Source organism: Zophobas morio, unplaced genomic scaffold (assembly GCF_036711695.1).
Source record: "Zophobas morio isolate AGI-343-1 ecotype UQ-CSIRO unplaced genomic scaffold, CSIRO_AGI_Zmor_V1 ptg000005l, whole genome shotgun sequence".
Taxonomy (NCBI): Eukaryota; Metazoa; Arthropoda; class Insecta; order Coleoptera; family Tenebrionidae; genus Zophobas; species Zophobas morio.
In genome coordinates this window covers 9,757,904-9,818,851 of record NW_026972110.1, presented here as the reverse complement: position 1 = coordinate 9,818,851, position 60,948 = coordinate 9,757,904, and the positions used below count along the sequence as shown (strand labels likewise).

Sequence of the window (60,948 nt, the reverse complement as noted above, 5' to 3'; positions counted from 1 at the left end):
ATAAGTTAGGCAATTAATAAACGTTTTCACACGAAAATAATTCCGTTAATTCTTACAGACCTCTCTCAAAGTGTCGCTCTGTTTCTGTTATTTTGTTAAATTAAATTTAATCCTGCGTTTAATTGGTTTCTTTAATAAAATAACGATCACTAGTTAAATTAAAAATTTTTAAAGCTTGGTTTTGCGAAATTTTTCAGGGTGGCCGGTTTTTTTGGCAGAATCGCTTTTTATATTTTTTCGAAGAAACAGGATTTATTGGACTGCATTTCAAGCGCAAAGGAAGTTCTATCGAAATAAACTTCGGTCTAATTTTTTTATTTTATATTCATAAAAATGTGTTTAGTGTACTGATTAATTTTTAAGGTAATTGAAGTTTTAATTAACATCTATACGAGTACGACGGAGAATTAGGAATCATAAACTGTTATAGAGATGAAGTTCCAAAAATCATGGGGTATTTACAAAAGTAAAAGCTTTTAAACTTTTCTAACAACGAAAACACAATAAATAAATAATTTCGTCTGTCGCAGAAAAAATGTTTACTTTATTATGCAGCTATAAGGTACACTAGTGGTTAATTATCCAATTATTCTTTTATTTCTACAAGGTCTTTATTGAATTAGATAAATTCAATTTCTTAAAAAAAAAACGTCGACGACGAAGGGATTCGCACTTTTATACGTGCACAAGCATTTTTGTAAAGTAGTTGTGATCAAAAATCCAGGAGGACTCATAAACTACAAGTAGGTATACGTGTACATTATTTTATATGATTTAAATAATGTTTTATGTATTCGTAAACATTTTGATTTAACAAATAGATGTAATAAAATCAAAGAAATACTAAATTTTAATGAATGTTTGCATATAAAAAACGGCAGAAATAGTTTCATGCAGTCCCACTACCTACACCATAAATTCGATGCTCACATCCATTCCAAAGATAGCCACGAGGGACACGGAAAATACAAGTCATATTTGGATGACTTGTTGTGCTTTCCCTTAATTACTAATGCACCGTGAACATTTTTATTTTTCACTCAAGATCGGTCTAGATATTTTGCCAACATATTAATTTACAAGTAAACCGCCGTTAAAAATAGTTCGCTTGGTACTTAAAACGAGCGCATGTTATATTTTACTTCAGTAACACGCCGACTAGTATTTGCAGTGAAACTCTTCGTATACTATTGTAACCTTCACAATGGGTGAAAAAACAGCAGAAGTCGAAGTTTTGGACAGCAATAGCGAATTCACCATTAACCTATACAACGTTTTGGCCGCAACATCACCAGGAAATAGTATTTTCTCTCCTATCAGTCTTCATGCCGTTCTTTCCATGGCTTACCAAGGTGCTCGGGGTACAACTGCTGAAAAATTTGCTTCCACATTGAAAGTACCTGAAGCTAAAGTCATTAAAGAAGGTTACAAAATTCTGATTGATCACCTCAACACTATTCCATATGTAACACTTTTAATGGCCAATAAAGTTTACCTGATGGAGGGGTATCAGCTTCTACCAGACTTCAACAACGCTGTCACTGAAAATTTCGTGTCTGAAGTACAATTACTTAACTTTCGTGAGAGACAATCTGCTGCTGAAAGTATTAATATTTGGGTCGAAGAGAAAACACAAGAAAAAATCAAGAATTTAGTCAACGCAGGGGATTTAGATGGCTCCACACGATTAGTGCTTGTGAATGCTATTTATTTCAAGGCCCGTTGGATGCACGTCTTCAGCAAGAACGCCACCAGAACTGAACCATTCTATCTAAATGATGTAGATTCAGTAAATGTGGAAATGATGCACATGAAGAGGAAGTTTCATTTTAACTCAATTAAAGAGATGGGAGCTAAAATTTTAGAACTACCTTACACTAATAAAAACCTAAGTATGGTCATTATTTTGCCCTTCGAAAGAAATGGTATTGCCGAATTGGAAAAGAAGCTGACTACTGTAAACTTAGCGGAAATCACAAATGAATTGTGGAACGCTCAAGTTACCGTTGCCTTGCCAAAATTCAAAATTGAACAAACAATTGATTTAAAAGATTCTTTAACCGAGGTATATAGCTTTTGCAAATTGTCAATAGTTTTGCTAAATATGCTAAAGTATATTTATAATTATTGTTGTATTGTATTCATTTCTTTATTATTCAGCTTGGGCTTGGTGAAATATTTAGTCCTGTAGCTAATTTCAGTGGGATGATTACTTCAAAAGAGCCTTTATACGTAAGCAAAGTTATACAGAAAGCTTTTATCGAGGTTAATGAAGAAGGAGCAGAAGCAGCAGCAGCTACTGGTAAGTTTATTATTATTATATGTTCTGTTCCTGAGTTTACTTCTTGGCATTATTAATTAACTTTTGAAAATCTTGTGGCATTTTATTTGGAAATATATACATTTTCATTTAAGAAAAAAGGCAAATGTTTTATTAATCTATATTGTTGTGTATAACTGACATTTGCGCGTTGTCAGCTCTCATCGATTAAATTTAGGTTAATTGTAAACATATTACTTCTTACTTCACAATGTTTTCAAAAAAACCAACACCAACTTAATGCGGACTGATTTTTTTTTATGCAGGAATGACGATCTGCCCTAAGAAACTTATCAAGGGCCCACACATTACCTTCATTGCTGATCATCCATTTATCATAATGTTGTTGGAAAAAATCAATGGAAAACTAAATATATTATTTACTGGAAAAATAAGAAACCCTCAAATTTAATCCATCTGCGTCTATTATCTTTAGAAGAGGAGAAGTTAGGTAAGACGTAAAAATAAATATCTATGCTATACTTATTTTTGTTTTATTGTATTAACTAAAACCAATGGTAAAAAATTGGTCTAAAGAGTTTAGACAGTACTTCCCTCGCTGTCGGAAACTTGACGACTGCATGCCTATTGTGTTTTTTTTTCTCATTACATTTTTGTAGTGGGAATTTAAAAAAAAATTGTGATGACGTCATCAACATTTTTGCAAGGACACGTATATCAGTTGGGATAGATGTAGTGTAATACTAAGAATAAAATTATTGTATTCCCAAATTTTCGGGAAAATGAATTGGGTCGTTTTGAATATTGATTTCTTATAATCAATAAAATAACGAAACAATTTACTCACGTATACGGCGCCGGTGTGTAATATCTAGAGAGCGGATTTCTGTCGGGCTAGGCAAGGCCAAACTCGGTACGGCTCGTACGGGATGCGAATTCATTGCGGTTGCGGACTGCACTTCGTTTATTTGAGATTAGAATAACGCTGTTTCGTTGCACTCTGCTGTTAATCCCCGTTCTCATTCACTTAGCCGTTTGATTAATAAATCGTTAATTATATTTATGGAATTAGTACCAATTAAATTCAGTGATTATCTATCACCCGCTACTGAGTCCCGGCGATCCAGCGCGTCCCCACCTATAATCGTGACGTAGCCCGACAAAAATCCGCTGTCTAGTAACATGAAAGGCAACTGAAAATCGTTTATGTATAAACATTCTTAATTTAAGATGACAAGCGTAACAGCATACGTGAGAGTCAAACAGAGAAACTGTAAACAAAACGACCATCGGTTTTATTGCTTCGACTTCCGCTTATTATATAAAACATTGAGTTTTATTTTGATTCTTGACGGTGAAATTCACAATTGGTTGATTATAAACATGTCTATTTCACATTCGCGGAACCAAGTGAGCGCATAAAACAAATGCAGGTCTGTAATGTTAAAGTCGATGTAAATAAGCGTGCTACCCTTATGTTTCAACCGAGTTTTTACTTTAAAAAATTTTGTGTCTACCAAATTGGGTTGGTCCAATGTAATACTAATAATAAGTGTTGCCTTTAAATTAATCAATAAAATAAATTGACTTCATTAATTTTTTGAGCCACCTCTTAAGAAAATCTAAACAATATGAATGAAGTGATAAATCACAAGTACAGACTCATCATATTTTTACGCTTTAGATAGGATTTATTCGGCAAACTTTCGAGCTGACGTCATCAAATTTTTTGAGGGGGGATTAGCAAATACATTTTGATAAAAAAGTTAACGTGCTTATGATAACTTTAATACATCTCCTATGTTTCAAAGCATTCGGTTTTGTTGTTCCTGATTAACTCAATAAAATAAATTCACGCATTCATTAATTTTTTGAGTCACTCTGTATATGCAAATCGAAAAAATTTGAATGGAATGATAAATCACAAGTACAGACTCATCATATTTTGTACATTTTAGATAGGATTTATTCAGCAAAATTTTGGGGTGACGTCATCAATTTTTTAGGGGGGATGAGCAAATACATTTTGATAAAAAATTTACCATGCTTATGATAACTTTAAAACATCTCCAAGATTTCAAAGCATTCGGTTCTGTAATTCCTGATTAAATCAATAAAATAAATTGACGCATTCATTAATTTTTTTCGGTCACCCTGTATATGCAAATCGAAAAAATTTGAATGAAATGATAAATCACAAGAAGAGACTCACCATATTTTGTACATTTTAGATAGGATTTATTCAGCAAAATTTTGTGGTGACGTCATAAATTTTTTAGGAGGGGACGACCAAATACATTTTGATCAAAAATTTACCATGCTTATGATAATTTTAAAACATCTTCAAGATTTCAAAGCATTCGGTTTTGTAGTTCCTGAGTAAATCAGTAAAATAAATTTTGCGCATTCATTAATTTTTTTCAGTCACCCTGTATATGCAAATCCAAAAAATATGAATGAAGTGATATATCACAAGTACAGACGCATCATATTTTGTTCATTTTAGATAGGATTTATTCGGCAAACTTTTGAGCTGACGTCATCAAGTTTTTGGAGGGGATAACCAAATATATTTTGACTAAAGATTTATGATGCTCTTTAGAGCCTTAAAACATCTGCAACATTTTAAAACATTCGGGTTAGCAGATTCAAAATTAAATTGCAAAATGTTGTTTTATGATTTTGATTTTTTTTCCAAAAATCTGGACGTTTCGGGTAAAAACTGAATTCGGAGTCGTAAACTACATGTGTAGGACTATGTTATTTTATACAATTTAAGACCCATTTACTATGTACAATTTTGAAGTGACGTCATCGCATTAGTGGTGGGGATGATTAGACAAATTTTGGTTAGCGTTTTACTATCTACATGATATTCCTAATATAAGTACAAAATTTCACAACAATCGGTCCAGTACTTTCGGAGATTATCTGTCTAATAAAAATCCGGGACGGCAGACGGACAGACGGACGGACAGACGGACGGACAGACGGACGGACAGACAGACGGAAATGGGAGACCTATTTTTTCGTATTCTAGGAGTCATGAAAGATCGAGAAAACGTAAAAGTAGAGAGTCGGCCGACGGACTCGATTACAATACTTCCTTTGCTTACGCTCGGGAAGTAAAAAGAAGGTCCTGCTTTCTACAGCAATCGAACGATTCTTGAAAGGAGGAATGTTCGAATCCACGAAGAGTCAATAGTCAATTACTGCATTCAAGAAATAGCTTATGCTAAAATTTGTACTAATTAGAGATCATAATAACGGACTATTAGAAATTTCTTAAGGATGAAGCTTTCTTGCTGAAATCAATTTAAACATTTTTAACTGATATTTTAATAATATAATAATTATACGAATATACGTTCATTTTGAGTAGCATCTCTTCTTTATACGGAATTTAGGTAAAAAAAGAAAGAAAACAAAAGATAACAAAACGTAGCTTGGGCAACAAAATTACTATATTCTTTCGTAACTCAAACTTATTAGTCTTATAATGCATATTAAACTTGTCACTGATTACTAGTTTCGTGTTTTCTTAGCACTTCACACAGTTTGAAGTGTATGAAAATGTCGATTTTCCGTTTTTACTAGAGATTTACACTAATTGCTATGAGATTTGATGTATACTTTAAGATTATCATACTCATAGTAAAGCGCTAATTAATCAAAATTTGTCTGTGCATCCCGACTCAAAAATTGTTGACGTCATGTCAAAATTTTAAGTAAGTAAATCTCACCAGAAATTAATATATATTGCAATATGCATCTTTACCTATGATTAAACATTGTATCAATGTTATTAAACTTACGCAACGGGGGTTATATTATAGATTCGATCCGCGACACACAATTTTTTTGTTATTTCGAAAATATTCCATTTGATTTGTCCAAAATTGGTGATAGTGTATGTTATACATATTAAAACTGGTATGTCTTTACCCGACACTTTACTGCTAATAAATATACAAATCTCCATTTAAAAATGCGCTTTAAGATGATTGGTTTTGTACGTATGTGAACTAAATAAAATATGTCACCAAATCCGCACACAGTCAAAAATTGTATTTAATACTTATATCATTAAAAAATCCTGGTCTGAATAATGTTATCTTTATTATTTATGAGATTTACATGTTTTATTTCTGGAATGGTGATTTCCAAATATTGTTTCATAACTACTTGTGCACTTTATATCAATTGACTTTGTGGTTTTTGCGACGAATGTGTTTTGGCGACACTGACATGTCATCATTATTTCATTTTTACAAAATCACCAATAGGAAATTTTTCGCCTAAGTAAGTCGATCAAAATGAGTAATTTTTTTTATTGTGAATCAAGCATCTCTGTAGCTTCCACGTCTGAAGTTCGAATGTATTTATAATTGCAAAAAAAAAATCGCAGAAAATAGTGAATTATAAATAGTTTCGCGTTGGGAGATGCAACGACTTAAGTAGATTTCCGTCGAACGTATTTAAGTACGCAAAATTGATACTGCATTAGTTATTTGCTTGTTAAAAACTTTAAAACAAAAGGAAATATTTCTCAAATTCATCCATATAAAGGTGTTAGTGATGCTTGTAAACACTGTACTAGGGATGTACCGACTAGTGGCCGACCGGTCGGATAAGCCGACTATTCGGCCGTTTTTCATTGTCGGCTGGCAATCGGCGACTGGTCGGCTAAACAGCCGATCGGTCGGCTTTTTTTTTATGAAAATTAAAATAGTACATAAAACAAATAAACCCGGTTTACAGAACCTCAATTAAATATTTAATTGCCATTTAATTTTTAACACCGCCACTGACACCGCTTCAAAGTACCATGTGACTCACTCTACGCCAATCAGACGTCGCTAATGGCCTTGTTAAATGCGCGATCAACTTAATCTCAGTTAAAATATTGTATAAACTGGCCCTAAATTGTGTTATTCTTTATTTTGTACTGAGTTACTACAAAAAAATTAAATGTTAAAATTATCCAAACAAATTTAATAGGAGTGCATTTTTTGGAAAACAAAGGAACTTTAGTTATTCCTTTTATTAAAATAAAACAAATTTTTAAGGTAGTCAGAGAAATAAAAAAAACACACTGTCTGTCGCATTTATAAACCGGTTTTAGCAAAGCCGAACAGTCGGCCGACTAGTCGGTTTTTACTGGCCGAATAATCGGCTAGTCGGTTAGTCGGCCAGATCTACAGTCGGTACATCTCTACACTGTACACATCATGGCATGACGGATACTACAAACTTGAAGGTGGAGCAGTAAGAAAGCTTACATTCCGGCAAACTTCAGTATATAGTGTTCGATAATTAATGAGGAATTTTTTTGATCACTCGACGCATTTCGCCAACCACATTAGCTTATAGGTATAGACAAAGGTAAAGACGCACATATATGTGTTTTCGGTGTTGTGGGCATAAACGTTATACGATAACTAATTTCTAATTAAACAACTATTAAAATATTGTATGCAAAAAGAGCAACTTAAGAATCCAGAGTAGCAGTGGAGTTAGGAAAAACAATACATGTATTATCCATTCACGATCTTTATATAGTAAAGTAAGCTTTGATATTTTTTCTTTAAGTTGGATAAACTGATTTGATGATTTAGTTTTTTGTCTGTCAGTAGTCTGATTGGCATTTGCTTTGGGCTGGATTGCCACCTTTCTACTTCATTTATTAGATCAGAATTATTACATTATTAGACGCAATTTTTTAATCAAGCAAACAAATGTTTTAATTTTGTCAGCATAAATAATTTGTCATTGTGACAGATTCACAAATCATTGCGACATTATATTTAAAAAGAAAATGCCTAAAATAGTTTTACTGCAACAAAAAATTGCAATAAAAAGATGTTTTTTGCAGTTTCAAAAAGACAGGCCCGATCTTTCTTTCGAAGAAGTAACTATGAGGGTCTCGAACATATTTTCTGTAATGTAAAAATATGCTGTAAAATATATTTTTTTTTCTCATAGGTGGGAACATCAACTGTGGCGAAAATTTATCAACACGGAACCAAAATTTAAAAACGCCATATCTGGCAAGCGAAAACCAACGGATTTATTTACAAATTATATGTTTCGGAAAGACCTGCGACGACAAATTTGGCAACTTAATGAAAAAAACGCATATTTCACTGTAGATACTCTTTTGGCATATTCTATGGAACAGTTGGAATTTAAAGGGGGACGAACCACATTATACAAAATTCTTAAGTCAATGGGTTATAAACACAGAGAATAAATGGTCGCAAAATTCTATGTGAACAAAAACATGTCGTTGCAGCCAAAATTACTTTTTTGAGAACATATTTACAGTTTCTAAATTCTTGTGAAAATTTGACTTTCGTGTATTTGGATGAAACATGGATCTACCAAAATGGTTCGTCCATTCGTCGCTGGGTGCACGATACTAATCTAAAAAGCAATCCCACCAAAATTCTAAGTGAAGGATCAAGGTTTACTATTCTCCACGCGGGTTGTTCAACGGGATTCTTGGATGGTTGTAACAATTTTTTAAATTCAAAAAATAACGATAGAGACTATCATAAAACGATGGATGGGACAATTTTTCAAAATTGGGTGATTAATCACCTCATTCCTGCTTTGGCAAAGTTGAACCAAAAATGTGTGGTGGTTTTAGACAATGCACCGTATCATTCGGTTCAGTTGGATAAACCATCCACTTTTTCTAGTAAAAAATGTGAAATGCAGGAATAGCTCTTTAAACATAGTGTTGAATTTGGCAAAAAATTTTCGAAGGAACAGTTGTAGGAATTAATTAAACCCTTCAGAAACAATAGAAAAAAATATTTGGTAGACGATACATTAAGAGAAAGTGGCTATGAAGTTCTTAGATTACCTCCGTACCATTGTCAATATAATCCAATTGAAATGGTGTGGGGATTGTGTAAGAACTATTACAACAAGCATATAAATTCTGCATCTTCATTAAAAAATAGGTTGGAGAATTATGGCTTGAGGCGCTTTCTAAATGTACCTACTCCAAGCATGTGGCAAAATTTTTGTAAACATTGTGAAAAACTTATTTTGGCTGATTAGGAAAAAAATATGGGAAATCCTTCGTACGAATCTATACCTCCTTTCATTATTTCGCTAGGTGAATCTGATTCAAAATCTGAATTTGAAAAAGACGGTGATGATACAGATTTTCATAGCGAAATAATGGAAATGGAGTGAATTGTAGCTTGTCGGGGGGTGATATTTTTACGCATCTTTCGTTCTAAATTTACCAAGGTAGTAGGTATGTGAAAAACTACCTGACGTACAACAAAATAATATAATAGTGTTTGTTCCTTACATATGAAATAAACACTTACAAAAAGCTGAATAACTGTTTTAAATAGCGTAAAGTTTTATGCTTTCTAATAAGAAATGGATACCATTAACTTGGTCATTGCTACTCAAAACTGAAAGTATCGGCAACAATGTTTATATTTCTGGCATATTTTTTAACCTTTAATTTAATAAAACATAACCTAACGAATAAAGTTCAGGGAATTTTTATTCTTCTGCATCGAATACCAACAAACTCATTAGATTTTCATGGCCAACCCTACTATATAAAGATCGTGAACGGATAATAGGGGTTACAGCGGTTTCACTACTTGTATAAAATATGATCCTACAATAATTTTCTTATTCGGGTACTTACATGGTTTTCAAATACATTTTTGAAACTACAGTGATTAACCAACCATTTTAATTTTTTTTGCAGCACCTTATCCGATACCTCTTTGCTGTGACGTTGTTGGAAAAATCTATTAGAAAACCAAACATGTAATTTATTTACTGCAAAAATAACAAACTGCAATTATGTTTCCTGTAGAATATAATAAAATATGTAGCTTGATTAGTTTTATCTTCAAATACTGTGTCATGTATTAAAGTTATTTCACGTTATACTTTAATTTAACTTAATTTGTTAGTATATAACTTCTTTTATAAAATTTAAACGTCATTCCTATTTAAGAAGTACCTACTATTTATTATCTAGGACAAAGTTGATGTATTTAATAATTGCTGTGGTAGTAGGTGTATTATATTTAAAACTGTATATTTATTGCAGGAAAGTACACGTTTGTCTAATTATTGTAACAAGTGCATTTGTTACGAGTGCACGTGCAACCCCAAAAAGGTCATTGTCGCGAGCTGATTTGTCTCGGCTGTTCATCATGGGTCGAAATTCTTGTTAACGACCCCTTAAAAATCACTTCTTCCGAACCTTCCCAGAAAATCCCAACAAATAGATCCATATACTTCCTTTGTCCCATCTAGCTATATCCTGTCCTCTCTGCATGTGGCACTGGACCCTCGGGTTAACTTTATAGTACCACATGTCCAATCTTTTCCGAGGGAGTCGTTAAAAAAGTAAATTGAGTTTCAAGCGTGCCTAGCCCTTTTGTCGAATTTCAAGAAACGGCACAGTTTTATAGCGACCATGATGGATGGGGACAGAGGCAGAGAAGGGCTTTGTTTGAGAGATCCCGTTATCGAAATGGTGTGATGCGATTCCTCACTTTGTAAATAATTGTGTACAGATGTTTTGAGAAAACAAAAGGTTAGAAAGTCGGATGGATGACGGACATAGATCTGGCCTACCACTGGTGGAATAAAGTTTGCAGTTCCACCTGTGAGAAACAGCCGAGTCATAAGTAAAAGAACGTTTGATGGGTTCGAGATCTATGTCTGGCTATCCTAGTTAAGTCGCGAGCCAGTGGCCACTCTAAAAAGCTGTTCGATAGGTCATTTCATACTGTAATTGCTATTGTTAGGGAATTTTTGATGAGAATATGTAAATCGACGGCGATTTGAGCGGTTTTGCTGGTATAGACGAGAGAGAACGAGAAAGCACTTCTTTCCAACACAGGGGATTTCATCCCATTGGTTTTTCTTTGTTAGCCCCTTTGACGCCGGGTAGAGTCTCCACTCTTGGCGAAATTATAAAAGAGTAGTTTGGTCAATTTTTTTCAGTTCTCTGGTCGGGATTTTGTAGTGTGCAACTCGTTCCTTCTCGACGCGTTCTTTGTTTTAAATTTTGCTTCAAAGTGTCTTAGTATTCATTTTTGTTCAGTGTTAAATTTTTATTTGCTTTATTTTCTAAATTTGTGGAAGTCACCGCGAGCGGTGATCCACTTGTTCATTTTGGTTTTCTTGTGTAAATTTTTGATCAATTCATTAGTGTGTGTAAATAAATAAGGGTGACCGATTTTCAACTACGTTACTTTTTGCGGAATTTGCGGCCAACCCTTTCGTTTAAAATAATAGTGTATCGACACAGCGGTACTAGTGAGTGACTCCGTGCCCTCGAGCAGCGAAAAGGGAAGTTTCGAAAGGTAAGAGAATTCCCATTTTTCTGTGATGTGTGATTAACACTTCTCAGGTAGAAGACGAGATAAAAACACGCTACCCGATTAAAGATAATTTAATTTTTCAAAAATATTATTTTTTTTAACTCACGCCCCAGCCTTGTTAGGCTGGTTACATTATTATTATTACTTGTTAATTTAATTCAGTATTTCAAGATCTTATGGGTATATAATTATTTATCCCAAAATGTAAAAAGTAGTTAATAAAATATCGTTTTCTAGTACCTAGTATTATTTTAGCAGTTATAAACTGTCAGTTAGATCCCTGTAAGGTATAAACTTGACTTCAGATGGAAATTTGAATTCGGTTTTCAAATAATCTTTTTTATAATTTATGACCTTGAACTTTTTTTTAGGTATATTCATTTCAAGTGTGAAGTGTTCATATTTTAAGTAACGCCACATCTACAATATTTGTTAGATCTAACTTAATACTCTGAGCAATAATATTAACATTTAAGGCAAGAAGTACCCCTCTACCCCTTATTTTCTTGTTTCGGTTATTCCCATCACAACGATACATATATGGAATCATGTAAAGAGCGCTATAGATTTAAGATGATGTTAATAGTTGTGCCGTTTTTGTTCCAGCGCGTCTAATATTTTGGTAATAAACAACAATTTCATGGCTAGAAGACAATGCAGAAATATTACTACCTGTAACGGCTTATGAACAAAATTAGAACCTAACACATTAGCTGCAGGAACAGTGCTAAAAACTAAGGACGTGCTAAGCATATTTGGTTTTTGAACTTTTACCAAAAACAGTACTTGCAAACTTTTCGAGAGCTTGTTTATGACCCTCACATTTAGCACTTTTCCTTGACATCAACAGTCTCTAGCAAAGCTTTTACAGAAACACAATTACATACTACAACGTATTGCTCCTTTCGAAACATGGTATCATCATATTTCTTATTGTCCTCCAAACATCAGTCGACTAGGAATACTAGGACGCAATGTTAGTATTAATTTAGTCTTGCATTTAATTTCCAAGTTCTGATTATTTTCTTTTTTGTGTAGAAACTGCTGTACACGTTACGTTTTGTTTGTTCTACAAAAGTTTTTCTGTGTATTCAGTTAATCAACTTAGTTTTTCTTTTTTCTTCCCTGTTTGCTCCACTAGAACTTCAGAAACAGAACAAGTCATTTATGTGACTTTATGCTAAACATCATTCAAAAATTTCTCTTCCTAATTAATTGTAAAACGTATACATATGCTTTTTGTATTCGTATTCACAAGCTGGACTATATAAAGTTACGGCCTTGGTATGAAAAAGGTGCCGGTGTTAAAAGTCAAAGCTAAATAATCTTTCACGAGGTAACTACAACACTAAAAGTCATTAACAACAGTTTTTGCTAATTCTTATATTGAAACCAGGTTTCATAACAAAAAAATTAAATACCTTAATCAGTGTGTATATTATATCATTGTGCGTGCAATCCGGCATACATTGAAGGTAAATCCATCATTTTCCAAGAAATGATTGCGGAAAAATGTGCACTAACTGTTTCACTTAATTAAAAACAGTGTTAATTTTACATCATTTACGTCAACCTCTCAAAAACTGCAACATGTAATCGATTAGTTAAAACACTCTTTTTCAGAAGGTGGTTAAAAATGACGTTGAAATATACCAACGAAATAATGAATGATACGTTATGTTGGTTGCATACAAGCACCAGTTTCCTGCTGAATTACTATTTAACCTTGCAGGACGTCTCCCAAAACGCAGCAGTATTGCGCCCACGCGCGAGATAGCCGTGACGGTTTCACGAAACAGTTTAATGAATATAATCACTACTGGACACAGAATATTTTTACTTGATTTCATGCAATGATAGATTTGTCCCAGTGTGGTGATTTCAAAAGTAACATCTACTTATAAATAGTTCGCTTGGTAAATAAAAATCGGTGTGTGGAATGGTTGAGTTTAGTAGTAGGTCAGCCAGTGTTTGTGATAAAACTCTTCTTGTATCTATTGTATTCTAATACAAATATAAATATTTTATTGTTCGTCAAATTTCTTCTTGGATAAGTTTTCATGTGCGCTTCTTTTACCAACAACAATGGTCTTAAAAACAGCAGAAGCACTTCAAATCTCGAACAGCAATAGTCAGTTCACCAATAACCTATACAATATTTTGGCTGGAACATCACCAGGAAATATAGTCTTCTCTCCCGTCAGCCTTCATGCTGTTCTTTCTATGGTTTACCAGGGTGCCCAGGGTACAACAGCTGAAAAATTTGCTTCCTCCTTAAAAGTACCCGACGCTAAAGTTGCTAGCGATGGTTACAGTGTTATAATGAAGCGTCTCACTTCTATTCCCAACGTTACGCTTTTGATGGCTATTAAAATTTACCTTATGGAGGGACATCCACTTTTACCAGACTTCAGCGAAGCTGTCACTAATAATTTTCTGTGTGATGTTCAGTTACTTAATTTTTGTGACCAGGCGGCAGCTGCTGCGACTATTAACACTTGGGTTGAAGAGAAAACACAAGAAAAAACCATGAATTTAGTCAACAAAGAAGATTTTGATGAATCCACGCAATTAGTTCTTGTAAACGCTATTTATTTCAAATCCAGGTGGAGGCACGCATTTGACAAGGGAGCCACCAAAACTGAACCCTTCTATCTAAATGATACAGACTCAGTACCTGTGCAAATGATGTATATGAAGAGGAGGTGTTATCACAACTCAATAATGGAGTTGGAAGCTCAAATGTTAGAATTGCTTTACGCCAATGGAAACCTAAGTATGGTCATTATTTTGCCTTTCGAGAGAAATGGAATTGCCGAGTTGGAAAAGAAACTGACTACTGTAAACTTGGCCAAAATTACAAATGAGGTATACAACCCACCAATTACCGTTGCCTTGCCTAAATTCAAAATTGAACAAACCATTGATTTGAAAGATTCTTTAACCAAGGTAATAATAACTTTCGTTAGTAATTTTGAATAGGCCAACAGTTGTGATTTTTTTGTTATTCAGCTTGGACTTGGCGAAATATTTGATCGATCAGCAGCTAATTTCAGCGGCATGGTTACGTCAAAAGAACCTTTACATGTAAGCAAAGTTATACAGAGAGCGTTTATTGAAGTAAGTGAAGAAGGATCTGATCCGCCGCCAGTCCCTGGTAAGTTTTAGATTATTAAATTCATTTTCGTCCTATACTTAAATATGTAAAAATATTCTGTGTTGATTGTGAATATGTTACAATCGTTTTTTTTTTTATTTATTTAATAGTCTGTCCATTTTAATCAGTTTTTGTATAAAATGTGCAACAGGTGTATTTAATATGCACTCAAAGATAATGTTATCAAAACAAAAGTTTCTATGGATCCATCTGGCGTGAAATTTTACCTACATATTAGAGTAAAATTTTACACAGATATATATTATACTGCAGGGTGTGCTCAGTGATACAACAGAAGTTTGAAGACAAGCTAATAAAACTTATTTTTTAGCAACCTTTTTCATAAAAAAATATATTTACTTCTCAATATCATAGCCATATATAAATATGTTGATCATATTGCATAAACGGAGAGCAAAATAGAACGCTTAAGTACTTTGAAGGGAACGATTGATATATACAGGGTTATTCAGCTGGGATGACCCATCTGAGTCTTTGGCAACCCAAAATATCGATTCCAGTTGTTTCGAAGCGTCAATACGAAGCTGTTACCAATTTGATCATTGCTAAAAATACCAATGCATTCTTACAATAATTTAAACGGAGTAAATTATCCAAAATTTTGCAAAATTACTTGCAACCTCAACTGGAAGATTTACCAGTTGCTCCTGTGAGAGATTTACCATTTGCTCCTGTAAGGAGATTTTTGGTTCAATTCATAAAACCATTACAAGATACCTAAACCAACAAGTTAGTTCTTGACCTGCCCGAAATCCGGATCTCACAGTACAAGATTTACCAAATACCTTTTACTTATACATATATTGAACGTCAGAATAGTATAACGCCTTGTCGGTCACTTGGTCCAGCACGATTTACAGACTTACAGCAGGAGGTCACATTGAACATTTGTTAGGAGTTTTTGTTTTTTCTTTTAATTTAATTTAAATTTTTTATTGTTTAAGTCCACTTCTTTAGACACGTACTTAATACAATACTCTATTATAACAGGTCCAAAGGTAGCACAGAAAAAAAGTCAGTGGATCAATGCCGGGCGGCATCTACTTTAAGTTTATTGATTAAATCAAGAACGGTCCATCCTGTTTTCCAAAAAATTTGAGATGCATTATTAATATTAGTGTGCACTGCACCTAGTCCTTGTTAAAATGTTTTTTACCTGTACTTTAACAGTTCACACAAAGCTTTATTTTAACTTATAGAAGTTGTCAAAAAATAAAATTCGCAAATAAATTTTATAATTTTTCGACTCCATTTGATCGACTGTATTTTAGGAGTGAAGGAAGTTCTGTCTAAAGAACCTTAGTGCAACATTTGGTTATATTACGATCTATAACTTCTGTATCTACAACGAAAAGGCTTAGTCAGTTATATGGGTATAACTGAACTGAAAATGTTCTGTTTTCCATCAAACCAGTATAAGAAAAAAAAACGTTGAAAATAAAAAGTAGTCCTTTTTTAAAAATAAATTAATCTGGACTGTAGCTTAAAATTACAATATAGCCACAGAAGCAATACATTTTTTAACAAAAATATTTGCAGGGATTTTCGGGTCAATATGAGGTAACTTGTATAAAAACATTTAAATAACATCAAACGTATTTTCTTGAAAATGAAATTACCTTCTCTTTAGTTTTGAAATAACACCTTTGACAATATATACTTACAATAATGTACATTTATTATTGGAAAGTTGATATATTTTTTTTTGCAGCTGCAGCAGCAGGGAGGAGAAGGAGGGGTAGGTTGTGTCATGTGGAAGGTCCCGATATGTTCTTTACTGCCGATCATCCATTTATTTTTATGTTGTTGGAAAAATCAACTGGAACACATATTTTATTTACTGGAAAAATAATGAACCCACAATTTTAAGAATGAAACTGTGTTTTCTTTGGAACGAAGAAACAAGTGAAGACGTAAAATAAATGTTTATGTTGTTGTTTTTGTTTTATTGCACTTGTCATTCTTTTGTTTCAATTTTAATGTTTTTTGCCAAGAAGTTTAGTTTAGGTTGGAAAATAAGTATATGTAAGGAACAGTGGCGTAAATAGCACCCCCGCAGACCCTGCAGTGCGCCAAAAGGGGCGCAGACCGTAACGTAACCGATATATTTTTTAAAATGTACAAACGAGTAAGTACATATTTATATTACTTTCTAAATTTGGTGTATGAGGGCGCTTACTATAAACTGCGGGGGGGCGCAGTGGAAATTAGCTACGCCACTGGTAAGGAATACATTTAATGAAAATATTTCCAAAACAGTTGTCGCAATATGTGCTTCAGTTCCACCTAAGTGATCTTTTATAATGATAGCAGAGAGTTTAACATACATATATATTAATGAATTATGTATTCAATGGCTAAAAAAGTTTTAAATTCAAAATTATAAGTATAAAAGCTGCTTTTTGGCATTAAAATTTATTCGAACCGGAAAGTCTTCATTTGCCTAGACAATCGTTAAATACTTGAGGAAAATATGACCACTAAAATAAAGGCCTTATCAAAATTTATCTGTGCATTCCACTAAAACACTGATGACGTCATGTCAAAATTTTGGTAAGTAAATCTCATTAAAAATTAATATTGTAACATGGTTCTTTATCTGTGATTGTATCAATGCTACTAGGTTTACACAACACGGGTTATTATAGGTTATTTTATTATTTTTAGTTACTTATCTGGGAAATATTGCACTTGAGTTTTCCGAAATCCGTAAGACAGAGAAATGGTGATAGTATTTTTGTTATACGTATTACAATTAATGTATGTTTATCCTCACCAGAAACTACTATTTAAGTCTGTGTTAAACAATACTGTTTAACACAACTGTTTTTTTTTTTTCGAAGCAAAGGAAGTTCTAGCCAAACAGATCAGTACTTTTGTAAATTATACATATATTACAATATGAAGTGTTTCAACTAAGTAAATCCATCAAAATAACTAAAAGTTATTTTATTGTGACTCAAGCATTTCTGCAGCTTTTACTTTTCATGAAGTTCGATTATAAATATGTAGCTGCTAAAAAAATCGCAGAAAACACTGAATTAAAAATAGTTTTGCCTTGGGAAGTGCAACGTCTTAAAAAAAATTCCACCGAACGTAGGTACGCAAAATTTATGCCGCATAAATTCTTTACTTGTTAAAATCTACAAAATAGAAAGAATTCATATTTCTCAAATTAATCTCTATACAAAATGTTAGTGATTCTTGCATACAGTGTACATCATGACAGAATGAATATTACAAACTTGAAGGTGGAGCAGTAAGAAAGGCTACATTCCGCTAAGCGCCAGTACATATATTTAAGAAACATTGGTCGAAGGTTATTTCGATAGGACTCAAGTAGATTTTAACAAATTCCGGCCCTTTGCAAAATAAAAAAAATGATTTTGAGAATTTTTATGCGTGATAACCTCTCTACAATAAAATAAATACAGATAAATAATACCAGTAACCAGATAAGAAGGTAAATGACATCCTACAGATTTATTTTGACATGCCATATTTTTTTTATTTGTGTACGACATTCAACTTATTTTTTAATGACACGCTATATATGTATTTTTTTAACATTGTTGTAGAGCTTGTTTTTCTGAATTCATTAACGTATCGTTCTTTAATCATCCATATTCCCATATCCCTAGCATTTCAACGCATTATGTTACAAAAACACACTTGTTTGTATTCGGGCTGGAGTTCTGGAGAGTCCTTATCGTCAACCCATAATAGGAACCCGATTAACAATTGTTCTAAAAATATGAACGCACTGATAAAGACAAGATTACACTTGTATCTATTGGTGCGACAAAATGTCTTATAAACGAGTATCATACAGTACTTTTCTACTTTGCCCCTTTTTCATAAAAACACAGCAAATTCAAAATCTGGTTAATTACACGACAGTTGGCAGGACATACCTTTTACTTCATTAAACATTGAGGGTAATAAGTTAAAAGATGATAGACAGTTATAACAGCTAGCAACTAGCTCCTCCCTAATGACAACAGTAAATAAATAAATTTCACTAAGGTTAATGAAATTATTATAGTTAGGCTAAAACAGTTCAACATACCTAATCACACTGTACACCAAAAGATTTTACTTTTTCCACGCATGTCTAGACATTTTGCCAAACCGACAATATAAAAAGTAACGTTTGCTTATAAATAGTTCGTTTGGTAAATAAAAATCGATGTGTCGTATGGCTGAGTTTTGTGGCAGGTCACTTAGTATCTGTGGTAAAACTGTTCTTGTATTTATTGTACTCTATAATACGAATATTACTATTTATTTTTAATCAAATTTCTTCTTGGATAAGTTTTCTTGTACAGTTCATTTATCATCAATAATGGCCGATGAAACTGCCGCAGCACACAAAGTCTTGGACAGCAATAACCAGTTTACCGTTAACCTTTACAACGTTTTGGTTGGATCATCACCAGGGTATATAATCTTCTCTCCCATCAGTATTCATGCTGTTCTTTCCATGGCTTACCAAGGCGCCCGGGGTACAACAGCTGAAAAATTTGCTTCCACGTTAAACGTACCAGAGGCTAAAGTGGCGAAAGAAGGTTACAGTGTTGTAATGAACCGTCTCAATTTTCTTTCCGATGTTACACTTTTGATGGCCAATAGAGTTTACCTTATGGAGGGTTGTAAACTTTTACCAGACTTCAGCGAAGCTCTCACTAAAAATTTCCAGTCTGATGTGCATTTACTTAATTTTTGTAACCAGAAGGCAGCTGCTTCAACTATTAACACTTGGGTTGAAGAGAAAACTAAAGAAAAAATCAAGAATTTAGTCAACAAAAATGATTTAAATATAGACACGCGATTAGTACTTGTAAACGCTATTTATTTCAAAGCCAGATGGAGGGAAGTATTTGACAAGGAAGCCACCAAAACTGATCCATTCTATCTAAATGATGCAGATTCAGTAAATGTGCAAATGATGCATATAAAAAAGAAGTTTTATTATAAAGGAATGAAGGAGTTGGAAGCACAAATCTTGGAAATGCCATACACCAATGGAAACCTAAGTATGGTCATTATTTTGCCTTCTAAGAGAAATGCAATTGTCGAGTTGGAAAAAAAGTTGTCTACTGTAAACTTGGCTGAAATTACAAATAAGATGTGGCACATTAAAGTTACCGTTGCCTTGCCAAAATTCAAAATTGAACAAACCATTGATTTAGAAGATTCTTTAACCAAGGTAATGGAACTTTCGTCAGAAATTTTGAATAAGCTACAAAACAGTTTTTTTTTTATATATTCAGCTTGGTCTTGGCGAAATATTTGATCAATCTGCAGCTAACTTCACGGGTATGATTACGTCAAAAGAACCTTTACATGTAAGCAAAGTTATACAGAAAGCGTTTATTGAAGTCAATGAAGAAGGATCTGAGGCAGCAGCAGCCACTGGTAAGTTTTTGATTATTATGTAATCTTCTTGCTACACGCAAAAAATAGTATTTTTAAGATTGAAATAAAAATGTTGTGTTTTCCACCAAAGCAGTATAAGACGAACGAATTCAGTATGGATTGCATTTTAAAATGATATTATAAACCAGCAATCAATTTGTGGCAAAAGTTTGCAGGAATTTACAAGAAATACTTAATTAAATCAACAATTCCACACCAAATTCGTTGAAGCCTTACTTAAAACTTAGCGAACAACATCATGCTAAAATCATAAATCAGATTCGATATAATTCAGATTCTCCGTCATCATCATAACTATCTACCTCTTCCTTGCACCAGCAGGAAACTTTGAATGCAAACAATGTGTACTAGAATAATTGTACATTCAATTTTTTAAATAATGAACAAATAAATTATGTTGACATTGAATATATAATCAAAACGAATACCACTCGAGCATTATAAAATCAATCGAAAATACTAACTCGACATATTATTAGAAACATCACTCGACCTGCGGTCTTGTGGTGTTTCAGATGATACGTCTCGTTAATCGGTTAATATTTTCGATTATTTTCTATACTTTCGTGATATTATAACTGACAATGAAATTACGTTTGCTTTGCTTGTGAAATATTTCATTTGAAAATAGGTATGTACATATATATTATTCGAAAATTAATACATTTTTTTATTGCAGAAATGATAATCGAGCGTAAGTGTCATGTAAAGGGCCCAGATATCTTCTTCATTGCTGATCATCCGTTTGTTTTAATGTTGTTGGAAAAATCTGAGGGAAAGCCAAATATCTTATTTGCTGGAAAAATAATGAACCCGCAACTTTAAGAACCAAGTTATAGTTTACTTGGAATAGAACGAACAAGTTAAGTTGTAAAATGAATATTTGCAAAGTGTTTAATCATACCGAAGGCTAGACAACCCGTTAGAAAGTTGTAGACTACAGTTTCGATCTTGTTGGATCTCATCAGTCCAGCACATTCCATCGAGTTGTCTAGCATTCATTGTGTTTCGCTTATGTGCGTAAGCTTAGCAACCAGGTGTTACATCTCACTAACACCAATAAATGTTTGTGTTACTTCCTTTTTTATTCTTTTATTGCCCTCATGATCCAAATTTTTTGTTCCAATTTTTAGGTTTTTTGTTAAGAAGTTCAGTTTAATTTTTAAAATACATGCAAGGAATACATTTAAAGAAATATTTCCAAGGGAAAAGTCCCAATATGTGCTTAACGTCCAATCAGCGTGATTTTTACATGTTAACACAGAATTTAACGTACAAATTGATAAAGAATATATAGGGTCAGTACTGAGTATTATAATAACGGGACCCGGACCAAATTTCAATGCAACACAAAATATACATACCTCATATGTAATTCTTTTTATATTTTACTTTTCTAAAATATACAAACTAGTACCTAACAAACCTACTAGTTAATTTTGACTTTCGCAATAATTCTATTTGTCAGTTTTGAGCTCCTATAAGTTTTTAGTCTTCGCGATAGGATGAGGGTTAAATACACGAACGATGAAAAGGTTGATATGATCTTGATTTTTGGAGAATGAGGAAAAAATGCCGTTGCAGCAGTAAATCTACGAAAGAAGATAGGCGACATCCATCCGACCAAATCTTTAGATGTTTAGAAAAAACGTTAAGACAAAATTGACCGAAAGAAACAAGAAATATAGGTCTTACCGCTACTGGTGTCGAAAATGAAATTCGTGTAATTGAAGCCGTAGACAATGACCCGTATGTGAGCCAAAGATTTATAGAACGACAGGCAGGAATATCTCAATCTTCCGTTTCAAGAATTTTGAGAACAAATAAGTTCCACCATACAATACCTTTGCAACAACACGGGTTTATTCCTGGAAAATCGATGATCACTAACGTAGGTACTCTGCTGTTTTTCCGATTGGACAAAACAATTTGATATGGGTCAGTCTTTGGACGTTGTGTATCTGGACTTTTCCAAGGCATTTGATCGAGTTTCTGTTCGTCGTCTTTTGCTCAAACTTGATCATTGCGACATTAAAGGTGGTCTTCTAAAGTGGATTGAAGGTTTTCTTTCTGATAGTACTTTTCAAGTGAAAATTGGTAATTCAACTAGTTCTCCCGTTTCGGTCTTAAGTGGAGTGCCGCAGGGATCAGTATTGGGTCCGTTGCTTTTTTCAGTCTATACTTCCGACATTGTAAACGGATTAAAATCGTCATATATGATGTTTGCGGATGAGATGAAACATTATAATAAGAGCTCAAATTATGATAAATTGGCAACAGATATTATGATGGTTAACGAGTGGTCTAAAGAGTGGCTGTTGTCTATGAATCTTAAAAAAAGTGTCATCTTGCATATAGGTAAGCATAATCCCAGACAGAACTATCATCTCGACAATGAACAACTTGACAAATCCTCTTATGTTAGAGACTTAGGGGTACTAATAACTATAGATCTCTCATGGCCTGAACATGTTAGTTATATTGCCAAAAAAGCCAATAAAATTCGAAAATTCCTTTTGAAAGGAATGATGCCATTATCACATATCAGGCGTTGACAAATAATAATTCGCCAGTAAGACTTCTTTTTTTTTGCTACACAGTAACCATCGAACTAGAGGACACCGCCTTAAGCTAGCAAAGGAAAAATTTCGGTCGTCTATACGCTCGCATTTCATTACAAATCGAATCTTCAATTTGTGGAACTCTTTACCAGTCGAAGTAATTGAAAGCAAAACAATCCATGGGTTTAAATCTAGGCTGGATTCACATTGGAACAGCTGATAGTGTAGTTAGTATGTTCTAATAAGTAATAAATGTAACAACATCACTTAAGGCGCGGGAATAACGGGCAATTTGCCTCTGCTCGTACGCCTCACATAATACTATTAATAATAATAATAATAATTTTACACCATTTACGTTAACCTATGAAAAACCGCTTATGTCACATCTATTGCAATAATCATTGCAACAATATAAAAATGGAATTTAGCTGTACCTACTGTACCTACAGATCTCAATCAATAAAACGTCATGTTGGTTGCATATAAAAACAGCACAAATAATTTCCTGCTGAATTGCTAACCTTGAAGATTGAAGGATGTCTCCCAAAAAGCGGTAGTGATTGCCAGCCGTCACGTCAGTTTAATGTAATAATGAACTGCACAGAGAATATTTTTACTCTCTTTCACGCAATGTCAGTCTAGATATTTTGCCGATATGGTATTTTAAAAAATAACATTTGGTTATAAATAGTTCTCCGGGTCAATAAAAATCGGTGTGTGGTGTGGTCGAATTTAATAGCAGGTCGGCCAGTGTTTGTGATACAACTGTTTTTGTATGTATTCTTCTGTAATACGAATCTAACTATTTATTCTTCTTCAAATTTCTTCTTGAGTAAGTTTTCTTGTGCACTTGTTTTGCCATCGACAATGGCTGAAAAAACGGCAGCGGCACCCCAAGTCTCGGACAGCAATAACCAGTTCGCCAATAACCTATACCATATTTTGGCTGAAACATCACCAGGAAATATAATCTTCTCTCCTATCAGCCTTCATGCTGTTCTTTCCATGGCTTACCAAGGCGCTCGGGGTACAACAGCTGAAAAATTTGCTTCCACGTTAAAAGTGCCGGACGCTAAAGTTGCTAAAGATGGTTACAGTGTTATAATGAACCATCTCAATTCTGTTCCCGACGTTACACTTTTGATGGCTAATAAAGTTTACCTTATGGAAGGAGATACACTTTTACCAGAATTCAAAGAAGCTATCACTAACAATTTCCTGTCTGATGTCCAGTTACTTAATTTTGGTGACCAGACGGCAGCTGCTACAAGTATTAACACTTGGGTTGAAGAGAAAACACAAGAAAAAATCAAGGATTTAGTGAAGAAAGAAGATTTAAATGAATCCACGCGTTTAGTTCTTGTAAACGCTATTTATTTCAAGGCCATGTGGAAGCACGTATTTAAGAAGGAATCCACCAAAACTCAACCATTCTATCTAAATGATATAGATTCAGTAAATGTGCAAATGATGCATATGAGAAAGAAGTTTAATTTTAACGCAGTTAAGGAATTGGAAGCGCAAATCTTAGAATTGCCATACACCAATGGAAACATAAGTATGGTCATTATTTTACCTTTCGAGAGAAATGGAATTGCCGAGTTGGAAAAGAAGCTGGCTACTGTAGACTTGGCTAAAATTACAAATGAGCTGTACAACCAACAAGTTACCGTTGCCTTGCCAAAATTCAAAATTGAACAAACCATTGATTTAAAAGATTCTTTAATCAAGGTAATATAACTTTCATTTCGTCAGTACTTTTGAATAGCTAGAATAAATGCTTGTTAATTTTTTGTTATTCAGCTTGGACTTGGCGAAATATTTGATGGATCTGCAGCTAATTTCAGCGGCATGATTAGTTCAAAAGAACCCCTACATGTAAGCAAAGTCATACAGAAAGCGTTTATTGAAGTAAATGAGGAAGGATCTGAGGCAGCAGCGGCCACTGGTATGTTTGTGATTACTATATTGTTTTGTTTCTCTACGAAAGAACATTCTGTTTTAATTGTTACAATCGTTGTATATTAATTTGTCGTTAACTACTATTCGAAAAAAAAAAATCTTCCAGTTGGTGGTGTAATTTATTTTTAAAATAATTATGTTGGCAACACCAAAGCGTTCTCTGTTCAGTTCCACAGTTACACTAAAAAAACATCTAAAAAAGGGTTAATTAGTTGTAGTGTCAACATAGTAATTTTTTGCACGGTCTACTAGAGTTTTTATTTTGACGAAAAGATATATTCATGTATAGTGGTCCAAGTCTGCCTTCGTTTTTATGGCACTACAATCTCAATTACCGCAAATATTAGGAACTCTATTGAAAATGTAAATAGCCGCGCCATAAGTCATCTTAAAGCGTACGGCCCTGTGTAGTGTAGACAGTCGGTCTCTTGATGATTTATGACCACTGGATTACTTGCGGCAGAGGCCTATTGTGGAACACTTAACTCCTTCACAATAGGATGCAGTCGTAAAAACGAACCAGCAGTAGGAACACTATACCTGGATATTTTTGTGTTCTCCACCAATGCAGCATGAATGAGAAGGACGAAGGTGAAGACTACAAAATAGTAAGTTCTTAAAAATAAGTCAATCTGGATTGCAGCTTAAAATTACATTACACAGCAGCAATAAATTTGTGGCAACGTATTTGCAGGAATTTTCGGGCATGTATGATGGAATTTGTATAAAAATAATTAAATATCAACAATAAATTAAGTGTTAAAACATGTTTTCTCAGAAATTAAATTACCTTCTCTTTATTTAAAAAAATTCGTTTAAAAATATATACTTATCTACATTTATTTTTCTAAAGTAAATATTTTTTTGCAGCAATGATAATGAGGGGTAGGTGTCATATAGAAGGTCCAGACATCACCTTCATTGCTGATCATCCATTTGTTTTTGTGTTGCTGGAAAAATCCACTGAAACACATATTTTATTTACTGGAAAAATAATTAACCCGCAACTTTAAGAATCAAGCTGTATTTTCTTTGGAACAGAAGTAACAATTTAAGGTGTAAAATAAATAGTTGTGTCGTTTATTTTTGTTTTATTGCACTCGTGATCCAATCCAATATTAAAGTGTTCGTTCTTCAGAAAAAACCACAAAAATTATTAATCAAAGAGGATTCCGAAGAAAAAGTTCAAGAAGCCCGGCACTAGAAAAAAAGTTAAAGTTACTAATGACCATCATTGGTGTGAAACATGTAACATGGAAAAGTAGCAATACTTTAGGAAAAAGGACACGTGCCTGAATTTAATAATTTGTATGAAATGTACTGATTTCATAAAGAATTATTTTTGAATGAACACTTTAGAAATTGCATTTTTATTATTTGCATGTTAACTTATGTCCGTATACAGCACCATCCTTCATTTATCGTCGGTTCAGATATCTTTTTCATTTCTGATCAGTGATCACCCATTTGTTCTATAATTATTGTTGGATAAATCCACTGGAAAACCATATATTTTATTCACTGACGAAATAAGAAATCTGCTTTTCAGTGATGAGGCATCTTTTAGGAACAATAAGGGTGTAAATAGGCATAACTATCACTACTATGCCCAGAATAACCTCCCCTAGATTCACGAAGGACACTTGGTATGTTGATTAGTCTACAAATGCCTGGTGTGGAATATTGGGCAACAAAATTATAGGACCATATTTGTTTCGTGAAAGATTAAATGGTCAAGTGTATTTCAATTTTCTGAGAAACATTCTGCCAATGTTGTTAGAGCAGGTAGATTTACAAAGAAGACAAAACAGTCGCTTCAATAGGATAGCGCACCGCCGCATTTCCACAGAGACGTGGGTCACTATTTAGATGCAGTGCATGCAAATAAATGGTTCAATTAATCCTTGATCCCCTAGAAGTCCGGATATAATTCCGCTAGATTACCTTTTATGCACAATGGTCAAAAATCGTGTCTTCCAAACACCTGTCAACAACAGAGAAGATCTGGAACATAGAATAACTGTCGCTTGTAGATTTGTAACGCCAGCGATGCTGATGAGGTGAGAAGATTTTTCTGGAACCGCATTGAAACGTGCGAAAGAAGTGGTGGGCAGCATTTTGAACATCTTCTTAACTGATTTGCTTGGTTTTTATGTTTTGTTCGTTATTAAAACATCTTTTCCGTTAGTAGTTCACTTATTTGAGTTTTTATAATTTTAATGTCAAAATTGACAAACTTTTAGATATGTTTGCTATCTTTGTATATTTATTAAAAATAGAATTTTGAATCTACATAAGCTCTGCAAAGTATTGTTGGCTGCATTTTTTCAGGCTCATTATTTCTCATGAATCACCCTGTATAGCTATGTATGTGTAAATTGAATGATGGTTAGTCTCAGTTCATGTCGTTTTCCTATACCTCTGAATCACTCTACTATTTCGTCATTTGCTTTTCTGCAACTCTTGCATTCACATCACCTGCTATCAGTCCACTGTGGTGGTACGTAATTGTATTTAATATTGAAGATAAATAGTCGAGAAACGTTAGTTTGACCAAAGCTAACTTCAGGCATATTAAAGAAATAAAGTACATCAGTCATTTTCTGTCAAATCAAAGCCAAACTAATTAGCTGCCAATTAAAACTCTGTAGTTACTGTACTTCTACAGTTATTACAAACTGACAGCTATCTGGTAACTTATTTCTGCGATTTTATACTAAACGTCCTTCAAAATGTACTCATCTTATTAATCGAGAGTTGTACGTACCTATACATACCACTTTTAACGGTATTACAATCTGGAATACAAACAGTTACAGTTTTGGTACAAAAAATAAGAAAAAGAACATGATTATATATAGTATATTGTTACGATTTACGGAAATTAAATCGGCGTTGGGTAAAACTCAACAATTCCTTTCCCGATAATACGCAACTGCACAACTATACAGAGTTAATGTACAGCTCTCAACTTAACTTGTAGTCATTAATCGACTGGAATGGATTTGAACAGGCAGTCCGCTCCCGATGGTACTCCCTATGTAAAAACAACCACGCGTTCCTGCTGGATGGTCCGCGATCCCTGTTTCGAAGTTGTTCTGAAGCCCGCCACCGAGACTTTCGCTTCTAAGCTTTTCTTTATTGGAGTGCCGCCGTTGACGATGATGACTCATCGGTCATCGCGACAATGTACATACTAGACAACCCGTCGGCGTCATACCTGGGTGGACAATGGGTTGTTTCGTAACTATATTATCAAATATTAGGTGCCGATATTAAAAAGATAAAGCTCTAATCTTTCACGAGGTGAACTAAAAATCGTCACCAGCAGGAAAACATTAATTTTTGGTAATTTATTTGTCTTGAAATCGGACTATATAGAAAAGGTTAAAAAAACTGTAGCCGACAATCGTGGTGAAAAGTAAAGAAAAATATTTCTCTTAGGTTTATAATATACACATACATTTTAGATAAACATTTTTGCGCACATTGATGGTAAATCCAGGAAATGATTCTTAAACTAGAAGTAGTAGAAAAGTTTTTGATAGGGGAATAATATACAGTTACTGTTTCACTTGATTTAAAACAGCATTACTTTTATACCATTTGTGTTAACCTCTGAAAAACTGCAGCTTGCATTGGATTATAATATCACTTCAAAGCCAATCATTGATACATTGATATAAAAATGGCATTGAGAATATAATTAATAATACGTTATGTTGGTTGCATATAAAATTCAGCAGGAATACTTTCCTGCTAAATTGCTAACCTTGAAGGATGTCACCCAAAACGCAGCAGTATTGCGCCCACGCGAGAGATAAATAGCTGACACGGTTTCATTAAACAGTTGAAAATACTTAATCACTACTGGACATAAAATATTTTTACTTCCTTTCATGCAATGTATATATTTTGCCAGTATGGTAATTTAAAAAGTAACGTCTGCTTATAAATAGATCGCTTGGTAAATAAAAATCGGTGTGGTTTAGTTTAGTAGCAGCTCGACCCGTAGGTGTGGTAAAACTCTTCTTGTATCTATTGTACTTTAATACGAATGTAATTGTTTACTGTTCGTCAAATTTGTTCCTGGATAAGTTTTCATGTGCGCTTCTTTTATCAACAACAATGGTCTTAAAAACTGCAGAAGCACTCCAAGTTTCAGACAGCAGTAGCCAATTCACCAACAACCTATACAATGTACTGGCTGAAACATCACCAGGAAATATAATCTTCTCTCCCATCAATCTTCATGCTGTTCTTTCTATGGTTTACCAAGGCGCCCAAGGTACAACAGCTGAAAAATTTGCTTCCTCGTTAAAAGTACCCGAGGCTAAAATTGCTAGAGATGGTTACAGTGTTATAATGCAGCGTCTTATTTCCGTTCCGAAGGTTTCTATTTTGATAGCTAATAAAGTTTACCTTATGGAGGGACCTACACTTTTACCAGATTTCAGTGAAGCTGTCACTAAAGATTTTCTGTCTGATGTACAGTTACTAAATTTTGGTGACCAGACAGCAGCTGCTGCAACTATTAACACTTGGGTTGAAGAAAAAACACAAGAAAAAATCAAGGATTTAGTGAAGGAAGAAGATTTAAATGAATCCACGCGATTAGTCCTTGTAAACGCAATTTATTTCAAGGCCACATGGATGTACGTTTTTGACGAAGCCACCATCACTGAACCATTCTATCTAAATGATGTAGACTCAGTAAATGTGCCAATGATGCATATGAGAAAGACGTTATGTTTTAACATATTTAAGGATTTGGAAGCGAAAATGGTAGAATTGCCTTACACCAACGGAAACCTAAGTTTAGTAATAATTTTGCCTTTCAAGAGAGATGGAATTGCCGAGTTAGAAAAGAAACTTGCTACTGTAAACTTGGCTAAAATTACAAGTAAGGTATACAACCAACCAGTTACCCTTACCTTGCCAAAATTCAAATTTGAACAAACCATTGATTTGGAAGATTCTTTAACCAAGGTAATATAACTTTCGTCAGTAGTGTTGAAGCCTCGGAATACTTAGATGTGATTTTTTTTGTTATTCAGCTTGGACTCGGCGAAATATATGATCGATCTGCAGCTAATTTCAGCGGCATGATTACGTCAAAAGAACCTTTACATGTAAGCAAAGTTATACAAAAAGTGTTTTTCCAAGTAAATGAAGACGGGTCTGATGCGCCACCAACTCCTGGTGAGTTTTTGTTTATTAAATATGTTGTTTTCTTCGTATACATACGTCTGTCTGTCGTCGGTGTCGATTTTTACGAAACAGAAAATCTCCGAAACTACTGGACAGATTATCATCATTTAGATATTTTGTTGTTTGAACCGTCTTCTTTAGACCCACAATCGATCCACTATCGGCACAGCGGTGGCCCAACGGTAGCAGATGAGAGATCCGTGGATCATCACCGGACAGCAGCTATTTTATTCTATTGATTAAACCAAGAATGGTTCACCTTATTTTCCGGAAAATTTAATAAATATCCCTCCTAAAGTGTTGAAGACGTCATAACAAAATTTTGTTATGGAAACTCACTTGAAACATGCACATAAACATGACATACCTGTAGTTAAACAGTCCACTCACAGATTTGTGTTAACTTATAGGAGTAATAAAAAAATAAAATAAATAAAACTTCTATATCTATGTGAACCCGTTTATTCAGTTACACGGATACACTAAAGATTTTCTGTTTTCCACCAAAACAGTATAAGAAGAATGAACGTAGAGAATACAAAATATAGTCCGTTCTTAAAAATCAATCAATCTGGACTGTACTTAAAATTACATTATAGAGCAGCCAGAAATTTTTTGACAAAAATATTTGCAGAAATTTTCGAGCGAATAGGATGTAATTTGGATAAAAATATTTAAATATCATCAGCAAATCAAATGAAATTACTTTCTCTTTTTTTTTTGAAATATTTAACTCCTGTGAAATATATATGTCTATTTATTATTCGAATGTTGATATATCTACCTTTTTGCAGCAATAAGCGGAAGGCGAGATGGCTGGTATGATCCAGAACGTAATATAACCATCACTGCCGATCGTCCATTTCTTTTTGTGCTGTTGGAAAAATCCACTGGAACACACATTTTATTTAGTGGAAAAATAATGAACCCGCTACTTTAAAAATGAAGTTGTATATATTTTCTTTGGAATAGATGAAAACAAGTTAAGATGTAAAATAAATGTTTGTGTTGTTTACTTTTGTTTTATTGCACTCGTGATTCAGATTCTTTTGTTTCAGTTCTCATGTTCATTGTCAATAGATTCAATATCTATATGTAAGGAATGCATTTAAAGAAAATATTTCCAAACTAATAGTCACAATGTGTGCTTAAGGTTCCATCTGCTTAATTTTTTACAAGTTAGTATAGAGTTTAACACACAAATTAATGTCTAAAAGAAACTTTTAAAGATTAAATTATAAAAATTGCTTTTTGGCATTAAAATGTATTTGAATCGGACAGTTTTCGTTTGCTGAGACAGTCGTTCCGTGAGGAAAATACGACCACTAACATTAATTGTCGTGAAACAAAAGCTACATACATAAATTGATACAAAATCCGACCTTCAGAAAAAATCAATTCGCGGAGCCGCGTATGTACCCAGCGAAGGAACCCAAATTTGTATATATGTGGTTTTTTACTTTCCGACTTAAGCTAGGACTAAGAAATATTACTATAGAGCGTATTCGATTACTGACTAATTTCATGTTTTGGAGAAGTTTTATATCTCCTACCATATGGAAAATTACGTTTCCCGTTTCCATCTGTCTGTCGACTTTGTTTTTTTTTTTTCACAATTGTGTTTTGAAATTTTAGCAGTATTTTAGTAATCGTATAGAACATAGATGGTTAGACAAAAAATAATAAAATAATATATTTCCAAGCATGCGGTTTATTAGCTCACCCTTGTTTTTAATTTCATCTACTTCTTTAGGAAAAAAATCAACACTGTACAACGTTTTACAATTTAACTTAGACACTATAGAATCGATAATCGTCGTCATTATTTTTTGAACTTGCTGCATTTTTGAACAATTGTTCAGTTGGTTATTCAATAGAAAATCTAGTCTTTTCGAAAGAGCGGTTAGTATTTTTTGAGTGCGGCTCTAGACGAACAGTACGTCTTTCTGAAGGTGTGTGGTTTTTCTTATTTGCTACAAAAGTTTGTTGTAAAATTAGGTTTTAGGTAGTTGCAATATTCGGTCTGTTCGGTGCTTGTCGACGTATAGAATTTTACAATGGATGCGTTTGCAATGTGAAGGAAAAAAGTTTAGTCTTTGTGGTGCATTTAAGAAACTAAAACTCATAGACCTAGAACATTCACAACTTTGAATGTTGAAAACTTAAACTACATTGAAAAGTGCGTACTTTTTATTCTATAGTGTTGGCAGATGTACATGAAACCCTATTGGTATTAATACATTGGGCCAAATTTCTTGGAATATTGCAAAATATCTCATCATTCCTAATGCTATCCAATTCAATGGTCATTGGCTTTAGCGAACATCTGCTACAATCTATACTATAGCAGATAGTGGGGCCGATATTAGAATACACACGGTGATTCAAGAAAGAATAATAACAGGATTGCTAGGAAATTCGAATCTGTTAGCTGCAGAAATTACATGGGTATTAAAGAAATCAGGAAAGAAATTTATACATCGACTACAAATGAATGTGTTCTTGCATCTACTTAGGAGATTTCAATATCTGTACTTTCTAATTGTACCATTAATATTATAAATTAATTAATGAATTAATTAATAATAGATCCGAGTACATTCTTCGTTGTCAATCCGACTTTATGGCAGAACATCACTGCACGGATACTATGAAGTGTGGGATTATACAGGCCTGCGATGGTCAAGTTGTCTGGAATTTATCTAGTGATTTTAATAGTTTTTAGTGTTGAAAAGAGCAAAATATTTTTAAAATTCCATTATGTAAGGGTTTTTTTGTTCTATCTACAGGCGTTAGCTATTGATCCTTTACAATAGTATCGCTTTTTTTTTAGTTATAATGATGCAAAAAGTTGATACAACGATATGGTGCGAGTTTGTGCAATTAATTTTGCGAAAACTTCATTCGTTTAATTTTCTTCTTTTGCTATATTTAGTATTTACTGTGTGTTTTGATTAGATTTAAGTAGATTTTAAAATAATTTAGTTTTCCAATCACCTGTAAATAATGTATTTGATGATTGAAGAAAAAATGTTCAAGCCTTTTTGTGAAAAATCCTTACCGGATTGGAAAAAATGAAATTCATATTTGGATTCAACACTCAGAAACACATAAGAATCAGCAATCAAATTGAGAATAATGTTTCAAAAGTTAAAAAATACAGGCCTGTGTTATTAACGATTTTGACATTCATAATCATAGCATTCTGATACTATCGACGATAAAAAATATATTAAGTAGATCAATTGTACGAAATAATAATAACTTTTCATAATGAAAAAGCAAGATATTTCTATTTGTGTCTTTTTTAGACACGGAATAGGGTGAATATCATTTGCAGCAGAATAATTATTAATTTAAACTAGCTTCTGAAAAAATTTATATTGTACCGGTAACATGACATCTAATCCGCTGATAGTGATGACCTGATGTCTGATGAGTGATGACATATAATGTTGGTTGCATATAAACACCAGCATGACCCCCACCCAAAACAATTACACAAAAACAGAACACGTCATAAGATTAGATTAATAATACAATCAACATTGCAACCTTTTTTCACTGAATGTTAGTTGAGATACTTTGCCAGTATAACAATTTAAAAAGTAACGGTTGCTTATACAAAGAGGTCGCTTGGCTTGTAAAAATAGTGTGTGTTATGTTTGAGCTTAGTAACAAACAAACCGGCTAGTGTTGGTGGCAAAGGTTCTTGTATTTAATTTACTCCAACACTAAGATAACCACTTCTTCCCCGCATCTTTCTTCCTAGATAAGTTTTCTTGTCCACTTCTTTCAGTCAACAATGGCCGAAAAAACAACAGAACTCCAAGTCTTGGACAGCAATAGCCAGTTCACCACTAACCTATACAATGCTTTGAACGAAACATCATCAGGAAATATAATCTTCTCTACCATCAGCCTTCATGCCGTTCTTTCCATGGCCTACCAAGGTGCCCGGGGTACAACTGCTGAAAAATTTGCTTCCACATTGAAAATACCTGAAGCGAAAATTGCTACAGAAGGCTACAATATCGTGATGAACCGTCTCAATTCTGTTCCCAACGTTACACTCTTGATGGCTAACAAAGTTTATCTTATGGAGGGACACAAGCTTTTACCAGAATTTAGTAACGTTGTCACGAAGAATTTCCGATCTGAAGTACAATTACTTAATTTTGGTGCCAGTGAGACAGCTGCTGCAACTATTAACACTTGGGTTGAAGAGAAAACAAAAAATAAAATCAAGGATTTAATAGACAAACAAAATTTAGATGAATCTACCCGTTTAGTGCTTGTAAACGCTATCTATTTCAAGGGCAGTTGGATGCACAAATTTGACAAGGAAGACACTAAAACTGAACCGTTCTATCTTAATGATGGAGATTCAGTAGATGTGGAAATAATGCACATAACGAGAAAATATCACTACAAATCTGCTAAAGAGTTAGGAGCTCAAATTTTAGAATTGCCTTACACTAACGACAACGTTAGCATGGTCATTGTTTTGCCCTTCAAGAAAGATGGAATTGCCGAATTGGAAAAACTACTGGCTGGTGTAAACTTAACAGACATCACAAATAAAATGCGGTACGTTGAGGTTACCGTAGCCTTACCAAAATTTAAAATTGAACAAACCATTGATCTGGAAGATTCTTTAACCAAGGTAATATAGCGCTGTCGTGAATTGTCCCTAATTTTGAAACGACCATAAAATGGTTGTGTTCTTTTTCCTTTGTTATTCAGCTTATGATTTTTTTCTTTGTTATTCAGCTTGGACTTGGAGAAATATTTAATCCATCTGCGGCTAATTTCAGTGGCATGATTTCTTCAAAAGAGTCACTATTTGTGAGCAAAATTGTACAGAAAGCTTTTATTGAAGTAAATGAAGAAGGCGCTGAGGCAGCTGCAGCGACTGGTAAACTTTTTATTATGTTGTTATTTTTGTCTACTCAAACATAATGTATTTCAATTGTGAGTTTGTGAGTGTTTTGTTTATTTCATGGTTATTTTTATTTACATTAAGTATGAATTTAATCAGTTTTTGCATTTTTTTTTATATATATTAATAATTTTTGTTTAAAAATTGATGCATCTAAAGAACATATTTCTAAAACCAAAGTTGCTGTGAACTCATTTGTGTGATCTTGTACTTGTTAAAGTGCAATTTAACATACACATAAATTATTGCAGCGTGTGAGTGGTACAAAGGAAATTTTATTAATATATCATTAATTAATTAAAAAATATATGTTTTATTTGTTCTTCACATATTTAAATAAATAAATATGTTGATCGTGTTACGTAGGTAATAAGAGAAAAAAAGGAAAGTTGCAAATGCAGCTATCTTGAGGATATAATATTTTTTGTTACATTGGTGTCTATAACTTCCATATTTCAGTTTCCTTTTCGGTTTGGAATAGAGGGTATATAAAATGGCAAAAAATCGAGAGTCTAGTAAAAACGTCCCTGATTAGTCTTTAATATCTGCATAATATATAGCAGAAATAAATTTGTAAAAAAGGTGTTTGCAGAAATTGTCAGTGCCCGTTCCATACAATTTATAGATGGTATACCTTATTTAATTAGCTGCTCATTGATAAATTAAGTTCTAAACAATTTTTTCCTGAAATTAGATTACGTTCTATTATTTTTGGGATAATCCCTTTCAAAAAGATGTAACATATTTATATGTTTATTTATTATTTGGGTGTTGACATACTTTTCTTATTGCAGGAGTGGTGATCATGACTGAAAGCCTTCTAATGGGTCCAAATATCTACTTCACTGCTGATCATCCTTTTATTTTAATGCTGTTAGAAAAATCTTCTGGTAAACCAAATATTTTATTTACTGGAAAAATAATAAACCCTCAACTGTAAGAACAGATCTGTTTCCTCTGTGGAACTCTTTAACTAGTTAAAATGTAAAATAAATGTTTGTTGTTGCTTTTTTTTATTCTACTCGATTGTTTCTAATATTAATTTTTATATTCGCGCAAAATGTTTTACGTTACTAAATATTATATTAAACTTGTAATTTGCACATAAAGTACATACATTCATCTAATGCTGAAGTTTGCGTTCTAAGCATATACCAGAAAAAAAAACCACAACCATCCAATAACCTTATTTCCTTCTTAAACTTCTCAGATATGTCCAATGTTTAAGAATAGGGATCTGTCTGATATAATATAGTATAGTATAAAGCTATAATTAACATATGTATATTACAAAATGTTTGAATTTATCTTCTATGTATTACAAAATTATAATCACTTTGCTAACAACATTTCGTTGATTCAGCATAGCTTTATGGGTGGAAAATCTACACTAACAAACTTAGTCACAAATGCGCAATATTGGAATGAGTCACTTGACAAGAAAAACAAGTTGATGTATGTACAATCTGGACAACTATTCCAAGGCATTTGATCGTGTGGATCATGCATTGCTCTTATAGAATTTTTTAGAATGTTTTAAAATCTGCTTGCACTAATTGTATTATATTTCACTGAAAGATCTTTTTATATTCGTTATAAGGAGCACAAATCAACGTCATTCTTACAGCAGTCGGGAGTGTAGCAGGGCCCCGCACTGGGACCTTTGTTTTTGTCATTTTTGTTAATGACTTACATCATATAAACGTATTCGAATCCGGTATTTGGTGGTAAGTTTTAAATTTATCACTGTATTAAAAAAAAATCTGTTGCCTTAAATGAAAACAATATGTTAATGTAATGGGTGTTAATGTAAAGGTAAATGTATTTTGGTAATAATGAATATCGTCTTTAATTATTCATTTGAAAATAGGCTTACCAAACGAACCGACACTACCAAAGATTTTGGGACTTCTCTCTTGAAAATTGTAAAAATTTTGCTAGCTACAGTCGTGTACCGACTTAGTCGTACTGTCAAACAACTACTTGCTTTTTCTAAGTTGACTTGTAATTTTATTGTAGATCCGTTAACCAACTTACAATAATTCAAAGACACAGCACATCACCATAAAGACGATCCGCATCATTGGATTGCTCATTATTTCATTCCAAATTTCCAAGCTATGTCTGCAGCGGCTCCGAAGTTGTGAGGGATTCTGTTGACTTTAAACTATTGACTATCGAATTTAACCCCTTTTAAACGAGGTACAGTGTCACTTCATACAGAAAATGAAACAATTTTCTCACTACGAACTTAAACATTAGAAGCTTCCGTTTATGAGTATACGTATGAAGTAAATTTCCTACAGATTTATGGTAGGTGCATAGATTTTTGGCAAAACTTATTGTCCATGTAATCCTCACTCATGAGTAATTCATCATTTTCCAGGGGATAATTTTTAAAGTCAATGAAAGTAGGTAAGTAAGAAATGAAGATTTTTTTATGGGGGAAAGAATATACACTATCTATATTTAATGGCCGAAAGTAGCGTTAATTTTATAGAATTTAACATAACATTTATCCCCACGGCAAGGAAAACAGAAAATATTTGTCGTTTTGTCGCGGGGAATTGCATTCATTAAATTCCCTAATGTAAGATCAAAATTCGCAAACTTGCAAGTATCAAATGGGCAAAAGACACTAAAAAAGCGAAAGCACCGGAAGCTAAATGCAGTTCAAGTCTCGAGGTGCCTCCGGTCGTGCTACCAGTGTGATCTACGAATGTTCTCCAAAGCGAATCGCTGCCCGAATTTCTACTGAATTTTGAATAAAGCTAATAAAGAATGAAAGAAAAATGTACTGAAATCCGGAAGTTATACTTGAATTATCTTTGTTCTCGTGCTACGACCTTAATGTATTATTACGAAGTAAACTCATACACCGCCCCGGTACGACGCCTATGGGTTTTCTAGTATGTAATGAGTTTTACCCACACCCAAATAAATAATTTTGTTATTAGTGTCTAAATGTTCTTCTCTATATTTTATATATTAAATTCCCATTATTTCATAGCCGAACATTCGAAACAAGTAACTAGTCAGCAACCAAAATTAGCCATTCGTCATGTGGACCTTATTACAATATTTTCTTAACTTACTCTCGGGACGTAATAATGTGACAGTGACATTGGGATATAATTAATAATATTCTATAGATTGAATTTAAATCGGTAAAAAAAAATTTCTTGATGATATCCCCTAAAATGCAGCAGTACTATAACTCACGCATGGGGTAGCTGTTGCGGTTAAAGGAAAACAAGACACGTCATCCGAATAGTTTAACATAATCAGCACTGCACATCAATAATTGCTTATAAATAGTTCTCTTAACAAATAAAACTCGATGTGTGTTAAGTTTAAGTTTAGTATCAAGTCGACCAGTGTTTGTGATAACACTTTGCTTATGTTCATTTTACTCCAGCGAGTATAATCATTTCCTCTTCGTCACATTTCTCCTTGGATAAGTTTTTGTGCACATCTTTCATAACCAACAATGGCCGAAAAACCAGCAGAATTCCAAATCTTGGACAGCAATACCCAATTCACCGTCGACCTATACAACGTTTTGAAGGAAACATCACCAGGAAATATGATCTTCTCTCCTATCAGCATTCATGCTGTTCTTTCCATGGCATATCAAGGTGCCCTGGGTACAACTGCTGAAAATTTTGCTTCTACATTGAAAATACCTGATGCTAAAATTGCTAGAAAAGGTTACAATACTGTGATGAACCGCCTGAATTCCGTTCCCAACGTTTCACTTTTGATGGCCAACAAAATTTATCTTATGGAAGGATATAAGCTTTCGCCGGACTTTAGCGACGCTGTTATTAAAAATTTCCTATCTGAAGTGCAGTTACTTAATTTTAGTGCGAGTGAGATAGCTGCTGCCACTATTAACGTTTGGGTTGAAGAGAAAACAAAAGAAAAAATCAAAAATTTAGTCATCGGAGAGGATTTGGACGAACTCACACGATTAGTGCTTATAAATGCTATTTACTTCAAGGGCAATTGGAAGCATAAATTTAACAAGAAAAACACCAAAACGGAACCGTTCTATCTTAATGATATAGATTCGGTAAATGTGCAAATGATGCATATCGAGAGAGAACTCCATTATAAATCTGTTAAAGAGTTGGAAGCTCAAATTATAGAACTGCCTTACACTAATAACAACCTAAGCATGGTCATTATTTTGCCCTTCAAGAGAGATGGAATTGCCGAATTGGAAAAGAAGCTGGCTGGTGTAAATTTAACTGAATTCACAAATGGGATGTATACTAAAGAAGTTACCGTCGCTTTGCCAAGATTCAAAATTGAACAAACCATTGATTTAAAGGATTCTTTAATTAAGGTATATGTAACTTTCAAGAATTATCTCTAGTTTTGAAGTGCGATAATTTTTTTTTTTTTTTGTTATTCAGCTTGGATTTGGAGAAATATTTAGTTCTGCAGCTAATTTCAACGCCATGATTACTTCAAAGGAGTCTCTATGTGTAAGCAAAGTAATACAGAAAGTTTTTATTGAAGTAAATGAAGAAGGGACTGAGGCAGCAGCAGCTACTGGTAAGTTTTTCATTTTTGTATGTTATTGTTGGGTCTGTTAGTGAACAACGGAAGTTTTAAAGATAAAATAATAAAAGTTACTGTTTAGCAGTAGCAACCTCTTTCACAAAACTAAAATTATCTGTGTCCCAAATATCGAGATACATGCATATCTTCATCATGTTACTTAAAAGAACAAAATGAATATCGTAAATATCTTCCGGAAAGAATGTTTTATTTAAAGTGTATCACTTTTGAATTTCGTAACGTTGACCATTAGCATACTTGTACTGTAAAGATTTCACCGTACTCCTTTTCATTACAGAAGTAATACATACTTCATGGCATCAATTAAAAGAAACGTCATATAAGCTTTTTCATATCTTTGCACTATTAACCGCCCCAGTCTCGGATACATCTCCATCTGCGAATGTTCCGAATTTACTTTTATCACAATTCACCATTAAAGATCACAAAAATTCAAAACTGAATCGTTAATGTTTATTTATGTTCTTGAGCCATCTATACACAAAATCTGATGTTTTCCAACAAAACATACTGTTAAAAATAAAAATTTTAAAATGAAAATTTAAAATAAGGTAAATTATTTGTGCGCTTTCAGAAAAAAAATATACAAAACACGTAACGGAAGTTATTCTGCTGGACTCAGGAGCTGTACTCAGCCTTACGGTTTCGTACTCTCAATATGCTCCTTCGTCCAATACCTAAAATATAACTTTCATGAATGTCATGTAAATATTTAGATAACTAGAGTATTTTTTATTTCAGGATCGATGCTCACGAAGTGTTCGTACTGTGAAGATGAATATTACTTCATTGCTAATCATCCGTTTATTTTATTTTTGACGGAAAAATCGATGGGTCAACGAAATATTTTATTTACTGGAAAAATAACAAACCCCCAACTTTAAGAATATATTTATATTTTCTGTGGAACTACTATGTACTTTAACATAAAAAATAAATATCTATACTATTTTTTACGTTTGCTTTATGGAACATATAATCTAAATTTTGTTGTTTTCAATTTTAGGTCTCATATTCACATATGTGTATTGACGTTACTAGATAATATTATACTCGAATTGTAACAACTTACGTATACATTCTTTAACAGTTTTTTAAACGACTTCGTCTGACATGAGACAATTACGCTTAATTATATATTTTATCTTTACCATTTTGACTGGTATCACGGAGTATAATGTTAAAATGTATTTTTTTCATAATAAAATTTTACGATGTCATCAACTTTTTAGGAAATACATACAGGGTTGCTAGAATGTATAGACACGGTTAAATATCTTGAGAACCAATTGTACAAATCAACTGAAATTAGGTATAGGAGTACAAAAAGTTATGCTCTAATTACTCGTGGAAAAAGTTTTTTTTGCTTCATTTGTTTTCGAGATGCACGACCAACTTGATTTTTTTTTAAATGGCACTACCATATAATTAATTAATGCACGTTTAAATAGAGTAGACAGTAGCACAGTCATACTTTCTTTTGATTGAAATGGCAAATGATAAGCCCAACCAAGTCAAAGATGCAACCCAAATTCGTTATAACCTCACATATCACTGATAAACTGACATTTGACAGCTTTCGAAATTGTCAGAAGCACGGTTTCCAAGGCAATGTGACGTCACGTGGCTGGTGCAAAGCACCCACGGAGTAGCATACCGTGTCTTCTTGTACAAAGATGTTGGGTAGTTTGTTGTTCACTCAGTTTTGTTTGCCATTACACCATCGTGAATATATGCATCCCGTTACTTTAATCACGATTGTTTTCTGTACTTATTTAATTAGTTTTGATTTCATTTTTAGAAGCTAGAGAGGGTTTCCGCAGCTGGGAAATAAGTCCGTCTATTTATCTCTTAATAATGGAGGAATAAACAATTTTTGTTCTCCACTTTAAAAGTGACTTTCTTGCCAAATTATATTATAAGTCCGACGTTACAAGGCTGAATTTTTTTTTTCAATTAGTAGATCTTCGAATGCTTTAGAAATGTATTCTAGGTGGCAATCTCAATTCTGGCGGAATCATGGTTACTGGTGAAACCCATTGTATATTATTATAGGCAAAACCTACTGTCCATGCACTCATGATCATGAATAATAAAGAATATGAATTATTTTAATCTGTTTTACTTTATTTAAAGCAGCGTTAATTTTATACAGTTCACATTAACCTAGCTTCTGAGCTATTGCATTTTGTAGTCGATTATGATTATACTGACCGCTTCTACATTGATATAATAGATATACATAATACATACATTATGTATCATGAATTCATGACATTAATATCCACTGCAACAAATTAATCAATACGACGTCATTTTGGCTGCGTATATGGGACAGTGTAAATAGCTTTTTGTTGAACTATTTATTAACCTTGATGTTCCCAACATGCGGCAGTGTTACGCCCACGCTAAATAAAAAAACACGTCATGGAAAATCAATTGCACACTAAATTTTTTTATTTTTCACCGAACATCGATGCAGATATTTTGCCAGTACGAAAATTTAAAAGTAACTATACTTAAAAATAGTTCGCTTGGTAGTTGAAAAACGATGCGTGACATGCTTGAGTTTAGTAGCAAGTCAGTGATGTTTGCGGTAAAACTCTTGTTGTGTTTATTTTAATCTTACACCAATTTAGCAATTTCTTATTTGTTACATTTCTCTTTCGAATAGTTTCCCTGAACATTTCGTTTACCAAGAACAATGGCGGATAAAACAGCAGAACTCGATATCTTGTGCAGCAATAGCAAATTCACCGTCAACCTATACAACGTTTTGATCGAAACATCGCCAGGAAATATAATCTTCTCTCCTATCAGCATTCACGCTGTTCTTTCCATGGCCTACCAAGGTGCGCAAGGTACAACTGCTGAAAAATTTGCTTCTACATTAAAAATACCTGAAGCTAAAACTGCTAAAGAAGGTTACAATGTTGTGATGAACCGCCTAAATTCTATTCCCAACGTTACACTTTTAATGGCTAATAAAGTTTACCTTATGGAGCGATACAAGCTTTTACCAGACTTTAGCGACGCTGTCACTAAAAATTTCTTATCTGAAGTACAATTACTTAATTTTGGTGCAAATGAGGCAGCTGCTGCAACTATTAACGTTTGGGTTGAAGAGAAAACAAAAGAAAAAATCAAAAATTTAATCAGCAAAGACAATTTAGGCGATTTCACCCGTTTAGTCCTTGTAAACGCTATCTATTTCAAGGGCAACTGGATGCATGAATTTGACAAAGAAGACACTAGAACTGAACCATTCTATCTCAATGATGTAGATTCAGTAGATGTGGAAATGATGCATATGACGAGGAAATTCCACTATAAAGGTGTTAGAGAGTTGGGAGCTCAAATTTTAGAATTACCTTACACTAATGACAATCTTAGTATGGTCATTATTTTGCCCTTTACAGGAAAGCAAATTGCCGAAGTGGAAAAGAACTTGGCAACGGTAGACTTAACTGAAATCACAAATAAAATGATGTACATTGAAATTACCGTTGCCTTGCCAAGATTCAAAATCGAACAAACCATTGACTTAGAAGATTCTTTAACCAAGGTAATATACAATTTCTGTTAATAGTTGCGGTATTATACAAAACATATGTTCAGTTTTTTTATTTTTCAGCTTGGACTTGGAGATATATTTAATCCATCTAAAGCAAATTTCAGTGGCATGATTACGTCACAAGAATCACTATATGTGAGCAAAGTTATACAGAAAGCTTTTATTGAAGTAAATGAAGAAGGCGCTGAGGCAGCTGCAGCGACTGGTAAGTTTTTATTACAGTGTTGTTTTTTCCTACACATAGAAATATTTTGTTTAGACGGTGAATGTGTTCTAATTGTTGTTTTTGTTTGCTCAATATGTTCTTTACTTACTTTTTTCAGTATATTTAATATTCATGTTTCAAAACCGTTGTAGAAAAGGTAGAGGTAGCTATAGACCCATCTATGTGGTATTTTACGAGTGTTAGAACAGAGTTTAACACATGGCAGTGTCGTGAGTCGCCAAACGTCAAAACAATATTTAAAAAATATAGCTAAATCAGAAAATATATTTCTTTGTTGTGTACTCCTTTTTGATGTTTGGAAGTTGGTCACCTTACTATTACACGGACCAGAAATAATTTTGGGAAAAAGGTGTTTGAAGAAGTTGTTGTCCGTTTCATATAATTTGTATAAGTAATAATATTTATATTAAATAACTCACCGATCAAATGAGTTCTAAACATTTTTCCTGAAAGTTAATTACGCTCCATACATTTTCTTGATAACCCCTTTGAACACCTATTATTTGAAAGTTAATATTTTTTTTTTGTTACAGCAATGATGATCGTGCCTGAGTGTTGCATAGAAGGCCCAAATATGACATTCACTGCTGATCATCCGTTTGTTTTTATGTTGTTGGAAAAATCCAGTGGGAAACCAAATATTTTATTTACTGGAAAAATAACAAATCCACAACTTTAAGAATCAAGTTGTCTTTTTTTTATAACAGAAGAAACTAATTATTAATTAAGGTGGATAATAAATATGTATTACTGAGACCTACTAATTTACACACCTCTGTGCACTTAATCTAACCACCTTTATCATTGACTTATCCCGATAAAATCGACGCAGCAAATTTCCTTTTTAAAAACGTGAAAAGTTGCTTAAATTTTAATTCCAACCAATCATTGGTATTTAGGTGCACATTGATTTGTCTTACTTTGAGCTGAAGATTCTATATAGCCTTCCGACACATTTTCAAATTTCCAACCACCAGATTTTCAACACCATTGTCTACCAACAAAGTTGCTGATGTTCTTCTCATTCTGTGCCCTGTATAGAATTTAGCATCAAAAAGCTTCAAATAGGTTGCAAGTATTTTGTCTACACTATTTTTCCTACTGGTTGAGTTGAGCACTTTTTGCTTTTATACAAAATAAAAAAACGGCTATCTTGCGTTTTGTATGTTTTACATTTGTAACTGCTCCTTCATCTCGAATATCACCTATTTACAAATTTAAGAGATTTTGACATCTCAACTCCAGCAATTTCATCTGAAGCTTCTGTTATGAACAGCATATCCGTTATGATGAATAAGTGAATTTGATTTAATTTTTGACGACCAGAGATCAGACTTTAAGGTTTCAGAGACTTCAGAATAGTTAACCAGCAACACATCTTCAAAACAAATATCCCTAATACCTTTTTCCTCATACCACTTCAGAAATTGTTGGTAACCCCTTTTATACCCATTTTTCGATTTCTTCGGGAGCAAATTGGACGTTACATCCAAAAATTATTATTGTCCATATAATCCTACACAAATAATGAATTTTAAATTAAATATAAATGAGCACTAAAGTAATTATGTGATACTGAAAAATATACACTATCTTTTTCAGTTAATTTTAAAAAACTGGAACTTATCTGACTACGTACTGATACAAAACTCTACATGATGCTTGCACATTGATTCGTAATGCAACAGGTTAATTCATAATACGTTATGTTGGTTGCATACAAGGATCAACACGAACAATAAGTTTTCCTGCTGAATTGTTAACCTTGATGATGTTTCCCAAAATGCAGCAGTATTTCCTGCACGCCGGAGTTAGTAGTTGTCACACGAGTACTTGAAAACAAAACACGTCATAGGAATACTATTAAACAATCAACATTGCTCACCAAAGTTTACTTTTTTTCACCGAACGTTCATCTAGATATTTTGCCAGTACGAGAACTCAGAAAGTAACTGCTACCTAAAAATAGTTCGCTAAAAACGATTTGTGAAATATTTGAGTTTAGTAACACGTCGGCTAGTGTTTGTGGTAAAACTCTTCTTGTATTTACTTTCCTGTAACTGAACATAACCATTTCTTTTTTACCTTTCTGTTTGGAATAGTTTTCTTGCGCGTTCCCATTAGCACCAAAAATGGCTGAAAAAACAGCAGAACTCGAAGTCTTGGACAGCAGTAGCCAATTCACCACCAACTTATACAACGTTTTGGCCGAAACATCGCCAGGAAATATAATTTTTTCTCCTATCAGCGTTCATGCTGTTCTTTCCATGGCTTACCAGGGCGCTCAAGGTACAACTGCTCAAAAGTTTGCTTCCACATTGAAAATACCTGAAGCTAAAGTTGCTAGAGATGGTTACAATGTGATAATGAACCACCTGAATTCTGTTCCCAACGTTACACTTTTGATGGCTAATAAAGTTTACCTTATGGAGGGTCATACGCTTTTACCAGACTTCAGCGACGCTGTCACTAAAAGCTTTCTATCTGAAGTGCAGTTACTTAATTTTGGTGCGAATGAAGCAGCCGCTGTAACTATCAACTCTTGGGTTGAAGAGAAAACAAACGAAAAAATCAAAGATTTAGTAAAGAAACAGGATTTAAGTGAATCCACACGTTTAGTACTTGTAAACGCTATCCATTTCAAAGGCAACTGGATGCATAAATTTAACAAGGAAGCCACCACAATGGAACCATTCTATCTCAATGATAAAGATTCAGTAGATGTGCAAATGATGCATATGAAGAGGAAGTTCCACTATAAAGCTGTTAAAGAATTGGAAGCTGAAATTCTAGAGATACCTTACACTAATGACAACCTCAGCATGGTCATTATTTTGCCCTTCAAAAGAGATCAAATTCTGGAATTGGAAAAGAAGCTGGCTACGGTAAACTTTACTGAAATCATAAACAAGCTGTGGAACATTGAAGTTACTGTTGCCTTGCCAAGATTCAAAATTGAACAAACAATTGATTTACAAGATTCTTTAACTAAGGTAATACAGTTTTCACGAAATGTCAGTAATTTTCATATATAAAATAAATACTTGTGATTTTTTCCATTATTTAGGTTGGACTGGGTGAAATATTTACTCCTGCAGCTAATTTCAGTGGCATGATTACGTCAAAAGAGCCACTATATGTGAGCAAAGTTATACAGAAAGCTTTTATTGAAGTAAATGAAGAAGGGGCTGAGGCAGCAGCAGCTACTGGTAAGTTCTTTCATCAAGTTGATTTTATGCTATTTTTGTTGTTTTTTATTAAAAATATATTTAGTGTACATGTTTCAAAAGCGATACCTTTAAAGAAAGTCTTTCCAAAGCTAAAGTAGTCATGGACTCATTTACGAGGTGATACTTACTTTACATATTAGAGCAGATTTTAGCACATCAGTTATGCAAGGTATATTCAGTGAGTCAATTTGGAGCATAGTAATAAAGTACCCGATTATTTGAAGTATCGTAAACAGCGTGAGAAAACAACTTGCAGAAGTTCTCGAATCCTACTTCATATATTTTATCCAAAGTATATTTAAATAAATTAGTGACTGATAAATCAAGTTTCAAAAGTTTTTTCCTGAAAATTAATTGTTTTCTTTTGCGATAACCCCTTTGAAATTACCCGTATACATTTATTTCTTGAGATTTGAGATATTTTTTTATTACAGTAATGATGATAATGACTGAGAGTCTTGTGAGAGGCCCAGACATCTCCTTCACTGCTGATCATCCGTTTGTTTTCATGTTGCTGGAAAAATCCACTGCAAAACCAAATATTTTATTTACTGGAAAAATAACAAACCCGCAACCTTAAGAACTGAGTTATTTTTTCTATGAAACAGAAGAATTGATCAAAATCGAGAATAAAATGTTTATATCGTTTCCTTTTGTTTGATTTCGCTTGTGACATAAATATAAGATGTCAAACGTCAACCAGCAAACCGCAAGTGCTTACGCTTCTCCCATCCAAAAAATAATCCATCTATAAATAGAAAATCAACGTTTAATTTTTATATTTTGTTATCAAAAATAGGACATCTGTTTTAACAATTCTTTTAATTTTCTATTCTTCGCTCTTCGCTACGTTTTCTTCTATCAAAAAAGCAACGCCATCTTGATGACTTTTTCAACTGAACACCCGTTGTAAGAAATAAGGAAGAGTGGTTGTAGTCGTATACCCCAATAAATATTTCTGTTTTAAATGTAAATTTTTATTTTAATCTCCAAATAAAATGATTATTAAATACTATGTCGAAGTGACATACGAGTATACTGAAAATCAAATGTTAAGTTTGATGTGAAGTAATAATTAAATTTAATTTAATTTCCAACGCGTCTTATTTCGTACAACTAAATATATTTAACAATGCTACACTACATTTTGTAGACAATTATTCTTTTGTCTAAAGTTAAATACAAACGTCAGTTCATTGAAATAAATGAGATATAATTCTCGCAGTTTTATATTTTGTTGTATTTTTGCTAAAACGTGTTATGAATATAACTTTCCACTCGTTCATGACGACTGCATCATTTTCCAAGATACGTATTGAGTTCTAGTGAACCAAGTTAATCGATAATACGTTACATTCACTGTATACAAGAAAGCGCAGAAATCGTTTCCTTCCTAACTGGTAACCTTGGCGAGGTCTCGCAAAATTTAGATACTTGCTCTTGCTCCACAGACCTCTATTAAGGTCACATTATTAACTTCGTTGTGTGGGTCACACCAAAACAAAACACGTCATGCGCATAGTATTAATCAAAACAACATTACTCACTACACATTTTTAATTTTTACCAAACATCAGTCGAGTACTTACTGTGCCAATATAATATTTAGAAAGTAAAAATAGTTCGCTTAATAAAACTGGAGGGTGTTATGTTTCACGTTAGTAAAAGGCCGCCCAATGTGTTCTACCTTAAACTCTTCATATATTTGTTTTATTGCTGTGACACTGATTCCCTCCTTAATCACATTTATTTTTGGAACAGTTTTCTTGTGCATTTAATGGTCAATTCACATTCACAAATGTTTTGGCCGGTACATCGCCAGGAAATATAAAATTCTCTCCAATGAGTTGTTCGGCCCATACCTTATCAAGTTATCATCGTGCCCGGTGTACAACCACAGTATAGATATATAACTAACGTTATATATCTACACCAAGAACAAAGGATTTTGAACCTCATGTCATTACTGTACACGTTAGTTCTATATCTGTACTGTGGTACAACTGCTAAAAAGTTTGCGTCCACATTGAAAATACCTGAAGATGAAATTGTTGGAGGATGTTACAATGTTGTAACAAACCACTTCAACTCTCTTGCCAACATTAGACTTTTGATGGCTAATAAAATTTACCTTCAGCGTAAATTTTTTAGTTCAGCGATGCTGTCACTAAAAATTTCCTATCTTAAGTACAGTTACTTAATTTTAGTGCAAGTGAGGCAGCTGCTACAGCTATTAATAATTGGGTCAGCGAGAAAACAAAACAAAAAATCAAGAATTTAGTCAACAAAAAGAGGATTTAGATGAATTCACACGATTAGTGCTTGAAGACGCTATCTATTTCAAAGGCAGTTGGATACACAAATTTGACAAGCAAAACACCAAAACGAGACTAACAACGTAGACTGAGTGCATGTGGAAATGATGCATATGAGGAGGAAATTCCCTTACAAAGATGTCAGAGAGTCGGAAGCTACAATTTATTTAGAATTACCTTACACCAATGACAACTTCCTTAGCACAATTATTATTTTGCCCTTCGAAAGAAATGGAATTGTCCAATTAGAAAAAAACTGGCTACCGTGGAACATTGAAGTTACCATGGCCTTGCTAAAATTCAAAATTGAACAAATCATTGATTTAAAAAAAAAACTCGTAGTTTTCATGAATTGTCACTATCTTTGAGTTTTGGGTAGATAAGCTTGATAAGCTTGGAATAGAAGAAATATTTAGCCCAGCAGCTAATTTCGGTGGCATGACTACTTCAAAAAAATATTTGTACTCGTATGTAAGCAAAGTTATACAGAAACTTTTAATTGAAGTAAATAAAGAAGGGGCTGAATCGACAGAAGCTTGTTATATTATATTCCTTCTTCAACGTCAAAATCAATTGTTTTGATTGTGAATGTATTGTTTGTTTTTTTCTCATTGTAAATTTTCTTCCAATTTTTTTGTTTATTAACCTTTTCAGCATATTTAATATATTGTAATACTCAAACATTTTTCTATTTGAAGAAAGTGTTTCTACAACGAATGTTACTGTGGACCCATCTGTGTCCTGTTCTACGCTTAAATCACTCCAGGATATTTTCAATGGTACAGAAGGAGTTTTAAACATAAAATCTTATTAAAGCTACTTTTTGACAGTAATGGCCTTTAATTGAACTTGAAGCTTCGGTTGCCTGGCTATTTTTTTTTTTTTGGCTCTGAATAAATATTTTAAAAGATCAGTCACTAATAAGTAGGTATGTAATATAATATGTATAAATTATGCTCGCCCGTGAATTAAGTTGCAAATGTTTTTTCCTGAAAATTAAATTATTTTCTTTTAAGTTTTGGGATGACGCCTTTGAAAGTTTATCTATACATTTATTAGTTGAGGCGTTGAAAGCTGATACATTTTTCTAATTGCAGCAATGATGTTTGAGACTTATAGTTGTGTGGTGGGCCCAGATATTTTCTTCACTGCTGACCATCCGTTCATTTTAATGTTGTTGGAAAGATCTTCTGGAAGACCCAATATTTTGTTTACTGGAAAAATCATAAACCCGCAGCTTTAGGCATCGATTTTTTTTTTTTTTTTGGAACAGAAGAATGTAGTTAAGTTAGGAAATAAACGTCTATATTATTTACTCCTGTTTCATACACTTTTTGTATAAATCCATTTAATTTAGTTTTTAGTGTTTCGTTTTAAAATAAAATATGGTGACGTCACCAAATATTCAGTTGTAATTTTAAAAAAATTCCATACAATATTCCTTATATTATAGTTTAACAGTTATTAAAAAAAATCGTTCTAACTTAAGACAACAGCACTAAATTATAGGAGATACAAACAATAATAGGGGCGGTTGACCCGTCAGCCACAGGCGGCTTTGGTTCCAACCTCGGTAACGGAAAAATAGAACCTGTCCTGCTCGACCGTTCTGATCTGTTAAAAGGAATAATGTAAACCATGAAGTTGACGTTGTGATCGTCAACAAAATGGTGAACCCATGTAAGAAGTGTAAGTATAAGTAGGTACTTTCAGCTTTCAGAACAAGCTGGTTTTACTGTATCTCACTTCTGACAAAAAGTGACAACCTTTCCCATGCATTCCGAAACTTTCATAAATAATTGAGGTATGTATTGGTTTTTAAAGATAACATGATGCTTCACCAAAATTTTAAAAAGATAAACTATTTTTTGAAAAAAAAAAACTTCCCTTTTGTTATAAAAAGAAAGTTGTGGACAAGTACATTCTAAAAATCTATTGGAAACTCCATAAGATCCGAAGGTGCAACACCTCTTTAGCAAGGAGAACCAACTTTTTATAGGAGCACCGGACCCCTATGTGTAAAAGGCGAACGTAATTTGTGACGAACGGAAATTAACAAAAAAATGTAGACTCTAATTCTCGTAGAAGGAAAAAAAACAGGACCTGTTATGTGAAGCGATTAGGTATTGTTGGGGACATATAAAAAACGTTCATTTTATAAAATTGAAAATCCTAAAAGTATTGCTGATAAAAACCCATAATAGATTTGTATGTACTTACACATGATGAGTTACAAATAATAGAACTGCATCAGGTGAACGAATATTTTTCCTGTTCTGCTTCTTTCAAATCTACAAAATATGTGGTCCTTATATATTTTTTCACTAAATTTCTATTCCTCACAAACTACGTTCACCTTTTACGTGTGTCCCTAGAGCTCCAAAATTTACCACTTGTCTTAAATTGTCAAATTTTCGTATGAATAGCAAAATATAGACTTGATAAGAAGCGAAAAAGAAAGTCGTTAATTAATGCTCACATAAGTAGCACTAATAACAACAATAAAGAGGATTTGGCAAATGAAATATATCTCTTCTATTTTTATGGTTCTTACTTTGTCTAATACACAAGTTAGGTTCTTCTTTGTTATTCGCTCCTATGAGAAATACATCCACCACAACTTCTACAGTAATAATAATGCATGTCTATGTACATTAGCAAAACCCTCATTTGAAATGAGATGTATTGTCCGAATCGTATACCAAAAGATATTAACGTATATGTACACGCTTAGATGTCAATATTCCTCACTAACTTATAACTACTTTCATTTTTTCAATCTATTTGGCCGAGGTCGCACTATGCCTTTTTTTAAGATTCACGCGCATTTGTGAAATTTTAGAATTTATTAGTTCCAATGTCCCTATATTAGTAAATAACTTTCGGGACTTTGCCTTACTTCCTACTGTCAAAACGGACGTGGTTGACAATAATTACTGAAAACAAAAAACTACGTGTGGAGATAGAGGACATGAGGGGGAAAAAGAGGGAAAGTAATATTGAAATGAGTCGTGTTGATGATGATGCTGTTGTAGAAGAAGCCATGGAGAGAATCTATCGCTCTAACAATGTTATTGTCCAGGGTCTTCAGGAACCTCATGGTGATGATGTACAACGGAAACGAGCTGATGAAGATGCAGTTAAGAATCTTATAGGCCCAGTTATTGAAGGTAATCAGGAATATCAGATTTTGTCTGTAATTCGCTTAGGAAAACCAAATCAAGAACGTTCTCGTATGGTTAAGGTTGTCCTCAATAGTTCAGCTGTGGTTAAAAAATTGGTACGCCATCGATTCAGCAACAATATTTTCTGCAATGTTGATCTTACACCTCGTCAACAGACTAAGGCTTATGCTATTAGAAAAGAATTTAGAAGTCGGCGCAACAATGGTGAGGAAGACATAAGACTAAAATACACAAATGGTGTGCCAAAAATCGTCAGTACAAAAAATGTGTAGATTTCCAGCAGGCAAGATTTCCTCGTTCACGTACATCTTTAAGTGGAAACATTGTTTATCAAAATGTGCGAGGTCTAAATACTAAAATTACGGACTTTTATGTGAATTGCTCTTCATTGGATGCTGACGTTGTTATTCTAAGCGAAACATGGCTTACCAGCAATGTTAGTTCAAGTGAGTTATTTCCTTGCTTTTTTAATGTATATCGATCCGATAGAATTACTGGTCGTGGTGGAGGAGTTTTGGTGGCAGTGAGGAACCAGTATGTTGTAAACAAGCTTGATGTTAGCTCACCGGTACCATCTGTTCAACTTTTAGGCATAAGAATTTCTATAAGCAGTAGACATATTATTATTCTTGCCATGTACATTCCTCCTTCACTCAGTCTTGATGTTTACACTTCTATCTTTGACTACTTGGAAAGTGCCATAGACTTCTCAGTTCCCGTCATGTTATGTGGTGACTTTAATATCCCGGAAATTTCTGAATGTGTGACAGGTACAAGGACAACCCAATTATTTAACATCTACACACAGTTTCTGGCGTTAAATAACTTGGTTCAACACAACAGCATTCTCAATTGCAACAACAGAATATTAGATTTAGTTCTGACGACAGAAAGTTTAACAGTAACTGTAGACAAACAGGAGTTGACATTAGTTACAGAGGATAATCATCATCCTGCTCTAAATATACAACTGGAATTAGTGAACCTGGATAGTGTACCATTTGTACATGGGACTGATGACTTGAGATTTAACTTTCACAGAGGTAATCTGGAAGGGCTCTACCTATCACTTGCTGGGACTGACTGGTTTCCAGTTTTAGATGCTGCTGATCCTACTCTGGCCTGTGAGAAATTTAATGAAATCATTTTTACCAACATCTCCCAATATGTACCAATTTCAAAGTCCTTTGGTCAGCGGGAAAATTACCCTGTTTGGTATACTAGATCTGTTATCAACAAAATCAAAACAAAGAATAGACATTGGGATATTTATAGAAAAACCAAGTCAGTATATCATCTTGATAAAGTGAAGAAGTTACGCTGTGAAATCAGAAAAGACATTAGGTACACATATTATGAGTTTATAAGAAAATCTGAAACTTCTCTACAAAGCCATCCGAAAAAATTTTGGTCGTTTGTTAATGAAAAAAAGAAAGCCACGAATGTTCCTGGTCTCATGACCTTTGACAATCATACCTTGACATCTCAACAAGATATAGTCAACACATTTGCTAGTCACTTTAAAAGTATGTACAACTGCGATAACGAGAACCATGTCTGCGATGTAATATGCCGTGATAATTGTGAAAATATCTGTGATAACTGTTTTAAATATTGTTGTCCATCTTTTGATGTTAGAGTAGACTGTGTAAAAAATGTTATTTTAAATAGGTTCTCTATAAGTGACAACGACATTCTTAAGGCTGTAAAGGGTATAAAAGCGAATAATGTCTGTGGTGCTGATAACATACCGGCATTTTTGATTGTGGATTTGTTTTCTATCTCCACTTTGTCATATATTTAATCGGATATTAATATCTTCACAGTATCCAACAGTATGGAAAACGTCAAATGTTGTGCCAATTTTTAAGTCGGGTGACAAGTCGAACATTAAGAACTATAGGCCCATATCTCTCATCCCAAATTTTGCTAAATTGTTTGAGTGCATATTAACAGATGCTATCTATGCCCATGTGAAATCTGATATTATAACTGAACAACATGGTTTTGTCAAGGGCCGCTCCACTACAACTAACTTATGCGAATTCACGCAGTTTGTCTCAAATGCTTTAGATAAAAGATCACAAGTTGATGCTATATATACCGACTTCTCTAAAGCATTTGACAAAGTTAATCACTGTATTTTATTAAAAAAGTTGGAAAGTTTTGGTTTATGCGATAATTTAATATCTGTTCTTAAATCTTGGTTAACTGATAGGCAACAACGAGTTTTGTGTAAAGGATTTCGATCGTCGATATATAAAGTTAACAGTGGAGTTGGTCAAGGATCAAATTTAGGTCCTCTTCTTTTTATTATATTTTACAACGACGTCGTAAAAGACTTGGGATGTAGGGCATTTGTATACGCCGATGACTTAAAACTGGCAAAAGTTGTCAATAGGGCTGAGGACTGTTATGAGCTACAAACCAGTTTAGAAAAGTTACTGCATTGGTGTAATAGTAATAAGTTTGAAATTAACAAAAGTAAATGTAAAAAGATTACCTTCTTTCGTACACGTGAACCTATTTCCTATTATTACAATTTAGATGGTTATGTACTTGAGAATTGTCAACAGATATCTGATTTAGGTGTTGTTATGGACTGTAGTTTGTCATTTGCCCCACACATCCTGCATGTCACCAAGACTGCTATGCAACAGCTAGGATTTATTCGTCGTAACACCATGGATTTTGTTAACATACAATGTATCAAAATACTTTTTTATGCTTTAGTAAGGTCAAGAATGGAATATTGTTGCATTGTATGGAAGCCGTATTACCAAAAATATATTGACTTGTTAGAGAATGTCTTGCGCAAATTTGCAAAGTATTTATTTTTAAAAATGTATAATAGGTATCCAAGCAGACATTGTGATCAATCTAGCTTATTGTCTATTATCAATGAACAATCTTTAATAAGAAGAAGAAATGCAGCTAGTTTAATTTTTCTACAAAAACTCACTTTAGGTCAGATATGTTGTCAGGAGCTTCTCCATGAAATCAAATTCAACATCCAAAGACAAATTAGCCGATGTCCAAAGTTATTTTATTTTGCTATACCCAATACTTTTCATCATTATAACTGTCCATTGATATATGCTTTTCGCTTATATAATTCTGTTTGTGATGGTCGTCTAGATATATTTTTTCATAATTTTAGTAAAGCTAATGTAAGGAAACAATTGTTGGAATTGAATCATGTGTAAGTGTACCAATGTTGTGAGCATTATATGTTTATTGTAAATTTAATATTGTTTATGTGTTTATTGTAAATTTAATATTGTTCCTGTGGTTGTATCCACTATGGACTATATATTAGTCTGCTGGATAAATAAATATATTATTATTATTATTATTATTATTAATGACAATAATTAATTTACATCAAATATAATCTTCGCCATTTCTATTGAAACACCACTTGTTGATCGTAAATTTGGCAACGTTCATATTCACACAATTTTCTAACTAAAAGCCGTTGTCAATGAACCGAAAACTGATAGCAATTGCCAAATTTTAGGCAAAATCAACAGGTGGTGTTTCAATAGAAATGGCAAAGACTATAGTCGCCCAATATTTATCACCGATTATTATTAAAGATATCGAATATGAACAGATAGAGTATGCCGTATACCTTCCACACAGTGTATAACAATAACAACACAGTGAAATTGTCAGTAACATCTCGCGGGTGAGAATGAGGAAGCACGACGTTTATGCCCTAGTAATACAGCGGCGGGCGAGTTTCAGTTTAATAATGCATACCTATTTAAGGAAAAAATCGGTTTTTAAACAAACATCTACTAAAATTTGCAACAATGACTAACGTCACTCACTGCTACTAAAACTAATAGACAGCAGTAATATTTCTAGTTAGTTACAGTACTGACTCGCTCAAATGCTTATCCGTGCATTTACAAATCAATGAGCATTGTATTCCCCGAGGGGTAAACCGCCGACCATCAAGTGTACAATTGATTTCCTTTTGACAATGATTTCCTGTTGATTTCCCCCGATTTCTTTTGATTTCCTCTGATTTCCTGTGATTTCCTTTGATTTCCTTTGATTTCCTGTGATTTCCTTTGATTTTCTATGATTTCCTCTTGATTTCCTATGATTTCCTTTTGATTTCCTCACAATCTGCTTACATAATGTGCTACAGGAAGATTGTTAACTTTTTTTTAACTTGACTTTTTTGTTTTGTCGATAATGATGTTGAATTTAAACCTTTTTTTACCAAGTGTTTACTAACGTACGGTGACTAGGTAAGCTGAAGTGCTTTCCCTTTAGACGAAAAAAATAAATAAATAAAATGTATTGTGCTGCTAAGCAACAAACTGAAATGTTTAAGAAAAAAAATCTGATTTTACTTACAAAAAGAACACTACTCTAAAATCGAGGTTTTAGATGTCTAAATCAATAGAGTATAAATATAAAATACGTTCGAATTTTACACTTTCTTGGGTCAAATGTTTGTTCTAAAAGTGGACATATGCAATATCCTAGATTTTTTGCACATTCAGTCAGAAAACCTTATGGTCTATTTCAATTTTGAAATTAAAAATGTCTGGTGTGTACAAATTAGTTCATTTAAATCACTCAAAGATTTAATAAATTATATTATACAGGGTGTCTCAGAAATAAGTACATTAATTTTAATCAGTTATTTTTTTTTTTTTTTATTTTTTTTTTGTCAAAAACTTTTTAATTATCAAGTTAAAAATTGTTCAAGTTTTATCCCAATTAAGGTTACCCATCCATGGATCCTCAGTCACCCATGGACACTAATAATTATTATAATTAATAATTTATGGTCAAAAGCAGTTACTAGGATACGTATTTTCCTAATCTTGTCAACGTGACAAACATTTAGAGAGAAATTGAAAATCCTGCTCCCTAATGGCGTACGGAATTTCATCGGCCCAAATGTGGGTGTTGATACACCTTCCCTCGTGTAACCGACCTCATCAGTTGATGGTATAACAGATACAAAATTTGCTTGTTCGTTTATTTTTCTATTAACCCACTCACAAAAGTTTTGCCTACGTGGTAAGTCTGTTAGTTTCAGTAACTGAACTTTCTGGTCCTGAAAGGAGTACATTTGTTCTCTGAGTACCTATTCTCCAAATACTACTTTCCGATACATCACACTAGACAGTGATGCGTGCTAGTGCCCGGTCGAGCTTCGACACTCTTCAAAACAGCCTCTTCAATATTAGAAAAAAGATCCGTACTCTCGAAGATGCTGCAACGTTCTTAAAACTGCGCACCTTTGGCAGACGACGATTTGGGAAGATTTCTGAAAAAATTCTTTGGGCGCGAGTGCCGTTTCCCCGAGCTTCACCGTAGGTTAAAACGATATCGGTGCATTGCAGATTTGAAAACAAAGCCATTTCAACACATTTCGTCTATAAATTAGAAACCTGTGCCAAACAAACTTTAAATAGACAACTTTTAATAACATACACTTGACATAAAAATGATTGTCAGTGTCAAAACGGTTGCTAGGGTACCTTCTTCATTGTTGTATTGTTGTTATTTTAAGGTGAACATAGACGGCTCGTAAATATATAGGTGGGAAAATTCGAAATTCGAATTGAGTTTTCGAAAAAATGCTAGACAAAAAAGTTGTTCCGTTTCACGAGTTCTGTTGCTGGTTAAAATTAATGTACTTATTTCTGAGACACCCTGTATATTATTATGATTTTTTTAATAAATTATATTATGAAATTTTGCTTTTGACTTTACGAAATTAAAAGTACATAAGGCCAAGGATATTTTTAGTTACGTCAGCAGTTTTTACTTATCAGTGACTCATAAGGCAACAACGACTGGCTCATACGTTCACAGAGGTAATTAATGAATACCAAATAGTCCAAAATCATTCTATTAGGTTTATCTCTGTATTGTGCATACAAGATCATGTTAAAGTTTGACCTATTAAATCAAACTTATAATAATAATTTAAGTCATTACTTTTTAAAAATTGGGTTTATTCATTTATTATGGTAGCATAAACAGAAAAAACAAGTAGTTTCATTTATTTTATTAAATGTTAAAAAAACGGTAACTCTAAACATAAAAGTAAAGCATTTCTGTTGGATCATAACAAAATATCACAAAATAAAACAACTTCTTAAAAAATACTTACCCTATAACCTGGGTCGAGATTTGTGTATACTTATATTGTAGATGATGTTGAAGTAAAAAACTGTGCTAAATTCTAGCTACCCATAAATACAGATGATAACACTTTTAATTTTTTGTTCACAACTTTCAAATGAAGCATATTAGAAAAAAACTTTTGAAATGCAAAATTTAACACGTAAGAATTTTTTTTTGCACAATAAAGGAGTGGGTAACCCCACTTGATAAATTTTCAGAGGTAATTTTCCCCGTTAAAAGTGTTTATGGGCACCTAGAATTTTGCACAGTTTCTTACTTTAGTATTCTCTACGATATATACTTGTACAAATCTCGACCCAGGTTGAGGTTACATTATCACAAATTTTAATCACATCACTTAAAAAAAAACTAAATAGAAAGTAGAAGAAAGTAGAATTAAATCAAATATTTTTTCAATAATTTTTTTTCAAAAACTATACTGCTTCTTCTGAGTACCTGAGGTGGAGGTAGTTTCATTATATATATATATTCATTTTCTTGGATCTTCCCCTGATCTTTAATGTCCGGAAACATAAAAGTATCCGGAATTTTTGGATTCCTTTTCAAAAAATCACAAAAAATAAGGTTAAGTGATAACACTTTACCAATGTAATATTTTTTGTTTTGTTTTTGAGTTGTTAATTGTACTATAATATCATCGTCTATATTTAAGTCTGATGGTTTAGAACGATCAGTCTTACTATTTTCAGACTTGAGATTCAAACGAGGATTCAAATCATCAGAATAATTGGAAGAATTCAAACTTTCGGTGTCCGTGCTGTCATCATATTCGATATTACTTGAGTTGTCTAAATCAGATGAGTCACTTGATATATTATAGCGTCTTTTTTGTTTTCCAATTTGGACTGGTTTTTGAATTTGAGATGCATCTTTATGTTGAAGGCAGGTATCTGTTTCTGAGTTAACTCTACTACTATTACATTTCTTATTTTGAATAAATCTTTTGAGACGATCCACACTGACACGATCCTTTTCATTGTCACAGCCAGCAAAGTGAAGACTTTTGTTGTATTATCTAAGCGTATTCTGACTAGATCACCTTTCTCAACAAAATTATCGTCACTATCAAAACTTCTAAGGTGTATGTCTCTGTCAAATTTCTTAGATTCGTACGAAATTGTGCAAAGATCATTCAGTAAATCTTCATTTTGGTCAACTGGATCGTTTTCCAAACTTTGAAAACAGTTACGTTTCATGGCTATTTGAGAATTGTTGTAATTTTCAATATGATCGCACTGTTCTTCACTAAACATTTCATCTTCAACTTCGTCATTGCATTCATTGTCTTTACACGGAGGCAAAAATATATAGTTGAAATCTATCACTTTCATTCCTAAATCTTCAGTGTCACGCAGACAATCCTGTAAAGCTGATTCTACGGTGCTTCGTATATCTTTATCTGAAACGTTTCCTAAGTCATCATTTTTCATAAAATCTCTCTTCATGATTGAACTTTTTTTCCTGATTTCTCTAGGAAAAACGAATTTTTTATCCAAATCGTTTTTAATGTTGTTTATAGTTTGCAGTCTGTCACTTCGATGCAACATATCTCTTATACTAAAATTAACAATTGTGCTAAAAGTTGAGGTCATTGATCTAAGGCTTCTAAACATACTCTCACAAGTTTGAGAGCTAAACTTCCAAGGCAAGAACATATCATCAGTAAGATTACTTTTTTGAAAAATTTTAATTATTTTTATTAATGCGTGTCCATTGAGTTCAACGCATGTGTAGCAATTGGAAGATAAAAAGTTCTCTTTTACTGTACACTGTCTTTGCTCTTTGGTCCTTAATCCATTTTTTCCATATTCGTAGGAAAAATATGCAATACCAAATGTTATATATCCTTTCTACAATAGATAACGTTTTGTCCAGGAATGCTGCCGATATAAGATACATTAGTTTCGAATAAGCTGTTGTTCCTGCACTATTGTCAATGTTGTCGGCTATCATTTTTCTTACTTCTGGGCTACACATTTTTTCTGCCGCTGCATAGTTCATTTTGTCTTCTGCTTTGAAATCCGTTATTGTTAGCATACATATGTTCATCTTTGGTGTAATTTTTTACAAATATTTCAAGGTGAGCAACTGCAGCAACGTAATTCCCTAGAGGCAATATTGAGTCTGATTTTAAAAACTTTGTTCTTAACTTTGTAATAATATGTACAGTGTCTTGGACATACGATGTCAGATCGCTGTCACTGAAACCCATTTGGTACCATTCCCAATTATTCAAATGATTTTCGTCGGATGAAATAGGTAGGCGAGAATTTAAACGCATCGCTTTGAGAAGTCGCGTTTTCTTGTTGATTTCTCGTTAATTTCTCATTGATTTCCTCTTGATTTCTCGTTGATTTCCTCTTGATTTCCTTTGATTTCCTGTGATTTCCTGTGATTCCCTGTGATTTCCTTTGATTTCCTCTGATTCCCTTTTTGATTTCCTGTGATTTCCTTTGATTTCCTCTAGCGTGTACAATTGATTTCCTCTGCGGTTTACCCCTCGGTATTCCCTCTATATGTAATTGTAAAATCTCTTTGATTATTGTTATTAAACTGTCGTAAGCACACTTTCTTATGATGCTTAAAGTTTAAAAATGATAAAGCGCTCAGCATTTGATTCAGGTTTGGTAATAGACCTTTTGCACGACTATGGTGCCGTTTCAGTGGTACAAAAGCTTTAAT

General features: G+C 33.3%; 7 protein-coding genes across 14 annotated transcripts; all 7 read left to right on the top strand.

Annotated features, from left to right (window-relative positions):
• The first annotated feature begins 1,143 nt into the window (after window positions 1-1,143).
• Window positions 1,144-50,234, top strand: LOC135122652 (leukocyte elastase inhibitor-like). 7 transcript variants are annotated; one of them, XM_064046974.1, is made up of 4 exons: window positions 1,144-2,065; window positions 2,161-2,302; window positions 2,587-2,771; window positions 10,029-10,181. In XM_064046974.1, exons 1-3 carry the CDS (start codon window positions 1,205-1,207, stop codon window positions 2,730-2,732), a joined length of 1,149 nt encoding a protein of 382 aa, XP_063903044.1. In that variant the 5' UTR covers window positions 1,144-1,204; the 3' UTR covers window positions 2,733-2,771; window positions 10,029-10,181. The 7 variants fall into 7 exon arrangements, with proteins under 7 accessions (XP_063903044.1, XP_063903045.1, XP_063903046.1 ...); XM_064046973.1 differs by lacking the exons at window positions 1,144-2,065; window positions 2,161-2,302; window positions 2,587-2,771; window positions 10,029-10,181 and adding exons at window positions 45,133-45,378; window positions 45,453-46,343; window positions 46,418-46,559; window positions 47,015-47,228; XM_064046975.1 differs by lacking the exons at window positions 2,587-2,771; window positions 10,029-10,181 and adding an exon at window positions 49,993-50,230.
• Window positions 13,316-16,777, top strand: LOC135119371 (serine protease inhibitor 42Dd-like). Its single transcript, XM_064043784.1, has 3 exons — window positions 13,316-14,613; window positions 14,677-14,821; window positions 16,554-16,777. Exons 1-3 carry the CDS (start codon window positions 13,750-13,752, stop codon window positions 16,709-16,711), a joined length of 1,167 nt encoding a protein of 388 aa, XP_063899854.1. The 5' UTR covers window positions 13,316-13,749; the 3' UTR covers window positions 16,712-16,777.
• Window positions 18,907-21,363, top strand: LOC135122646 (leukocyte elastase inhibitor-like). The gene is made up of 3 exons (XM_064046962.1): window positions 18,907-20,051; window positions 20,116-20,260; window positions 20,961-21,363. Exons 1-3 carry the CDS (start codon window positions 19,188-19,190, stop codon window positions 21,104-21,106), a joined length of 1,155 nt encoding a protein of 384 aa, XP_063903032.1. The 5' UTR covers window positions 18,907-19,187; the 3' UTR covers window positions 21,107-21,363.
• On the top strand, window positions 23,625-25,888 carry LOC135122648 (leukocyte elastase inhibitor A-like). The gene is made up of 3 exons (XM_064046965.1): window positions 23,625-24,576; window positions 24,649-24,793; window positions 25,678-25,888. Exons 1-3 carry the CDS (start codon window positions 23,713-23,715, stop codon window positions 25,818-25,820), a joined length of 1,152 nt encoding a protein of 383 aa, XP_063903035.1. The 5' UTR covers window positions 23,625-23,712; the 3' UTR covers window positions 25,821-25,888.
• Window positions 28,602-31,015, top strand: LOC135122649 (serine protease inhibitor 42Dd-like). Of its 2 annotated transcripts, XM_064046967.1 has the most exons (4): window positions 28,602-29,592; window positions 29,650-29,796; window positions 29,865-30,009; window positions 30,813-31,015. In XM_064046967.1, the coding sequence occupies exons 1-4, from the start codon at window positions 28,936-28,938 to the stop codon at window positions 30,956-30,958; spliced, it is 1,095 nt and encodes a 364-aa protein (XP_063903037.1). In that variant the 5' UTR covers window positions 28,602-28,935; the 3' UTR covers window positions 30,959-31,015. The 2 variants fall into 2 exon arrangements, with proteins under 2 accessions (XP_063903037.1, XP_063903036.1); XM_064046966.1 differs by having other exon boundaries at window positions 28,603-29,796.
• LOC135122647 (serine protease inhibitor 3/4-like) lies at window positions 33,479-36,087 on the top strand. Its single transcript, XM_064046964.1, has 3 exons — window positions 33,479-34,684; window positions 34,792-34,936; window positions 35,755-36,087. Exons 1-3 carry the CDS (start codon window positions 33,824-33,826, stop codon window positions 35,898-35,900), a joined length of 1,152 nt encoding a protein of 383 aa, XP_063903034.1. The 5' UTR covers window positions 33,479-33,823; the 3' UTR covers window positions 35,901-36,087.
• LOC135122651 (leukocyte elastase inhibitor-like) lies at window positions 42,066-44,474 on the top strand. The gene is made up of 3 exons (XM_064046970.1): window positions 42,066-43,115; window positions 43,185-43,329; window positions 43,884-44,474. The coding sequence occupies exons 1-3, from the start codon at window positions 42,255-42,257 to the stop codon at window positions 44,027-44,029; spliced, it is 1,152 nt and encodes a 383-aa protein (XP_063903040.1). The 5' UTR covers window positions 42,066-42,254; the 3' UTR covers window positions 44,030-44,474.
• Window positions 50,235-60,948: the final 10,714 nt, after the last annotated feature.

Coding starts and splice junctions, on each gene's coding strand:
- LOC135119371 (XM_064043784.1), top strand. CDS start 13,750: ATGGTCTTAAAAACAGCAGAAGCACTTCAAATCTCGAACAGCAATAGT. Junction 14,614..14,676: donor TGAAAGATTCTTTAACCAAG/GTAATAATAACT, acceptor TTTGTTATTCAG/CTTGGACTTGGCGAAATATT. Junction 14,822..16,553: donor TGATCCGCCGCCAGTCCCTG/GTAAGTTTTAGA, acceptor TTTTTTTTGCAG/CTGCAGCAGCAGGGAGGAGA.
- LOC135122646 (XM_064046962.1), top strand. CDS start 19,188: ATGGCCGATGAAACTGCCGCAGCACACAAAGTCTTGGACAGCAATAAC. Junction 20,052..20,115: donor TAGAAGATTCTTTAACCAAG/GTAATGGAACTT, acceptor TTATATATTCAG/CTTGGTCTTGGCGAAATATT. Junction 20,261..20,960: donor TGAGGCAGCAGCAGCCACTG/GTAAGTTTTTGA, acceptor TTTTTATTGCAG/AAATGATAATCGAGCGTAAG.
- LOC135122648 (XM_064046965.1), top strand. CDS start 23,713: ATGGCTGAAAAAACGGCAGCGGCACCCCAAGTCTCGGACAGCAATAAC. Junction 24,577..24,648: donor TAAAAGATTCTTTAATCAAG/GTAATATAACTT, acceptor TTTGTTATTCAG/CTTGGACTTGGCGAAATATT. Junction 24,794..25,677: donor TGAGGCAGCAGCGGCCACTG/GTATGTTTGTGA, acceptor ATTTTTTTGCAG/CAATGATAATGAGGGGTAGG.
- LOC135122649 (XM_064046966.1), top strand. CDS start 28,936: ATGGTCTTAAAAACTGCAGAAGCACTCCAAGTTTCAGACAGCAGTAGC. Junction 29,797..29,864: donor TGGAAGATTCTTTAACCAAG/GTAATATAACTT, acceptor TTTGTTATTCAG/CTTGGACTCGGCGAAATATA. Junction 30,010..30,812: donor TGATGCGCCACCAACTCCTG/GTGAGTTTTTGT, acceptor ACCTTTTTGCAG/CAATAAGCGGAAGGCGAGAT.
- LOC135122647 (XM_064046964.1), top strand. CDS start 33,824: ATGGCCGAAAAAACAACAGAACTCCAAGTCTTGGACAGCAATAGCCAG. Junction 34,685..34,791: donor TGGAAGATTCTTTAACCAAG/GTAATATAGCGC, acceptor TTTGTTATTCAG/CTTGGACTTGGAGAAATATT. Junction 34,937..35,754: donor TGAGGCAGCTGCAGCGACTG/GTAAACTTTTTA, acceptor TTCTTATTGCAG/GAGTGGTGATCATGACTGAA.
- LOC135122652 (XM_064046977.1), top strand. CDS start 38,451: ATGGCCGAAAAACCAGCAGAATTCCAAATCTTGGACAGCAATACCCAA. Junction 39,312..39,381: donor TAAAGGATTCTTTAATTAAG/GTATATGTAACT, acceptor TTTGTTATTCAG/CTTGGATTTGGAGAAATATT. Junction 39,524..49,992: donor TGAGGCAGCAGCAGCTACTG/GTAAGTTTTTCA, acceptor TTCTAATTGCAG/CAATGATGTTTGAGACTTAT.
- LOC135122651 (XM_064046970.1), top strand. CDS start 42,255: ATGGCGGATAAAACAGCAGAACTCGATATCTTGTGCAGCAATAGCAAA. Junction 43,116..43,184: donor TAGAAGATTCTTTAACCAAG/GTAATATACAAT, acceptor TTTATTTTTCAG/CTTGGACTTGGAGATATATT. Junction 43,330..43,883: donor TGAGGCAGCTGCAGCGACTG/GTAAGTTTTTAT, acceptor TTTTTGTTACAG/CAATGATGATCGTGCCTGAG.